Raw genomic sequence first — 72,089 nt, 5'->3', positions numbered from 1 at the left:
TGTTTGGAATACAAGTATCTATTTTCACTGTCACTAGGTACATAGGTAGTACTTATAGAAGGAAGTCGCCCTCTCTGTCCTTATATCCCTATGTCCTTGCCTATGTCCCTATGTATGATTAAATCTTTAAAACTACGCAACGAACAAAATCATCCGTTTTTTTAGTAGATCGAGGAAGGTTTTAGTATATAATTTATTAGGTTTTAGACACAGCGGGCGAAGCCGAGAGCGGAAAGCTTGTAAATTTATAAAATACGGAACCCTAAAAAATAAGGCTGATAACACACTGGGCGGTATTCAAAGAAGCATTGTAATGAACTGTGTCGGATCTCATACAGCGTGGAAATACAAAAGAAATTCGGATAAAAGGTAATTGATAACGAACGTTTAGTTTCGCAATTAGAATGTGTTATTCTATATGTGTTTTTTAATTAAATAAAGCTATGATATTTTTATACAATAAATATCTAATAATATTTTTGTAAAGTACCTATAGAAAATATTTAAATAGTCAATTTTGTTAACTTTTAATAGGTAGGTAGGTATCTTAATTATTAATTAAGCGTCTACCTATCTTGTATAGCTATTTTTTATTTTAAATAATTATTTACAAAAAATACATTTAGGTACATAAAAAAAAATAGCCACTGGAATTAACCTGTACACTCCAATTACAAATACAAGATTGAATTCCATCACTGACTTAGGCCGGTTGCAGAGCTTCACCGACCATCAGTGCGTACGTCGGTCGCGCTTGTCATTTGTATGGAAATTCGCGTGCGTATGGTCGGTCTAGCTATGAACAGTTTTATGAATTTCCATACATATGACAAGCGCGACTGACGTACGCACTGATGGTCGGTGAAGCTCTGCAGCTGGCTTTAAATATACATATTTTTTTATGTCTCATTTATGAATATTGTGATTCTACATAATATCACAGACTAATAATAATATACTACGTATACAAATAATATTATATTTCTAAACGTTCAATTTTAGATCTGTTTATGTCACGAGGTTGGCTCGTGACATCTGTCTGTATGCGGTTTAGGCGCCAAAATTGACAGCTGCTAGAAGCGCCTTTACAGAATACGATAAAATAATACATAATATTATTATTTATAATGAATCATTTATGATATACTAATTTATACGACGTTCAAGATAACCGAATTATCGACTAGGTAATATTTTACAAATTATCAGTAGATAAGTATCATAATATTCTGTTAGTTGTCTCCTGTACGGCGACAATATTAGTCCATTCACCATTGCATATTATTTTGCTGCACTCTTTACCTATAGAATTAAACCGATCCATTCAAATTCAAATTAAAATTCAAATTACATTTATTTACAAGAATGTAGTTACAAAAAAGGTGTTATTACAATATTAAGGAGCTAATAAATTCTACCCACTATCTGGGTGTGCAAATATTTAAATGGAAATATGTTAAATTACACAATTTTTACAATGTGTTATTTGTATTACCTTTTAGATTGTGAAAAAAAAAACAGTCAGAAAATATTCAATACCTAATCATTTATTGCTGTGCTGCAGTGATATTTATCAGGCAATCGTAGCCACATTATAATGTTTAAAAGTTAATAAATATTTAGGTAATAATTGAAATTTTAATTATTTAAACTCGTACATAATTTGCAAAGAATCGGTTAAGAATTCGGACTAAAATAATTATTAGTTTAAGTTTCAAAACGACATTAATACATATCTATAAACGATATTGAGTCGTATTCGTTACGTCGAGTTAAAATAATATTAAAATATCATACAAATGTCGGTTTTAGCGTTAAAATGATTTAAATGAAGGGAGACCGGTGTAATTTATGAATGTACTTTCCAAAAATATCTCTACCAGTATACAAGATCTCTATTATCCTATACTTGCTTGGCTCTTAGAGGTCTTGTAAACTGGTTATGGGTTTCTACGCTTAATCGGCTGAAACTATTTTGGTGATATTCTAAGTTTCAGTAGCAATTAGATGGTGAAATATGATACTGATAGTGGATAGAGAGATGTTTAATAGATTTATTGGGTATGAGTGTCCGCTTTCTTTTTTCCTTGTATTTAAAATAGTATCGTCGTTTGTAAAAGCGACTGTACCTACTTATTCATTTGCAATACCTACTTAGGTTGGTATACTTACTGATTTTTTTAGGTATATTAATTATTAACTATTTAAGTATTTAGCAATGGTTCGGTAATTATCAGAAAAGCCTGTATAATAATCTGTAGTTGTAAGTAAAAATTAAAGGTCTTTGAAATGAATTTGTTATCTAGGTATACCATAATATTATAAAGCTGAAGAGTTTGTTTGTTTGTTTGAACGCGCTAATCTCGGGAACTACTGGTCCTATTTGAAAAATTCTTTCGGTGTTAGATAGCCCATTTATCGAGGAAGGCTATATGGCTATATCAAGCTAAGACCATCAGGAGTGGAGCACTGCGGGTAAAACCGCAGGGCACATCTAGTTTAATGTAATAATCAAAGTTGTTTATCAAGATAATAAAATCTTTGATTGTTATATTAAATAATTCTGAATCAACGATATTATTTACGAACATGAAACTCTTAATACTAATTAACATCTATTTTAATGAACGTAGCCATAAATAATTGAATTAAATTCATTGAAACGCAAAGGATGTTAAACTTTTGTAATTTGATTCGGTCACATCAAAAGGGTTTAGCTTCTATGATGTTGTTTGTCTATTCCCGTCCGCCATCTTACGGCTAATGTCAGATTATGGCGGGAAAGTTTATTTTTGTTCAGGTTAATTATTTACAAATAATTATTAAGTTATTAGGTATGTATAAAATTTAGGTACAGGTTAAATTATAATGTACTATCTTTCCGCCCGCAGCTTCGCACGCGTTTTATTTTTATTTTATTTTTATTTTACATACCATAGATTCCTTACAGCTATTTGTATTGCAATATTTATAATTAACTTTAACAAAACAATACGCCAATAAAATGGAATACCAATAATAAGACAATTTAATGTGACAGAGTAGTTTTACATTAATTAAGTATAATAAGTTTTAATTATATTAATTTTCAAAGTAAAACCCGCATAGTTCCCCTTCCCCTGGGATTTCCGGGATAAAACCTATTCTATTTGTTAATCCAAGTTACCCTCTACATGTGTGCTAAATTTAATTGTAATCAATCCTTGATAAGTGTACAAAGTTTGAATCAAATTTGTCCGTTTAAAGTGGGTTAAAATTCAGTAAGTACATCTTACATACAAACATACAGGTAAAGTTCATAAAACGTAAAAAAAAGCTGATGCTACCATCCATCATTTCATTTTTATTGTGACATACACAGAACTATATCGAGAGACATAATATACAGCCATTCTCTCAATTAAAATGAATCCAATAGCTCTTAACAATGTTTTTTTTATAATTGTATAATCTTTATTTCTATACCACAGTTCTATAATTTTAATCTGTACTTATATTATAAAGCTGAAGAGTTTGTTTGTTTGAACGCGCTAATCTCGGGAACCACGTGTCCGATTTGAAAAACTATAAAACATACTTACCTACACATAAACAGCATAACCCTCCTTATTGTAAAGTTGGATAAAACCATCACGATCAAAACCGTCACTCACAAAAGAAATCAGTCCAACATTATTACTCATAAAAGATCAATCATTTTATGACCTTTTGCATTCATAACCTTTTTGGTATCGAATGCGCATTGTAAAAATAACATTATAATAATTTTGGTACAGTTTTTGATTAATAATTATAGTTGTTGTGTATATGTATTATGATTAATTAAAGACTAAGATTAAAAGCTATTTGAATTACGATTGCATTGAGAATCATTAAACAATACACATAGTATAAAAGAAAGTCGCTCCTCGCTGCCTGTAACGGATTTTGATTCGAATTTTTAATAGATAGAATGGTTAAAGAGGAGGGTTTTAATATTATATAATTTGTTAAGCTGTATACAACGCAAGCGAAGCCATGGGTGGAAAGCTAGTAATTTGTAAATAGCTCTATGCTCTAGGCTTTGTCTTACCTAGTCATATGCATGCAGTTACAAAATCCATACTAATATTATTTAAAATGCGAAAGTAACTCTGTCTGTCTGTCTGTCTGTTACTCAATCAGGCCTTAACTACTGAACCAATTTGCAAGAAATTTTGTATAGAGATATTTTGATACCCGAGAAAGGACATAGGATAGGTTTTATCCCGGAAATCCCACGGGAACGGGAACTATGCGGGTTTTTCTTTGACTGCGCGGGCGATGCCGCGGGTGGAAAGCTAGTTATATATATTTTAGTATAGATTTGCTATTTATAAAGATAATTAAATAATACAATGGCATGTTATTGAAAATGTTATTGAACTTTTTTGTCGGATTTCCATACATCAATATAACAGCCATATTTGAGTTTTCAATATAATCTCATTACTTATCTGTGGTGCTCATTACACCTTTTTTATTTGTTGCATAAACCCATCCATTACGTGTCAGCGATCAAAACACGCAATTACATGTTTCATTCAAACGCATAATGCCGTCCATCTTAACACTCTACTTTTGTTGTCTTTGTACTGTTTTATTGATGGTTAAAGTCGGCCATTCACGGCGCGGCTTCATGGAGTTTTTTATTTTTATTTTCTTAATGCCCAGTTACAATTGTGTCAGTGTTTTTTTTATTGTAGAACTAGCTTCCGCCCGCGACTCCGTCCGCGCGGATGTCGGTCTTTGCGTGGATGGTTTATTTCTCCATTTTGAGTAAATCGGACAATGACATCTTATAAATATCTATTGGACCCAAATACGGCTAGGTCTATAATAATACGCAACGTGTGTTCGCGGTACCTACTACAGAACAACGTCTATGGATAACTGAAAAATTGAGATTAATTTTTTTCTACGTATTTTTCCAGGATAAAAAGTATCCTATTTTACGCCCAGGATAATAAGGTATAATTATACCAAGTTTCATCGAAATCGAACCGGTAGTTTTCCCGTGATGTCTTCACATACAGACAGACAGACAGACAGACAGACAGACAAAAATTTTTTTAATCACATATTTGGGTTTGGTATCGATCCAGTAACACCCCCTGCTAGTTATTTTTTCAATATTTTTCAATGTACAGAATTGACCCTTCTACAGATTTATTATATGTATAGACACAGTTCAGTTTGAATTCTAATTTATATAAAACCAGCTGAAGTACTTCATCATACCTATTACGGATTTTGTTCGCGGTATAAGAAAATATTTAGGAGTCCTTTTAAAATCCTATTAAGAGCAAGATAGTTTATTCTTTATATTATATTACATTATAACAATGAAGTATTGTCAATATTGCCCCACCTGTTTCGGAAATTCGTCAAAATAAACATAGTACACAGTTTCACAATTTATTTTATTATTCAACTTTTTCAGAATTCTAACAATATATTCTAGTTCGAAATCAAATCAGAAACTATTTTTTGAATGAAGTGCGATTCGCCGGAAGCGGCCATTTCGCCCGCGGCCGGAACCGGCCATTTTGACGCGTCAGCGATTGATAACAGAGTTATAACACATAGACTAGACACGGTTTGGAATGTAGATTACTAGATTGTATTCGATTTTATAATGTAAGTACCGAACATTTTAGAAAAATAGTTCTTATTAGGAAATGTATCTTCAATAATATAATTGTAATTATCTAGCGAGATTGACATCTGTTAGTACCTAATACAAAATTAAGTAAGTATGAAAGTAAGTATAAGTATGAAAGCTACGATCTGGTGTGTAAGTTTTTAAAAGGATTTTGTCAAGATTTTGTTCGGTATGACCATGTTAAAATATAGATTATGTGTATAGAGTTGTAAGTTTATCTAATGAGTAAATAGGTCAAAGTTAACTCTTGGAGGAAACGTAAATTCAAATGTTAATCTTATTCCTGTGATGACATCAGTTGACAGTGTAACAACAGTAAAGCTAAGTGATAAATCGAATATGCTGACTCAAAGTAAAACTATAATTATTTTTAGAAAAAATAATTTATAAGCCCTGTCTGAATCTTCATAACTCTACACATGAAAGTCTATCGGAAGAAGGCGTGGTATGCTTTTACAAAATTGAACAGATGCCTGTCTTTTTTATGAAATCAACGTCAATTATATATATTTTCTCATTTCAGTTCTGTACAATTGTTTAAAAAACAACAAACATACGAAAAAATAAATTTAAAACTGCCTCACCCGTTGATGCATATAAAATTATATGTACCGTATATAATTTTATATGCATAGGTAATAATAATAATTTATTTTTGTTTATTTGTTCCAGATGACCCCTCGAAACGGATGAGTTAATTTCGCGAACTTTCGCTGACAGATAGGTAGCTAGCGAAAAATAAAAGAAGAACTTCTAAAAAGAACCTGTAAGAAGATATTTAAGTATATCTAAGATAAAATAAAAAGCGACTGATTTTTTTTTTATAAATATCGTATTTTTCACAATAACTAAACATTCGCACGCAAATTCAATTTTCAAAAAATCTTGCAATAACTCTTAAACTATTTAGGTATAATATTTATAAAAAAAACACGTGTAGGTATCCCTAAAACGAAATATTTTCCACTGATCAAAGAAACTCATCAGCTAATGCAATCCGTCTGTTTGTTTGCGCAAACCTACTAAAGGGGTTTAAAATAGACGATGAATCGACAGCTGACGTAAACTATTGGTAAAATTTATTTTGGTTATTGTTTATATTGGAAACGTCTGTTTCTTGCGAATTGATCCAGTTTTTTGTTGAGTGTCTAGTTATATTATAGAGTTTATGAATATGGAGAGAAAATTTGTTGTTTTTACTTTATTTAATTATTATTATTTTATTTTGCTGTTCCTCGCGGTTTCACCCGCATTGCTCCGCTTCTGTTGGTCTTAGCGTGATGTGCCTATAGCCTTCCTCGATAAATGGGCTATCTAACACCGAATGAATTTTTCAAATCGGACCAGTAGTTCCCGAGATTAGCGCGTTCAAACAAACTCTTCAATTTTATAATATTATATATGTAGTACAATATTATAATATTTTTTTGGATAGTCGTTGGCAATATACAGGATGTAACTGCAAACGACTTTTAACATGTAGGTAACTGTTTAGTGAAAATAATATTAATTTGTCTTATTTTTGAAGTAAAACTTCTTTAGGCGCGTTGAGAGTTACATTTCATGGCAATACCGTCACATCATGGAGTAAGGCGACGATTTTGGTATCTTAATTATTATCTTATCTTTTATTTTGAACCTTTCCAAAGAAGTTTCATTTCTGACACTTGTGATTGGCACACACGATCTTTTTTCATTTTGTTTATATAATAGCCACATGTATGAGTACCTATTGTATAGAGTTAAATGATGTGTGAGTGTTTGTAATGATAACTTAAAAACTTTATCTATTAAATGCAAAATAATACCCTAAATAAAAATACCATACTATGCAGAATGCCAACAAAAAATTATACAACACTAGTGGTCCGCCCCGGCTTCGCCCGTGGTATCTACATGTTAAAACTATCCTATCTCTCAAGTTGGATCGAACTGCACATGGTGTGCGAATTTTATTATAATCGGTTAAGTGGTTTAGGAGTCTATTGAGGACAAACATTGTGACACGAGATTTATATAATACTAGCGGTCCGCCCCGGCTTCGCCCGTGGTACATATTAACGTTTTCTCTACATAAGAACCATCCTCGTACTTCAAGGAATATAATAAAAAAAGAATTATCGAAATCGGTTCAGCCGTTCTCGAGTTATGGAATTACAACGAAAAGTGGCATTGATTTTTATATATTAGAGATATTAAGATGGATAAAGTAGCGGGTGACATCTTTTTTAAAATGTATCTATGAATTCACCATAACGTATGTATTTTCCATATGTCTAATAGTATTCCCATTCCACAATAAATTAACCTAAATAATCTGTTCACAAAGCCTCAACTATACAAAATCTCCCCATATTTAGGGAAAACTCGTTAAATAATACCATCATTAAGTGAAATTCCCTGAACTCAATAAATTACCCCATTTCATAGGAATATATGCATCAAAGCCCTCATTAGTGTAGTCCTTTGAAATTTAAATCACTTGTTTTTAAATGGAGCAAACTAGGATATTAAGTTTTAACCGACTATACTAAAAGAGTATGTAAGGATTATTACATTTTATTACATTTTGGAATGTGTCATTTTTTACAATTGTGACAGTGACATTGATATTTTTTTTTTCGTTTATTAAGGCAATAAGACTGAACTATTTGCCAGTGTGTACCAGCTGATGTATTTTTTATTCTGATATTTTACAAAGATTATATACACAAGTTTATTAGGATAAGAAGGATAAACTCAATCACATGAAACCGCGGTACGCAGCTTGTATATAAGTATACTAGTATCGTCTTATCTTACAGAGATCGCAAGGCATCCTTGGCCGGTCCAAAATTATAGCGTGCCTGTAAACTCGGTGACAGTTGAAAAAATTACACGCCCCGCGAATAGATAAAGGCTGTTTCCATTGTTTTTGTTATATTATATATTTATTTATTTTACACAAGACTTTGTATTCATAAATAATATTTTTTGATCAACGATTTTGCTAGAAACTTTGTTTTGAATGAAGTAGCCGAGGTCCGAGGAGCGATATGCAATGCAAAAATGATTTCAAAATCGAATCCAGTAGGGACCTATTCCTAGGATTCCAACTTATCAAGTATCAACTTGTAATACTAATTTTGTAATACCCTTAGCTGCTTAGGAATATAACTTGTATTTTATTATACATATTTCGTAATTCAAGATTCAAAATACGATTTTGGCACTGAAAGTTCAGAACTGAAGTTGAAGATTGGGCTTCTATAGTAAAAATCGGGCACAATCCATTTAGCATGTACATAAGTAATGTAGTTTTAAGTAATTTGTCAAGGTTTGATATCTATATGTTGATAAAGAGCATTTTTAACAATCTCTTACACACTTCTTTACTTGTCTACGACACTTCCTTCTTACGAACAATATGTCGTAAGGTAAGTGAAACACAACCCGTGTAACAATGGAAACACACAAACCAGTATTATCAAGCACAACATCTATTAGTGTGAAATATTCACCACATTAACATAACTTATGTCCACCATCGCAAGTTAAACGACATCTCAATTTGAACGCTTACTTAAATTACCTATTATTAAATGTGGATAAATCATTTGTGATGTAATTGCTCGCCGTGGGGTAGTTTTGAAATGTCTTGTACGGGAAAGCTTAAAGGTTAGTTTTATCCCGATGCGATTAGAGGTTTTTGCGTAAATAAGTAATAAACATTCATAAATTTATTATATTATATTTTATAAAAAGAAAATAATTACATATTGTTTTTTAAAAATTAGGCTATTTAGGGTTCCGTACCAAAAGGGTAAAACGGGACCCTATTACTGAGACTTCGTTGTCTGTCTGTCTCCAGGCTGTATCTCATAAACCGTGATAGCTAGAAAGCTGAAATTTTCACAAATGATGTATTGTCGTTGCCGCTATAACTACAAATACTAAAAATGTGTGCGTATACTAGTGTACACACGTAAGAAGTGAAACTTCTATATGACCTTTTCTTTCAAAAAATAATTTACTGTATGCAACTTTACAGAAATACGTCGAATCACGCGTGGTAGGGACAGAGATAAGAATAAGATGGCGCGTAACGGAAAAATGTCACGCGTAACGAAAAAATGTTACACTAAATTTTTTTCCAACCCCGATAAAGAAGTTTCACTTCAAAAAGTATTTTCATCCTACTTCAGCTTGTGTTTGTGTGTAAGCGGTTACATACATATAATACGAAGATATTTCATTATGTTTGAACAAAAGCCGATGTGTGTCAGCCGTGTGGTTAATCGATATCTGATTCAGATCGATGGAGTACAATAATTGCTATTGTTATATTGCTTTGTGAACGATTTTTGTATAGAGTTATGTGTTTATAGACGCGGCATAAAAATATCCTTTCATTTTATTTGTGTAAGATAAATGTATCATGTTTAGGTAAATAAAATTTGATGTTACCTATATTATTGTTTAAATAACAAATGGACCAAATTTTACTCGTAAACGCCAAGCTTACAGGCATATATCTATATTCTTCTACGTATGATACCTGTTTAAAAAAGTATATTTTCAATTACTGTAAGGATTTTCATAGCACTGAAAATCTGTATAAAAAGGACTATAATCCTATAATGAATTTATAAGCCACACTAATTTATTTGTTTGAATTTACATCATGTACCTAGTTAATTCTTTTCAGATTTTTTTTTAGAAGGAGCGTATTTACTAAAGCGATGAACTGTCTATGTCTTCATCAATCTATGGCTTTGATAAGTTGATCGTGAATGACTCAGCATTTTTGAAGCACTCGCGGACAGACATACGAATCATTGCCTAAATATATAGAAACTAGAGAGAGCAGTTTTATATCATAATTCTATTATAATTATTAGATAGGCTACTAATATAAAAAAAAGCTTTATGATATGAGCTAAATATTACAAAAAAAGAATACATTTTTTGACAAATAAAAAAAAAGCTATATTTATCAGTGGTCACATTGGACATAGTGTGATGTTATAAATATGTACCTATAGCTTCCTAGAAAAAAGGAACTAGCCGACACAAAAATATATTTTCAATTAAATTCGTGTTTATTATAAAATATGTATCTAACTATAGTTTCAATTAATTCCGAATACCGCGGGACACAGCTGCTTGAACTTGAGCTTGACGGCACTACGCCTTTTATTCAAGCAACTGTGTCCCGCGGTTTTACCCGCCTTGTTCCGCTCCTATTGGTCTTAGCGTGATTATGTACAGCCTATTATAGCCTTCCTCGATATGATGATGATATATGGACCCATGGTCACTGAGATTAACGTGTTCAAGCAAGCAAACAAACAAACTCTTCAACTTTATTATTGTATTTATGTGTAATACTTTAAAATAAAATAATATTAGTATAGATTAAAATAGAGACACATCCAGTACTCATATATCTATGTTATCAAATCTTAACAGACAAACAAAGTATATCTTGTAATGATAGTTATAGATACCATCTAGTGTCGACAGGTTTAGATTCCAGTAAAGATTTTAGGTTTTTTGTGCGAGCTTTGTAAAGGACCTCTTTGTTATTAGTATAGCGAATCATCACTGAAATAAGCAAGTACAAAAAAGGAATGTAGGTAATAAGTATTTCTATTACATAATTTTATCTAACATCTAACATATATTATAAAGGCGAAAGTTTGTATGGATGTATGGATGTATGGATGTTTGTTACTCTTTCACGTAAAAACTACTGAAACGATTTGAATGAAATTTAGCACACATATAGAGGGTAACTTGGATTAACACATAGGATAGTTTTTATCCCGGAAATCCCACGGGAACGAGAACCATGCGGGTTTTCCTTTGCAAACGCGGGCGAAGCCGCGGGCGGAAATCTAGTAGAATTATAAATAAGAGTATAGTTAGGCACAGAATATATAATAGTACATACGTAGTATAGGTAAATGTTATTATGTTTTGATTATTTTCAACCGACTTCAAAAAAGGACCAAACTTTCAAATAAAAAAATAATTATTAAAATGAACATACCAAATTTCATCATAATCGGTTCAGTAGTATTTGCGTGAAAGAGTAACAATTCCATCCATCCATCCTCACAAACTTTCGCATTTATAACACTAGCTTTCCGCCCGCGGCATCGCGTTTTCAAAGAAAAACCCGCATAGTTCCCGTTCCCGTGGGATTTCCGGGATAAAACCTATCCTATGTGTTAATCCAAGTTACCCTCTATGTGTGCTAAATATGGTAATCGGTTCCGTAGTATTTGCGTGACAGAATAACAAACATACACATCCTCATAAACTTTCGCATTTATAATATTAGTACCTAGGATATAAAAAGCGGTCAAAACGCATATAAAACTGAAATAAAAGCTCAACAATATATGATTTCACTTAAATGTCCCTTATCAGTGATACATGGCACAGGTAAATAACAACAGGCATTAATTCAGGTGTATTATGACGTGTGAGAAGATAATCTAGCTTTGAAATGTTTCTGAGGCAGACAGTGGTAAGGCTTGTGGTACAGTGGACCACAGTATAATAAGAGAGCTTCTCCACCAATAAAGTGCGAAAATGTGTAGCGAGGAATATGTTTGTAAATAACCAATAGTATCGCTTCAAACTTCAAACTAAATGAAGCGATACTATTGGTTATTTTTTTTAACTAATTAGCTGCTTTTTCTAGATCTCTTCATGTTATCCCGTATGTCAGGTTAACCCATGAATAATGCGCATCACACACGCTGAAGATACTATAATATATATGTTAAGATTCTCTAATATAAAATATTACAGTATCTTAAGGTATCACACACGATTAAGATACGCTAGCGATTATAATATCTTTTTCGTTTGTTATGGCTCATAGGATTTGTATGGCGAGCGATAATCGGAAATATGCTCTAAGATAATATATATTTGTAGTGTGTGACTCGCTTAATAGTAAAATAATAATTAAAATTGATACAGCAGTTATTGAGTTAAATGACAACAAAGAAAGCAATCAAATCTTTGCTTTTATTAATATAGTTATTTATGTGTTGTTCAATAATTGTTGTTTATGTTTTTCTAATGTTACCTATATATGTATTAAATTTTTAAGTATACAGGTTCTCTGAATATTTTTCTTTGAATATAAAATATGTGTAGACGTTCGCTTTGTAAAAAAGAAAAGTAATTTTAGCTATGATTGTTTAATTTTTTTTTGTGTTTCCAGGGATGCAGGCGAATGAACTTCGGGTACGAAGCGAGCTGCGAGTGACGTCATGTATTCCAGCTAGCAATAATTATTTATATTGATTGAATGAAATATGACCATAAATACTCACACTCAGTGTACCATTTTCCTTACAGCAGACACTGGCGTAGCCGTGGTAACAGACGGGCCGACTTTAGCTATCGATCTCTCATTAGTGATGGTCGCGTATCGATATTTTTTGTCGATAAATTAAAAAATTGGCGGCAGTGCAAGTTATTTTTTTTGTTGAATTAGTTTTTATTCATATTTCTGGTTCCTTAGTAAAGTAAATTTCGCTAAAAATATTATAAAGAACTTTAAACATTATTTTTGTTCTTTTGAAATTGTAATTTCTGTTTTATAAACAGTTATAAAATTCGTAGATATCTTTTCCTAGGCATTTTATTGTCAATTCTGTTTCAAGTATAAAATGTGAATTCTGTTCGTAAGTTTGTTAGTCCATCACGCAATAACTTATTTAGTTTCAATTGCATTTTTGAAATTCTTAATATGTTCTATTGTCTGTTATCCCTTGAAATTACGTCTTATGATAGGTAGTAATATTTGCTTCGACGATCTTGCTTAAAGATTATAATAATAAATTATGCATGAATGCACTTCCTATACCTACAAGTACTTAGCTACAGAATATCAAAATTATTACGAAAATAAACAGCTAATAAAGTTACGTTTTTAAATCCATTGTCTATTTATTTCTAAATCAGTTTGTGATATTTTAATAAGCTAACCTAGCCAATGAAAACTTTACATTTGCCAAATACACTTTACATAAATTACTAGCCGTGCCCCGCGGTTTTACCCTCATTGCTCCGCTCCTGTTGGGCTTAGCTTCATGATAAATAGCCTTCCTCTTCTTCTATAAATGGACTATCTAAAACCGAAAGAATTATTCAAATCGGACTAGTAGTTCCTGAGATTAACGCGTTCAAACAAACAAACAAACTCTTCAGCTTTATAATATTAGTATAGATAGCGGAGTAAGAAATTCACCTTCATTCTAACTACAATATACGTAAAAATTTGCAATTCCTTAGCTTACAGAGGAATCTTATAGCATTGAAAATAAACCATCATTGGCTGAGGATCACATCAGTGCATCTGTGTCAGAATTATGTTAACTTTGAAAGCGCTCTCTTGAATATATATAAATCCAGGGACGGATTAGGTTTTGGGTTCAATTATTAATTTATTTAACTACACGTCGTTCGGATGTGCTTTTGACTAGACAAAAGGCAGCAAGAAATTATAAATTTAATTAGAATTTAAGGTAAATAATATAATTAGAAAAAAAATTAAAAATATCGGCAATATAACGCTATTAATTTTATAAGAAATGGTGTATATTATACTATCGTCATCCGAGTTAAAAGTTCTCAATTTTGTATTATACTAGCTGTTGCCCGCAGCTTCGCCTGCGTGGAAAAGATAAATAAACATGATACAAATTTTCATCCCCTATTTTATCCCCTTGGGGGTATAATTGATCAAAATCCTTTCTTAGTGGACGCTTCCGTCCTAACATCTACCTGCATGCCAAATTTCAGCCTGATCCGTCCAGTGGTTTGGGCTGTGCGTTGATAGATCACTATATCAGTCACCTTTGAGTTTTATATATACAGGGTGTAATCGTTAAGTGTGCACAAGCGATTATTCCGTAACTATTGCAGATACAAAAAAACTTTAAACTGATATCGAAAGTACTTAACCTAATGAGTAAAATGGCCATAATAAATTTTTAAAAATAAAACGAGAAATATCCAAAAATGTTACATTAAACGCTCCCATACATTTTATTTCCCATACATTTTGTATTCATAGCAGATTTTCGAAGTGATGTCCTCATTGTGCAATACAATGAGGAGCTCTATTTACAGTTTCTAAATGAACTTCCCTTCAAATTTGCGAAGTAATTAAAGCAGAAAACCAAAAAAAGAAAGAAAAAGCTAAAATCTTTCATATTAAATGTACTAGGTTGATCCAAAAGTAATGATAATTGGGTATTTCCTGTGCACATAAAAATATAAAATAAATGTTTTTTGCTTGCTCATGTATTCACTAAGTAATCACAAAAAAATCATATCAACAGGCCACGTTTTCAATTATTTACATTAATTTGAATGTGAACCGTGCCTGCCAGAATGTTTCCCGACGAAAAGAAGAAACAACGATTCGACATGTAGAGGGTAAATTTCTAAATTTTTAATGATATCAGGATAATTTTTTGTCACGTTTTGTGATCATGGACGTTACCCGAGTTTACTATATTTATGCTGAAACCAAAAAACAATCAATGTCCTGGATGCGAGCTTCAAAAGTGACGATGAAGAAATTCAAAGTGAAAATCAGTAGGTTAGATTAATGCGGTAGTTTTTTGGGATGCTGAAGGAATAATTATGGTGGAATATTTAAAAAAGGTAGCCACTTTATTGGGCTCTTACTAAACAGACCAAATTAAAAGATTGCGGTGGGTTAGTAAGGAAAAGAGACATGGCAAACTGCGGACCTGAACGCTGTTTCACCAAGACAACGCACCAGATCACAAAGCGTCAGTTGCGATGGCTGCCATTCAAAAATCGGCATTCCAAATGCTTGAACACCTACCCTTTTTTTTAGATCTAGCTCCTATTTACTTTTATCTCTTTCCTCGGCACAAGAAACACTTTCTTAGCAATAAATTATTTTAAGACGACAGCGAAGTGATGGCCGCGTGGAGGGGGTTTTGTGGATGAAGTCAAAGTTTTTTTTTTTAAGTTTTAGAAAAAAAATATTGAAGTATATTTTCTAGTTAGGAGACTATCTAGAGAACTACATAATTATTATAACTGTAATGACCTTGTTTAATATTGATTATCATTACTTTTGGATCAACCCTACATTGGATATTCGTATCTCATACTAAATGTATGGGAGGGTTTCAAGTTAATTTTTTAGATATTTCTCGTTTTATTTTTAAAAATTTATTATGGCCATTTTACTCATTAGGTTAAATACTTTCGATATCTGTTTAAAGTTTTTTGATATCTATAATAGTTACGGAATAATCGCCTGTGCACACTTAACGATTACACCCTGTATAGATTATATGTAAAAGCTTCGTTCATTATTAATATCTTAAGTATTAAAGGTTCTCAAACTTCTACAAATCTTAATTAATTGACGTAGTAAATTGTAATTAATTACTGATGCATTCAGGTAGTTGAACATCATGCCAAAATTATGCTAATAATTAACTTCCTTTTTAGAAAATATGAGCTTTATTGAAAGCCCCAATGTTCAACAATAGTACCTACAATTGGATAGTTATTCCGAAGTTTCATGGTATTGAATAATCTTCTTAATATTGTTTCCCAACTTCTATCAGGGCTCCAAAAGGGTTCACTAAGTTATCCACCCCACTCCGTCCCTGTGCTAGTGATTTTAATAAATTCCACGTTTCCTTCCATCCTTACATTTAATACAGAGGCTTCTGAATTACAAGCTGGCATCCGTAGGTATGGAAATAGCTCACTTATTTGTGTCTGGCAACAATATATGGTTTTCTATTTTTAGTCTGTGCTAATTTGGTTAATATTTGAGTTTTTGAACGTTATTCGTTAAATGAAGTAGAAGTAAGATGTCTGCGGGATTTATATGATTACTAGCGGTCCGCCCCGGCTTCGCCCGTGGTACATGTTTACGTTTTCTCTACATAAGATCCATCCTCGTACTTCAAGAAATATAATAAAAAAAGAATTATCGAAATCGGTTCAGCCGTTCTCGAGTTATGGAATTACAACGAAAAGTGGCATTGATTTTTATATATTAGATTTGTGGAAACTCAGAGAATATGATTCACAGTTACATAGATAGTAATATTATTATTGTATTTGTTTTGATTGTGTGAATTTTCTCTTTAGAGCTTTTTGAACTTTACAGCTTTTTTAGCTTTTGAGCTTTTTCAGCTTTTGAGCTTTTTGAGCTTTTTGAGCTTTTGAGCTTTTTGAGCTTTTGAGCTTTTTCAGCTTTTGGGCTTTTTCAGATTTTGAGCTTATGAGCTTTTTCAGCTTTTGAGCTTTTTGGATACGTGTTAATATATAGGATGTAAATTCATCATTTCTCTACCAAATAGCTATTTTCTTGTATCGACTTTGCTCTAATAACTTTTGTTTTAACCGGTATAGGCTGTGCGTTAGTAATATCTAATTAGTTAGATATCCTCGTCATTTATTTATTTTATGAATATAATAAATTAATAACATAATAATAATTATATCATTCATAATTAATATGTTATAATATACTGTTATATACCTATGCCAAATTAAGGTTTTTTTAGATCATACTGATCTTTATAGGACAAATACGAAGAGTTTTGAAGACAATTTAATAATAGTGGTTTAGTAATACATATATAGTTACTAAATAGTTCTATAATTTCTATTCAACTAGCGGTCCGCCCCGGCTTCGCCCGTGGTACATGTTTACGTTTTCTATACATAAGAACCATCCTCGTAATTCAAGGAATATAATAAAAAAAGAATTATCGAAATCGGTTCAGCCGTTCTCGAGTTATGGAATTACAACGAAAAGTGGCATTGATTTTTATATATTAGATTGGTCTAAATTCAGATTTATCTTAGAGACAAACGACCGTGACTTTTAGCAAGGTTAGGTTAAGATGTCGTTTTGACATTGACATGTTATTTTATTTTATAAGTTTACTAGCTTGCCGCCCGCGGCTTCGCCCGCTTTGTGGAAAACTTAAGAAAGTATGTACGTACTAAAACCTTCCTCAAGAACCACTCTATTTATTTAAAAAAAACCGCATCAAAATCCGTTGCGTAGTTTTAAAGATTTAAGCATACATAGGGTCATAGGGACAGAGAAAGCAACTTTGTTTTATACTTTGTAGTGAAGTTTACTAACTTGCCGCCTGCGGCTTCGTCCGCTTTACCTAAAACTTAATAAACTAAAATCCTTCAACGAGAATCACTCTATCTGTTTAAAAAATCGCATCCATTACTTTATTTTGATTGAAGTTTTTCTTTGAAGAAGCTTTTTGTTAATTTATTTTATCAATTTTATTAATTAAATATTAAGTAAGTATAGGCTAGGTACTAAAATAACCTATATAAAATCTATAGGTACTAATATTGTAAAGTTGAAGAGTATGTTTGTTTGTTTGTTTGAACGCACTCATCTCAGGAACTGGTCCGATTTGAAAAATTCTTTCCTTGTTATTAATTATTAATTATTCTTTCTTGCCCATTTATCGAGGAAGGTTATAGGCTATGCAATGCGGGTGAAACCGCGCGGCACAGCTAGTAATATCATAACATCACAAGTGCAATACCCTGCAATACACGACGTTGTTAGGCATAAATTTTTGATCCGAAAAAAGGAAAACCGCAAGATAAATGTAAACATTTTACATACAGAACGGGAATATGTAAATGTGAAGTGCATTCGACAAGCGTCGACAGAAGACTGATTTGAATTCTGTATTTCGCTGCGCCTGCGCATTCAGTACATAGTATAAAGATAACAAGTAGACCGTCTCCCGGCGTTTAGGAGCACACGGTACCTTTACTGGCAAAAATTTATTCAAACTCAAACTTAAACTTCTATTTATTCAATTAGTCATCTTCGAGAAGCACTTTTGAAACGTCAATACATATTTTTAACATTTACCACCGATTCGGAAAGCAGTATCTACGGAGAAGAATCGGCAAGAAACTCCATAGTTGCTCTTTTAAATCATTTCAGTATTACAATTTAATTTTACAAAATATGTAAGTAACTGTACGTATATATTATTATCATAATATGCCAAAGAACTGTCCTGTGGTTTTTACGCGACAACTCTCCACGGGTTTTTATCTTCCATATATTCCTTAATGCTGTAATAGGCTCTCTGAACTAATACGTTTTTTACATAATTTTTAAATTTAGCGCTACTAAACTCTTTAATACTATGAGGAATGCTGTTCTGTGTCATGGACCGTTCTGTGCGTGATCTCGTATGTGTGCGGTATTCGTAGTTAACTTACTTGTTCTCTTATACTATGTCTGAGTTCTGTATTTCTGCGTCCGCGCATTCAATACTTGAGTTATAGGGTGACAATATTTTATTTATACGTTACTCGTTATTTATTTTATCTGTGGTGTGAATTCGATTTGAATTGAATAGATCCCGATCTCTGTTTTTTTTGGCTTCGCTAACAAGTTCAGATCGGGAGATTAAAACATTTTACACGTTGGGAGAAATTCTTTTATTTTGATGTGTATTGTTGGAGTTGTGTTTTGTTTTATATGATACAGCTTGAAGCCGCGGTTTTACTCGTGTGTTACTGATGTACCTATATAGGCTATGTGGTAATCTTTATCTATCTATCAATTAAAATATCCTTTATTGAATTTTTAAGAACTAATGGACAACTGAGATCCGTTACGCAAAGGAAAAACAATACAAAAGTTACATTATGTTTTTTTTATTATTGTTTATACGTTATTCTATCCCGTGGTGTCGAATAAATGTTTATTTATTACAAATATTGTGTGTACATAGAATAGTAACCAAAATCATAGTCATACTACTCATTACATATATTAAAATATCCTTAAGGTCAGCAAAACATGGGATTAGACTTCATTCTGTAGTCATAGCTTTGCGTACTATCACATATCTTAAATATGATTTAAAGCTTAAAAAGCTTTAAGTATTTTCTATTTATTAACCGACTTCAAAAAAAAGGAGGAGGTTATCAATTCGGCCGGTATGTTTTTTTTTTATGTATGTACACCGATTACTCCGAGGTTTCTGAACCGATTTACGTGATTCTTTTTTTGTTCGATGCGGGATGGTGTCGAATTGGTCCCATAAAAATTTTATTCAGATAGACCAAGTAGTTTTTATTTTATGAGCATTTTTGTCAAAGTGCAAGTTTGAAGTCGGTTGTTTTTAACGCAGTTATCACTTGTTTCCATCTTGAATGCACTTAACTTTTTTATTTAAATAAGCGTCACGATACATAAAAAGTGGTCGTCTAGTAAGGATATAATTATTATAGAAGAAAAAATAAAAACCACCTTGAGTTTTGTCAGAAATATATACCTAAATCGGACCATATGGCAGGCCCAGCTTTGACGAGCTTTTAAATCAAATAAAGTATCAAAATCGGTCTACCCAGTGGAAAGCTCTGAGGTACAAACCCAAAAAATAGAGTTGAATTGAAAACAACCTCCTTATATCGGTTATACTAGCTATGCTCCGCGGTTTTTACCCACATTGCTCCGCTCCTGTTGGTCTTAGCGTGATGATTTATAGCCTATATAGCCTTCCTCGATAAATGGGCTATCTAACACCGTAAGAATTTTTCAAATCGGACCAGAAGTTCCTGAGATTAGCGCGTTCAAACAAACAAACAAACTCTTATTTATAATATTAGTATGTATAGATTATACCTCATTCTCTTTTTGAAGTCAGTTGATATATCGGCTTATAATACTTTAACTTCGTACGTAAAATTTCTTTTATTTCTCAATAATCTTATCTATAATATAAAAATGAATCGGAAAATGTGTTGGTAAGCGCATAACTCGAGAACGGCTGAACCGATTTCGATAATTCTTTTTTTATTATATTCCTTGAAGTACGAGGATGGTTCTTATGTAGAGAGAACGTTAATATGTACCACGGGCGAAGCCGGCGCGGATGAAAGGCATATACATACTCCACAAGAGGACATGGGAAACAGGTACAACGTGAAACTATTAAGATATTTCAAAAGCTATTAGTCGAACTAACTAACAAGGTGCACAACGGTATGTCTGTTTGTTGGTTTTGAATAACACTAGAAGAGTATCTTCACACGCATAACGTGTGAAATAAATAAATATTATTTTGTTTTATAGTCAAAATATCAGTTATATGAATTAAATAAAACTAGCTTACCGCCCGCGGCTTCGCCCGCTTTGTCTAAAACCTAATAATTTATATACTAAAACTTTCCTCTTGAATCACTATCTATTAAAACTCACATTCTATCTATAAAAAACGACTTTGTTTTATACTATGTAGTGATGATTAGGGAGAGATACAAATTTCTATAGTATAAAAGTAGAAAGATAATCTTGAAGTAAAAACAAGAAAATTGTATCCTATCTGTATATAAAAGAGTAACTTACCTGTCTTACCTTACTATCATTATAATCTATACATATAATAAATCTGTAGAAGGGTCAATTCTGTACATTGAAAATATTGAAAATATAAATAGCAGGGGGTGTTACTGGATCGATACCAAGCCCAAATATGTGATTAAAAAAATTTTTGTCTGTCTGTCTGTCTGTCTGTATGTGAAGGCATCACGTGAAAACTAACGGTTCGATTTCGATGAAACTTGGTATAATTATACCTTATTATCCTGGGCGTAAAATAGGATACTTTTCATCCCGGAAAAATACGTAGAAAAAAAAATAAATCTAAATTTTTCTTAATTTTTTCCGCGCGGACGGAGTCGCGGGCGGAAGCTAGTGTATACTAATATTATAAAGCTGAAGAGTTTGTTTATTTGTTTGAACGCGCTAATCTCGGGAACTACTGGTCCGATTTGAAAAATTCTTTCAGTGTTAGTTAACTCATTTATCGAGGAAGGCTATAGGCTATATATCATCACGCTACGACCAACAGGAGTGGAGCCACGGGGGTGAAACCGCGCAGAGCAGTTAGTATATAATATAACTAAAGATTGACCAAACGGAATGATTTTCAGTTTGTTAGTTTGTTATTGTCAAATCAAAAGCAGTCGCTTACATACAAACATACAGGTGAAGCAGATAAGAACGTTTTAAAAATTATAAAAATGCCGCGTTTTATGCACGTGTGAAGATACCTTACAATAAGCGGTAGTCACTGACACAAGTATCCGTCTCTTTAGCGCTTCGTTTGGTAATATATATCAATTGGGTGAGCACAGAGTAATGCGGTTGGAGTTAAATGATACACTTAAAATTAGATGCTCGTTTCGTCTAGGTTGTTTTTTTTAGGTTTACTCATTTTAAGCTGACAAATAACAAAAGTATTTATAACAAGCATAATATATTCATTATCATAATATAATGATACCATTATTCTTACACTTGATTCTTTAATAGATGAACTGATTATGAAGAAATTTGGTACATAATTATCACGATTAGAAAGAAAGAAAATATATAGAAAACACTATACCTGAAAAGCCGTAACTAATACCTACATAATCTATACAATCTATACATATCTATACATATATATTATAAATCTGTAGAAGGGTCAATTCTGTACATTGAAAATATTGAAAAAATAAATAGCAGGCGGTGTTACTGGATCGATACCAAACCCAAATAAGTGATTAAAACAATTTTTGTCTGTCTGTCTGTCTGTATGTTCAGACATCACGTGAAAACTAACGTTTCGATTTCGATGAAACTTGGTATAATTATACTTTATTATCCTGGGCATAAAATAGGATACTTTTTTTCCCGGAAAAATACGTAGAAAAAAAAATTAATCTTAATTTTTCCGCGCGGACGGAGTCGCGGGCGGAAGCTAGTATAAGTAATAAAAACTTTTTCAACTATACCTAAGAAATTATATCAACCAAAAAATTAATATTAATAAAAAAACTACCTACTTATAACATAAATGAACAAAATCAAACAAAACCAATTTAAAATAAATAATCTATATTTACAGCTTCTTCAATACAGAATATAACATGTTAAGAAATCTAGTAAAAACGAAATAAAAAATATTAAATTATAACAGTCTCTACATCAAACTAACCTATGTTTAATAGGGTGCATAGTGCATACAGCATGCGTCAATGTTTGGCGCTAAAATGCACTAATGGTTTGACAAATATTACACGTTCTTACACGACAGAAGAGTTTTATGTTTTGACATTTCTAGGAGTAGGTATTACATAAGTAAAAAAAAATCTAAGTTTTCTTTCTATTTAAGAAAGAAAGAAAGAAAGAAAAAAATATTTATTGCCACATTTACACACTTAACAACTACTTATATTACTAAAAAAAAAACATACACTAAGTAGTTACATGGCAATCGGGTCAGACTCAGCCGTGCTGTCGGGCTTTAACGCCTGAGCAGCGCTGATTTTCAGTCTGCCCGTATGTTTTTATTTCCGAGGCTCACTATAATACATGTAAATACAAATACCAACCAAAAAAAAAACATTCTTACAGTTCTAAAAAGATAATAAAAATAACAATAAAATATAATATAAATAACAGATATTGATATAGATATAACGATTATATTAAATAAAATAAACATACTAAGAACATATAAATACATACATAGAAGGATACAATCTATTATACATTCGCAATCCACAATTTGCTCAATGCTTTATTGGGGTGTCCAGCTCGATATTTGTTTATTCAAAAGTATCACTTTGTATTTGTGCTTGAACGATATATATGACATATTAAGTTTCAAGGGTGGAGGAAGGTCATTCCAAATCTTCGAGGCAGAGTACTTGAAACCACCCTTAAAACCCGACGTGTGGTGCTTCGGTATTACCAATGCATTGCTACTTCTACCTCGTGTATTCTTACCATGGTAATCCTGGGTCCATTTCAATTTTTCATATTTCTAGCAATAATTATTTAGTACATAATTCAGGAGTAGTGTAGCTTTTTTATATTACTACTAGTTGCTTGCCCCGGCTTCATCTGTGTTGATATTGCTGTAAAGTTAACTTACCTTAGAAAGCTGCATTAAGTTAGTCAAGTGCCTAAAATAAGAAGTTTTTGAGTAAAATCATATCAAACGATAATCTATCCATATAAGATAAGTGTATATTCAGCATCTTGGAAAAGCCTCTTAATTTCCAAACCTATTTTTCCATAAAGAGTCGGATAAAAAACATTCATCGCCATACAAATTACTGAGATATTAACTTTTTCGCTTCAATGAGATGAAAGGCCGCCGTGAGACTCAGAATATCGGAATACAAGTAAATTGTAAGCACTCAGATGATATGGATTAGGGTTGGGGTACACTGAGTCAAAATAAGACTATTTTTTTTTAATTTAATTTCGAACCGAAATTAAGACTTTTTTAACGAGTTTTAATCACGATTTAATAATTACATTATTGATTATTCCAAGGTTTGAACACTTTACAGCGAGCATTGCCACGGAGCGACTGATGTGAAATAGTAATACTTGTTGAAACAAAATATAAAAAAATCATACAAGAAAATACAACCAACATGTTTGTTTTTGTCAGATTAAATAGTGGGATAGATTTAAAAACTACTGTAAGTACTAAATATCATCGAAATCGATTGAATCATTTCACCATAGTAAAGTTACAACATACACATGGCACGGCAAGTGCCCTTGTAAGTTGTAACAGAGAACTACGGGTCCGATTTGAAAAATATTTTCAGTGTTAGAATTCATTCATCGAAAGCGGCTATAGTATTTTGAATGTAACTAAAGAATGAATAGAAGCATAGAAGTTATACAGTTTAACTAACTTAAGATTACGAATTCTACATAAGACTTTACTTCTAACACAATCAAATCATACCACAATTTTTCTATATTTCTTTTGTTTCATATTACAGGCCCGGTGTACACCAGGCTTTACCGTGAAAAATATGTCAAGTAGAATGTCGGTAGGAGGCATATTGATCCGTTCTACGCAGCGGTCAGGTGCGAACACAATGTATTCAAATCTATACTAATATTATAAAGCTGAAGAGTTTGTTTGTTTGAACGCGCTAATCTCGGGAACTACTGGTCCGATTTGAAAAATTCTTTCGGTGCTAGATAGCCCATTTATCGAGGAAGGCTATAGGCTATCACGCTAAGACCAAAGTCAAACAGGAGCGGAGCAATGAGGGTCTTCTTCTTTAGAAGTTGATTAAAAACTTTTAGTGTCTAAGTATTATCAATTTTTCCTGACTTGTTAAAATCTAATTTTATTGTGTTTTTGCTGAAATAAAGCTTTCATTTTATTTCAATTTATGTGTCAATTATTAAAATAGGCTACGTACCTATTTGCTTGTTAGGGAAATCGATCAATGAAACAAAATATGTTCAACTAGCTTTCCGCCCGCGGCATCGCCCGCGTTTTTAAAGAAAAACCCGCATAGTTCCCGTTCCCGTGGGATTTCCGGGATAAAACCTATCCTATGTGTTAATCCAAGTTACCCTCTATATGTATGCTAAATTTCATTATAATCGGTTCTGTAGTATTTGCGTGAAAGAGTAACAAACACACACACATCCTCACAAACTTTCGCATTATATATTAGTAAGATAAATTTGTCCCATACCCCACGAGGGGACATGGGACTTATGGAACGGTTAAGTGTGAGTCCATTAAATAGTTAATGCAATAATAACAACTTATTGCTGTTAAATTATTTATATGTGACCCTCTTTCATAGTTTAATAAACAAAAATTTACTCTATTATGTAGAGTATAGAGTGCACTTTAATAAATACTGAATTTGGGTTATAACTTTGAATAATTTTAAACTAATTTATGCCTTAACGAAAAGTGATAAGGATAGTTTTTGCAAAAATTGTATAGTGTTTTTATTAGATGAGTGTAATTTGTATGTTATTTAACTTAAGTGCTTAGAAGTGGACACTTAAATCAATTATTAAAATAAATATAACGATAGATTATTATCCAAAAAACTAGTTTTGCAATTTATAGCAAGACTGCATCCATACTAATATTATAAATGCGAAAGTAACTCTGTCTGTCTGTCTGTTACTCAATCACGCCTAAACTACTGAACCAATTTGCATGAAATTTGGTATGGAGATATTTTGATACCCGAGAAAGGACATAGGCTACTTTTTATTTCGAAATATGTACCACGGGTGAAGCCGGGGCGGATCGCTAGTGTTTGTATAAATCTGAGGTATAGGTAAACACATAATTATATTTATAGGATTCAAACTTAATATTATTAAACTTAGTTATGTAAAATAATATTATATGAGAATGTAATCTTATAAAGGCGAAAGTTTGTAAGTATGGATGTATGGATGTATGGATGTTTGTTACTCTTTCACGTAAAAACTACTGAACCGATTACAATGAAATTTAGCACACATATAGAGGGTAACTTGGATTAACACATAGGATAGGTTTTATCCCGGAAATCCCACGGGAACGGGAACTATGCGGGTTTTCCTTTGAAAACGCGGGCGGAAATCTAGTTCCAACACAATTTACAAATACCTCTAGGTATTAGGTAGTTATGTAATAAAAGCTTGCTAAAAATACATCGAACTGTTTACCTTTTATTGGATACTAAAAACGTCTAAATATTATAATATACTGTAAGATATTGAAAGAACTTTAAATGAAGTAATAGTTTTTTTAATTAAGCCAAAAGGAATGTCGCGTCACAGTTACACTCTTTCCGCGCCATCGGCTGACAAGTGACATCTGCCAGCATTAGGGAGGGGACGTTTCCGCGACTAGTGATGTACGTTCTTGATCTCATCTAACAGCTCGGCCATCCTGCAACTCTTCGGTCCCCGAAGGAAGTTCCCCCGGCTGGCCACCGGAACTCACTCATTCCCGCGGACTCAACGATTCTTGCTTCTCGAACGGACAGCTTCGGCAGCTCTTCAGCTAAGGCCCTTGAGGCAAGCCATCTCTGCGAGGCCCCTGAGGCAATACAGAATTCGTAGATATTGCTAAGGCCCCTGAGGCAAGCCATCTCTGCGAGGCCCCTAGGGCAATGCAGGATTCGTTGATATTGCTAAGGCCCCTGAGGCAAGCCATCTCTGCGAGGCCCCTGAGGCAATGCAGGATTCGTTGATATTGCTAAGGCCCCTGAGGCAAGCCATCTCTGCGAGGCCCCTGAGGCAATGCAGGATTCGTTGATATTGCTAAGGCCCCTGAGGCAAGCCATCTCTGCGAGGCCCCTGAGGCAAACGCAGGCTTCGGTGATAGTGCTGAGGCCCCTCACGGCAAGCAAGACATTGGCTGACTATGCTAAGGCCCCTAAGGCAAGCGTACAATACGACAATGATGCCTTGGCCCCTCAGGCAACATAAGTTATTTCAGTGTGAACAGGCTCGGAAAACAAGTGTTAACACATACACTAGGCCCCGGAGGCAAGTATTGTATCAGATATCCGGAGGTAACCACTGCGGACAGCGACAGGTCCCGGAGGCATAATTATTACATAACAAATGTATAAGGCCCCATAGGCAAACTACTTTAATTGGCACAAGATATGCGACGCAGTAACCAATCAAAACATGAAACTGCTCATTGATAATAATTCAAAACACCATTAGGCAGCGCTATCATCAGATGACGACTCACATCGAGCTCGCCATAACTTCAGTTTGTCACGTGCCATTATGTTTTTATAGGCCCTTTTGCCCTTAGCAGCTGACGTGACTTCGTAACGATCGTTAGGCAAAACTGCAGTAACCTTATATGGTCCCGCGTATTTAGGGATCAGCTTGCCACTGGACAGCCCTGGTCGCAAAATTTTTCGTTCGACCATCACTAAGCTACCAACTGCAATTGGTAAACTAGCACGACGACCCTTGTCATACCGCAGTTTCATTCGTGCCGCGTTATCAATAATTTTGCGGGAGGCTTCCTCTCTGTTCGGGGCTACCTTTGATGGCGCATATGACGCTCCCTGTATATCCCCAGCTAAACGGGGTCTCAAACCACATAATAGCTCCAACGGCGATTTGCCAGTCCCTTGGCTCACGGTCGAGTTGATGCCTAGCTGTACTGTAGGCAGGTATTTATCCCACCCTTTTTGCTCCTCGCCCATATGAGCGGTTAGCGAATTAAGAATGGTGCGGTTTAGGCGCTCAACCTGCCCATTTGCACGTGGAGTCGCCACGGCATTCAGAACATGCTTTATTCCGGACTCACTGCAATATTCCTTAAATTCGCGTCCGGTGAATGCCGTGCCTCTGTCACTCACTATCCTTGTGGGATAGCCAAAAACTTGAATTATTCTATTTAGGGCAGTAATAGCTCCTTTTGCATTGGCGCTGGCAACAGCTTCTAACCACACAAATTTTGTAAACCCATCTATCAGAGCAAAAATATAAGTTTTCCCATTACTTTTGCAAAACGGCCCTAAATGATCGACATGTAGGGTGTCGAAAGGCACAGGAGCTCTTGGAATCGGGTGTAAGAGCCCAGGCTGTTTACCAGTCGGTTTCTTGGCGAACTGACAACCAATGCAGCTTGACACATACCGTTCTACACTTTTCCGCATTTTAGGAAACCAATATTTGGCTTGAATAGCCTCCAGACACTTTTCTACAACTAAATGACCATTGTTGTCGTGATAAGTCTTCATGATATGCCATCTCGCGCTTTTAGGCACAACAGGCTTAGCAGAACCATCCACAATACGACACAACAATTCGTTTACAATTTTGTAGTCCTTAGATAACCCATCCTTTTTATGTTTATTAGCGTCTAACTCCAGTTGTAAATTCGTAATAGTTGACTGAATATCTTCATCAGCATCTTGTAAGGCATTAATAAAGTCCTTCTCCTCGATATGCTTAATTGCAATAGGATTTCGACTGAGCGCGTCCACATGTACCATAGATGTCCCAGGTCGATGTTCCACGTCAAAATCATATTCTTGCAGATCAAGCCACCAACGCGCTATGCGAGGTGACAAGTCTCTTTTCGACCATGCCAGTCGCAGAGCTGAACAATCTGTCACAACTCGAAATTTAATACCCGTTACGTACACTTTGAATTTTTGAATGCTAAAGACGACAGCTAACGCCTCAAGTTCGAAACTATGGTAGTTTACCTCAGTAGCTGTGGTCTGTCTGCTCGCGTAAGCAACAGCTTTCCAGTCGCCATTTTCTTGTCGCTGTAGTAGCACTCCACCCAGACCCAACTTCGAAGCATCAGTGTGGATCTGTGTTTCACGATTCGGATTATAAATCGCAAGGACTGGATCAGAAGTAAGTACCCTCTTTAATGTTTCCATAGCTTCAGTCTGTTCGGTACCCCAGCTCCACTCAGCAGTCTTCTTGGTCAACATTGTAAGTGGCTTCGCAATTGTAGCAAACCCTTTAATAAACTTGCGAAAGTAGCTAGCCAACCCTAAGAATTGACGAAGCTCGTGTACATTACTGGGAGCCCTGAAGTCCGCAACAGCTGTTATTTTGCGAGAAGATGGTCGTATCTCTCCTCCATGAATCTCATGTCCAAGATATTCTACAGTTTTGGTAAGGAATGAGCACTTACTCCGCTTCAATTTGACACCAGCAGCATCAATCAACTCTAAAACTTTCCTGAGATTGTCCAGACAACTAGCGACGTCATTACCCCAAATTATGACATCATCAATGTACACCTCCGCACACTCATGAATAACAGGAGCAAGTATTTCGTTCATGGCCCGCTGAAATACGGCGGGAGCGTTACAAAGCCCAAAACTCATCATCCGGTATTGAAAATGACCATCAGGTGTGACGAAACCCGTGTAAGGTCTCGAGTCTGCTGCTATTTTAATTTGGTGATAGCCATTCGCCAGGTCCAAACAACAGAACATTGTCTTATCAACAAGTCTGTCCAGTAGATCTTGAATGACAGGTAGGGGATATCTTTCTTTTTCGGTAATTTTATTCAATGCTCGATAGTCAACGCACATGCGATAGCCCCCATCCCTCTTCTTCACTAGCAGTACAGGACTTGCATAAGGCGAAGTTGACTTCTCCACTATACGAGCTTCAAGTAACTCTGCCACAATATTTCTTACCACCTCTCTTTCATGAAAGGACATCCGGTACGGCTTGTAATTAATTACCTTGTTTGCTGTCAGTTTGATGTTCATTTCAATGTTACAGTTCCCTAACTCCATTCCGTTGCTAGCAAAACACCCGCTATAGTTCTCGAGAAGTGAGTTTAAAGCTTCTTGTTCCTCAGCAGTCAAGTGATCACCCAATTTAGGTACATTCACTGGTTCCTCGACCATGTTCTTCAATTCAGCTCGAGCTACACATTCTTCACTTTTTAGTTCAATCTGTCCATGTGTCCTATTTATAAGTTTTATAACGACTGATCCATCTTCACTCTCTACTTCCCCACTCAGTATGTCCTTTTCATGCATTGGCAGTCTCTGTTCACTGGGCTTCACATCCATGATACCCCTAGCCAATGGGTCAGTTCTGACTGTTACCTTATTCAAGCCTGGATTTAACACAACATCAACATAAGGGTAGAGACGCACCTTTTCAATGTCTTCACACAGCTCTGCAAGTTCCAAAGCCATATCTCTTTTGAAGACGCTAAGTTGAGAAGCAGTCTTCACCACCACAACGTCTTCCGCTTCAGTAAATGGCTGTCCCACTAAAATATCAAAATCTTGAACTTGATCTGGTACAACATAAAACTTAGTCTCCAACTCAAGTCCATCCACCGTCAACACAGCTGTAGTCAAACCAAGAGGTAGAGTAAGAGCATCACCATAGCCCTTTATAACCATGTCATTACCAGTTGTGCATTCCAATTTTTGTCGCTCACAAAAACTCTGCTTCATAGTATTGCAAGAACTACCAAAATCAACAAAAGCTTCAGCAGGGTTCCCATTAATCAGTACAGTTTTAAAATACTTTTTGTCTGATACATCATTGCATACTGTCTGAACTTTTCGCACCAGTTTGTTTTGAGGACTCGCTCTTGACCGTTTCCTACATTCATCAAGAGTGTGACCCTTAATATCACAGAAATTGCAATGTTTCTGGATCCGTTTCTTGAAACAGTCAGCTTCAACATGACCAACCCGATCACAAAATGAACACCTTTTATCAGTTTTATTTTTGTTCTGAACTTGAGTTGTTTTCTTAGTACTCCTATAGCACCTGCTAGCCTTATGGCCAATTTTGCCACATGAAAAGCATTTTGTTGTTTTATTTAATTTTTGGTCACTAGGTCTGGAGGTGCTTGGCTGACTATTATCATTGCCCAAATCTGCAGAATTAATGCTAGCTAAATATTGCAAAAGAGAACCACTATCACGGCACCCGGCTGACTTAGCACCAACTTCCCACAGCTTGTTACCAAGTGTCCCAATGACAGCTTCAGTTATGACTTCATCACTCAGATGGCAAGACATTCCAATACCCAGCTTTGTGTAGAAAAATTCAATTGGGTCCTCATCTGGCAACCTCACCCTATTGACGAGTTCCCTAATCTGAGAAAGTTTATTCTTGGTGAACGGAAATGCCTTTATTAACTTTTCCTTCCACTCGTCCCAATTGATCTCATATGAAGCCTGTTGTTCATACCACGCTTTAGCGTACCCACTCAATTTTGAGGTGCAATTGCATACTAGGGTACGTTCATCCCACCCATGCATCCTGGCTGTGCTCTCTAAGTTCCGAATCCAATGTTCAATCGATACTGATGTTGTTTGGGGGTTAAATTCTGGTACAAAGTCGTTACGCCCTACATAACGCACAACAGGTCGCATATCCTTATCAAAACTGGTACTCGACTTAGATATGGGCGGTGTTCCACTTCTAGCGGGCATATTCTTCTTTCTTAACTGTCTGACTAATTCTTTCAATTCCTTGATCCTCCTTTCCTTCTTCCTTATACTATTTTTGAGCTTTTTCCCACCTTCCCCAGAAGAGGAAGATGAAGAACTTGTGCTACTACGAGCCCGTTTCCTATCATTGGAGCGACCCATATTACACTTACTATTTAATTAAAATCTACTTAAAATTAGGTTTATAACGAATTGTTCTATATCAAGAATCTAATTAGACTTAGGTTTTATTAAATTGTTCTGATTCACACATATACACTTCACACATATGTTATTTCACACATATGTTATTCTATAGTAATTGTCCACTATATATAACGCACACAAGAAATGAAATAGAAATTAAGTTTTTAAAATTATCTTCTATAAATTCAAAATATTATAATTTATTATTATAATAGTCCACACACTTAGAATGTTTTAATATTCACTAGTTATTGTTTATTTAATGTTCTAGTAATCCAAACAGAATTTAGACAATATGAAAAAAAACAATATGGATGGAGCTCACCAAGGTCTTTTGGGCACCATATACCACACCGACGATATATTTCAAACTTGTCACCACGTGTACCGCGAGCAAGGTCACACAATCAGATTATCGTTTGTGCTCGTGAGAACATACCACTTCTGAATTATGTAAGATATTGAAAGAACTTTAAATGAAGTAATAGTTTTTTTAATTAAGCCAAAAGGAATGTCGCGTCACAGTTACACTCTTTCCGCGCCATCGACTGACAAGTGACATCTGCCAGCATTAGGGAGGGGACGTTTCCGCGACTAGTGATGTACGTTCTTGATCTCATCTAACAATACGTAGGCAAATTTTTATTACATAGGTTCATACGTGTGTAAGAAAAAACATTATTCTTTTAAAAACAGACGGGTTAAATTATTTATTTATTTATTTATTTAAATCCTTTATTGTACTGCCAACAAAAGTTACAAAAAGAAAAGAAAACTTATACTAAAAGAAGACACAGCACAGATGGCGGCCTTATCACTTATAAGTGATTTCTTCCAGGCAACCAACTAAAGATGTGATAACAAAATAGAAAAAGGAGGTGGGTAAAAAGTATACGCAAGAAATTCTGTAATATAATAACAATAAAACAAAATACTAATAAATATACTATAAATAATACATAGATATATAATAGATATCATACATATAAATACATATATACCTATAATTTACTACGTATTAAAAGTTAATTTTCGTAATGAATAATCGGATATCTTAGAAATGCAAATGAATGAAATATGTCTAAGAATTTAATAATAAATGTAATATTATGAGAGTCGTTAAGTAGGCTTTAATTAAGGCTGCTAAATGACACGGAGGTATCTTCAAATATTGGTGTGTTCCGCTTGGAACCGAAAATACACTGAGTTATATTTTATTGTGCCCTAGTCTAGCCAATAAATAGCCCTAAGTCTAGCCAATAATAGATATTAATAATAAATAACTTAACTTGTAACACAGCTACTAAATTAAATAAAAAAAACAGAAATTAATTCTTTCGTCACTGCTGAACGTCGTAGGATTTTTCTGACATAACAAAAATGCTAAGAAGCTAATGAAGTACTTTCTGTGTTCAAATCTGAATGGTATTGACTAATACGTAAATGTATTCTTATTAATAATATTATAATACATACATTTAAAACTGTTTTTTATATGCCAGATGAAAATGTAGAGATTTAAGTGAACGACAAATTGTCACTTAAGTTTTTTGGTTATTAGGAAAAAATGCGTAAAAAATTGGTCTCGTCAATTCGTCAATTTATAATTAATTGTATTATGTTATGTATCAGAATATAGATAATCTCTATCTAAACGTGTGTGGATAAATTAACATTAACACTTCATATTAAAAGTTTTGTTTAACAAGTTCCGTGAAGAAAAATCTACTAAAAACTCTGTCTCAAAATAAGAACCAAGTGGAGCAAACCCGTCTCCTCCGTTCTCCCCTATTCTGCGCATATTGATTTTGGTCGTGAAGGATTTATTTATTCCTTTCCTTGTGTGGGTGTCTCTGTGTGTGTGCTTTTTAATTTATATGGAGAGAAATTATAAGGAATTAACATTTTTGTGATTACGGGACTTTTTGATTTGGTTCTTTTGGAAGTTTTCTTGGCTGGAAGATTGGAGTTTTCTTGAGAAGTTGATAGATATTCTTTCTATTAAAATAAAAGAGATTAACATTTTTTTACAACTTTCTTTAAAATTTTAATTAATTCTTTTAAATAAAAGTGATAGTCTTTCTTTATAACATTCTTTTCAAATTTATGAATATTTTTTCACTATTTTCTTCTGCCTAATTACTTGTAATTATTTTATTTTGTAAGGCTATTGTCATATAGAATCTTACAAACTATATCATTGCTTGCCATAACTATTATTCGATGAGCATTCTCATAAAATAATAACCAGTTAAAATTTCATATGTGCTAGAAAATATGCTTAATAGAGAAATTTGTTTAATATTCAATTAAACTAAAACTATTAGCTTAAAATAGAGCTTAGAGCAGCGTCTGGCTAGACCTAATATTCCTAATGACCAGTCTGGACTGTAAGAGCGTCTTCACACAGCGAGCGTTTAGAACGTCGCGTTCTTTTAGTTTTTGGGGATTTATGGGGTACATGAAAAATATTGTTTTTATTAAGCCCTTGTTTAGTTGCTCATAGTTATTATAATATACACAAAAATATTACCTGCCCCTTGTGATACATACATTTATAAACCACTCCAAAAAGGAGTAGTATAATACTATTTCATTCTATAATATTAGTCATCTGCTTTTGTTTCTGTAGTACCTATGTATATTTTAGAGCATCAATAAACTTATGTTATAGTTGAAAATTTAATCATCAATCATGAAAATCAGTTCTGTAACAAAAAATATTGAATCAAAAATATGTTATATGAAATCATTTTCATTTTTTTTGTCGGTCCAGTAGTTTCGGAGCCTATTCAATTCAAACAATCAAATCTTTCCTCTTTATTATATTAGTCTAGAGTAACTTCTCGTGTACAGTACGAAATATCTAGAAACACAGGTAATGTATTAAGTATATCTAAAGAACAGAGTTTAGAAATTAAAATATCTTCGCAACTTGTGTGAAGATCCTTAAGCATCTATTACTTAGATGATTTTAGCTCCAAAAATATCTGATTTGGAAACTGCAAAGTTTGAAATATGGCTAATTAACTATATCCAGCTTATATCCTACTAGCTTTCCGCCCGCGGCTTCGCAGTCAAAGAAAAACCCGCTTAGTTCCCGTTCCCGTGGGATTACCGGGATAAAAAGTAGCATATGTCTTTTCTCGGGTATCAAAATTTCTCCATACCAAATTTCATGAAAATTGGTTCAGTAGTTTAGGCGTGATTGAGTAACAGACAGACAGACAGAGTTACTTTCGCATTTATAATATTAATATTATAGTATGGATAGAAGAGGAATGTGTGGGCCTTGTAACTAAAAGGTAATATAAATGAGAAAACAAATAAAAAATGATTAAATTTAGAAAAATATTGACTTCTTTTGCAAAATACTTTTAATGTTTCTATGTACATAGCACGAAATTTTTTATTAATTACTAGTCCTTATTGACGCTTTGACGAATGTTCTCGAAACTTAAAGATCTCTTTAAGTTCGAGACAACAACAAACAAACACGGCACGACGAACAAACACACAAAAAAATCTTCTCTCCTATTTAAAATATCGTGTTATATTTAACATCAACCAATATAGTACAGGATACATCGTCCATTTTTGCAAGTGACTACTATCAAGCTGATTTTCCGTTTGTAGCTTTATTTTGATGAGACACCGAATAATTTCGTGTACGAAACTCTCGATTGTGGTAGCTAACAGAGATAACAAGGATAAAAATTTTTGATTTGATGGTTCTCAAATATTTATTACGCAATTTGTAGGACAATATGTCCTTTGAATTATATAAACATTAACTAAGTGAAAACAAAATTATCAGCTTGTTAGTAAACATTTATGATGACCTCGTTATCGATACACTTTGGAAAGGGGGACTCTTTGAACCAAGCATAGATTTTGTAGGACAAATATTTTTTCGAATAATTTAGGTAATTATCTTGAGATTGAACAAAAAAAAAATCAGTTAGTAATAAATATTTGAGAACCATCAAATCAAAAATTTTTATCCTTGTTATCTCTGTTAGCTACCACAATCGAGACTTTCGTACACGAAATTATTGGGCGTCTCATCAAAATAAAGCTACAAACGGAAAATTAGCTTGATAATAGTCACTTGCAAAAATGGGCGATGTATCCTGAACTAATAGACTTATACTATACAATTTACTTTCTTTTTAATACATATATTAATTAAACAAAAAAAAAAGGAAGTAAAAATTAAAACTACCCGCAGATGAAACATATTAGAAAATTATATTCAGAACAGCGAGCTGACGGCGTATTAGGGAGCGTTACCATGGCAACCGTATCTCGGTTTCTTCCTGACTGATCGTCGAATATGGCGGGCAGTGGTGATTACACCTTTCGCGTTACTATGGTAACTCGAATTAAACTCACTTCTATATATTCAAATAATAAATCTGTAGAAGGGTCAATTCTGTACATTGAAAATATTGAAAAAATAAATTGCAGGGGGTGTTACTGGATCGATACTAAACCCAAATATGTGATTAAAAAAATTTTTGTCTGTTTGTATATGCTAACATCACCTAACGGTTTGATTTCGATTAAACTTAGTACAGTTATACCTTATTATACTGGGCATAAAATAGAATACTTTTAATCCTGGAAAAATACGTGGTAAAAAATAAATCTTAATTTTTCAGTTTTATCGAAGACGGACATCCACGCGGACGGAGTCGCGGGCGGAAGCTAATAAATAAATAAAAAGGAAATATTGACTGAAATATATTAGAACCATGTAACTTGTGTTGTTGTTCCCCAATATTTAACACTTAGCATTCGCGAATGAATCGGAATGAATGCAGTACAATGAGCGATCGCTTGCTGAGTGCAAAATTATGCCTATACATAGCAATCAATACATTACATATACATTTTAAATCAATTTGTCATTGTGTCTTTCTTGTCAAAGTCGCTCTTCTACCTTTTGTGAATAATGGAGTTCCAAGGTGCATATCATACAAGGAAGTAAGGCTGCATGTCAGCTATTGATATTGTTTCCTTACTTTTATGTCTAACACTAAATTCTGTATAAATATACCAAACGTCAAAAAATATACATATAGAGCTTTAAAGAATTTATTTTATTTATTAAACCCAAAAACATTTGCAGAAGTGGAGTATTTGTTTTTTTTTTTTAATATTTAAAACGCACCAACAGTAGCTCAATTTGTTAATAACACAGTTTATCACTGCATAGTATAAATATCGCTTACTCTGTCCCCATGTCCCTTTGTATGCTTAAATCTTTAAAACTATGCAACCGATTTTGATGCGGTTTTTTTATTAGATAGATTGATTCAAGAGGAAGGTTTTAGTTTTTAGACAAAGACATTTATTAGATTTAAGACAAAGCGGTCGGAAAGCTACGAAAATATACATATATATATGACATAGCTTCGAGTCGAGAACAAATGGTACGTCCACACAGGACCCGCTTCAAACATTTGACATTTACGTAATTAGACGCACTTTGAGAATTTTGTTAGCAATGCTTAGAACAGGTGAAGAGCTTCCCGATTTTAATTATTTCTTGTAAAGCTTGCGTTTTTTATGAGAGTTGTTTAATTTTGAGGATTATTTTTAACCTTTTTAAAGATTGATCGTACTTATATCTCAGTTAGATTCCACTTCGGAGTTTCGGCAAATGCATTGTCATGCAATGTTATGTCTATAATAATATTTAAAAAAATAATTGAATTTATGAAACCGACAGACGGGAAGCGATTATCTTTTTAACCATACTTGATAGTTGATACTATTAACCATACTAGCTGTGCCCCTCGGCTTTACCGTATAGCTCTGCTTCTATTTTATTTGGCGCGATGGATAGATGGATGGATGGATAGACTATCTACCACTGAAAGAATTTGTCAAATCGGACCCGTAGTTCCCGAGATTAGCGAGTTCAACCAACCAAACAAACAAACTCTTCACTAGTATTGATAATTGATCAGACTATTCATTATTAATTTAATCGAAGACAATCTAACTTCATAAAATTAGTTCTTACATTTCATCAACAAGGCGAAATTGTTATTTATTACAAACCACACCTTTGGTGAAAAAATCCCACCACTTACATTAAAAAGTGGCTTATTGAATCGCAACATGCAAGCTGGTCATAATTTTCGCTGAATAGTTCAAAATAACCCTATAATGCTGGGGGTGTTATCGGGAATTTGGTAATCAAATGTTTTTTTGTGACGTAGTTAATTGTATTTAGGTTTTTAATTTATTTTCTACTCTTCGAAAGTTGCTCTGTTGTTTTATAAGACACCGAATAAAACTACTGTTCACTTATTACTTAAAAGCTGTGCCCCGCGGTTTTACCCGCATGGCTCCGCTCCTGTTGGTCTTAGCGTGATGATAATATATAGTCTATAGCTTTCCTCGATGAAAGGGCTATCTAACACCGAAATAATTTTTCAAATCAGACCAGTAGTTCCTGACTCATGAATGAATGAGATGAAACAAACTTTTCAGCTTCATAATATTAGTAGAGCACCCGAAGATTTAATCTTTAGGAATGAATAAAACTATTGTTCACTTATTAATTTTTATTTATTAATATTACAATGTTCTTATTTGAATTACAATTTGGGCATAGTAGCAAAAAAAAAACTGGCAAGAGGAGGCCAATATTATAACTAAAATATAACTATCGAGATATCCACAACATTTCAATGTAAATAAATAATAAATACGACATAATATTATGTAGGTATTGAATTTTTTTTATATAATAAATGAAGATGTAGAGTCCTCTGGTTAGAATCCCGTGCTCGTTGTATCGTGATTCTGTAAAAAAAACCACAATAAAATTAATTATTTTATAGTTACATACTCGAATAAAAAAACTGTTCAAAGTAATAGTTACCTATTAATTGGTAGGTTAGTGAAAAAAATCTTTATCATGCATACAGACAAACAGTAATATTGATACGAAAAGTGCCTTGCTACGAATAATTTATCCCATAAAATGAATATGAATAAAAAAAAAGTAACGCAGTGGAGGGTTATCTTCTACTTAAACCTAGCAGTTAGTGTTCTAGGAAGTCTAAGTAAAGTCTGACTATGTCTGGAACGTTGTACGAACGTTCACACTTTGATACGGCTCTTCACAATGGGCAGCGTTGGCCCAACAAATGATCGTCAATGTTTGCCACCATTACGGCGATTATGAAATCATCTACAATGACAGCCGATCATAGACATTTAGGGCCTCTAAACAAGTGTCTGTAAGGTTATTGTTTCAATATTTAAAATTAAAAGGTATAGGTATAAATAAATTTTAAATAAATACATTTTCTGTATTTATAATTGTTTGATGAGATTTAAACTCTGTGTATAAGCAACCAATTTACTGATAAAAATACATTCAGTGAAACAAAGTGTAATTTTCTATTTCTTGATGTGTGTAATTGTGGAAACATTAGCTTTTAAATACAAATATAGTTTCTTTGTTAAAATCGCCAGTGTAATTTATATGCAACTTTCATCGTATTGGATTACGCTGATTGCAGAGCTTGTCCGACCATCAGTGCGTACCGTCGGTCCTGACGATACGCATCAACAATGTGTATGAATATGACACTATTGGCTATGTGCGAAGTGGGTGGTGGGGAACGGCAAATCGACCGTAGCTCACGACGTGGCAGAAATGTGAATTAATTCTGGGCTGTCATGTGTCAAATTGCTTTATTTTCATAACTTCCTTTATAATTTTAAGTAAAAACATAAAAATTAACGATATGGGTCAATAGTACGTGCTGTGTCGTAAATTGTAAAAACAATGGGAAAAACAGTTCCTGCAAGTTTAATTCGTTTCCAACATCAAAGTGGACATTACAGCAAAGACAAAAATGGATAGCTGCTGTGAAGAGAAAAAATTATTTTTCACCAGTAAGAAAATCGCTAGGTATAATATACACACTCACTTTTTACACTATTGCACGCCTCATAAGCGAAGCGTTGAGGTGGGTACTACTGTCACTTCGCGCAAAACATCTGATTTTTCAAACTTAAAATGTCTTTATGTATCATACATTGCACTTGTAAGATAATACATACACACACATATTAAGAAAAAACACTATTTTTAACATTCATGATATTTTTGATGTCATTTTTGTTATTTAAACTAGTTAAAAAACAGTTTAAAAAAGTTTTGTCTTGGACGTCCGTGTGTCTGTATGTGCGGAGGATTTTCTTGTTAACACGATAGCGACCGAAATACTTTACTAATCGAGTCTTTTTTTTTCTCTTACGCTTGAGTATGCTCAGGAATAGAACCCTTTCATTTTTCAGGGTCTGATTCGATGTAGTTTAATTGTTATTAAATAAACAAAAAAAAATATCGACTTTTTTTTTTTTTTATAGTGTACTCAAAATTCACCATTATAAACTCGATTCTTTATACTATAAGCCAAGGTTTAAAAAAATAAGTTGGTAGTCAGTCCCTTAAACCTGCGCAGTTTCACATCTAGGTGGGGCCACAAGAAAAATAGCTCAATTATTACGGTACCGCTTTCTTTACTTTTCCAAATGTTTTATTTTATTTCATTTTTATATTTATAGTCACGTACTCTTTATAAATAATCAATTTTATTGTAAAGGATGAGATTATGAGGCGTGCACTTTTGGATTTTCCAAACTATTTTTTTCAATTTCGTTGAAAAACTAGTCGAAAATCAATACCTATCACAAAAATATCTTATCATCTAGTTGACATCTTCTTTTTTTCAAATGGCAACTCCCGATCCTAGTGAGGATCTAGTTGACATCAGTTGAAATGATTTGACAGATGACAAGTCCTAAATAGTTGCGGCCACTAGGGGCGCTGTCATCGCGCACACAACGAATACGCATGACAATACGCGTGCGTATGGTCGGTCTAGCTATGAACGGTTTTATGAATTTCCATACATATGACAAGCGCGACTGACGTAAGCACTGATGGTCGGTCAAGCTCTGCAACCAGCCTTATAGGTAATACAAATTACAAAGTATTGTTTCTATACTGTGACTCCGAGTCAACAATGTACAATGTTATTATTTGGATTGAAAATTTTGAAGTGGAATTCTTTGGGCGCGTTGAGAGCAAAATTTCAAGGTCGCGGCATGACAATATCGTCACGTCACGTGTAAGCCGACGATTTTGGTACCTTTGAATCGTGACAAAGTAGCTTCACTTCTGACACACTCGTTTTTGTATTCGTGGTTATTGTTAGAAATAGTTTTTGATTTGAACTTAAGACGTGATTTCTTTAGTAAGAACAATTTCTACTTGAAGCTACTTCACGTAAAATGTAAGCATGAATTTTGCTCTATATTTCTTAAAAATAATTTTATTTAAATTCCTCCACTACTGTAGCAGATTATACGGAACCAATTTACGCAGTAACTTACCCTAGATATAAAGAAAACACAAGATAGTGGAGCGGCAGATATAATAATAATGCAGATTTACATAGAATAAACTAGCTTTCACGCTCTGATTTTGCTTGGGGTTGTACTTTAGCAGATGAACAAATGTTTTAATTATTGTAGTTGTTTAATTAATTATTGGTTCCTTGGTTGTCAAGTGAACATTGTTTTTTGTTTACAATGGAACAGATGCGCTGTAAAATAAAGGAAGGAAGAGAATAACGAAATGAATTAATAAATAGTAAAAAAAATCTACAATGATAGAGCAAATAAATAAGAATTGTAATGCTAAAATAAACTAAAATATCTATATTTGTTAATAGAAAAACTTTAAAATTTCGATTTGCAGTTTTAATTAGATGTTAATATGCTATAATTTGTCCAATAACGTTTGCCCCATACCCCACTAGGGGCATAAAATGAATTGGACCAAGATAATTACATAAAATACCTGACCACACGCGAGTGCCATAAATTTTCGTAAAAGTGACAATAATTATTCTCAAATCCAGATAAAATTTAACATCGCATTACTGTACGCTCTTATCAATATAAAGAATGTACCGGTTTAGGCTGTTTGGGCAAGAGCGTTTGACGCGCGTCAATATGATAAAAATAATGTATCCGTTTGCCTTAGCTCTGGCTCATTAACTGATTCAAATTATAGAAATTAAGAAAATCAAGACATAATGTACGTTCGAATGAAAAGTTTAACATTATAAATATGAGCAGCGATAGCTTTTAATTTATAATTTATATTCATAAAACAAGTATAGCTGTTTCGTATCCTGTTTAAAGAATATTTAAGACAGTTGGAACAATAGAATAAATAAAATGAAACACCTTAGTAAACCGCTGGTAATGTAAAAAACAGTGTCTTAGACTAAATAATTAGTACATAAAATAACAAATAACACGGGACAGCTGAATGTGTTCATTTCTTTTTGCTTTGTTAGATTAGTCTGTATTACGTATGATAATAATTGGCGTATAACCTTCGGAGCTACTACTTTTTATTACTTTTCTATATGTATATGTTTAATAATCCTGTCGGTAGGTATTAATTATGTGCCATACGGTGAATCAGCACTAACCAGCTCAACTTTTAGACGGTACTTAGAAGGAACCAACTTTTTTACTTCCAAGATGTTTACTTGAAAATTGTAATGTATCTATGATAAATATGTATGAAAAGCAATATCTAATCGATATTTTTAAACATTATTCTAATAAAAACGCCTCGTATATAAAGAGCCTATCAATTGTCCGATTCAGGTGTTAATGGTGGACGATATCTGACTTTTTGTTTTATGTGTTCGTTTATTTGTCCATTCGAATCTCAGGAATACGATCATTGTGTTACGAAATTAAATAAAACCTTTTTCACATTGAAATTGCTACATGTACTCTAATTTAAAAATAAGTGCGATAAAATAATGGTATTATTACTGTAGACTGTAGTCTTATTTTATTTATTCATTTTTTTGTTGTTAACTTGTAACTTGTTTGTGTTTAAAATGAGTTTCTATAATTTCTACACGCCCTCACTGATTTTGTCCGACTCCAATAATTATTACTGTTTACTAAATTATATTAAAGAACATATTATAATGTAGTAGGTAGTATTTTATGTCCTCCTGACAAGCTCCATAGAGTAAAAAATGACTTTAAATGTAGCAGATGACACTAAAAATATGGCCTTAAAAGTTTAATCCAAGCATTTAAGACGTTAGCTTAGACAAAAATATTCTTCATTCAAAGCTATAAAAAATTTGTAATACTAGTATAATTTACGGCAATTTTTTCCACATCTCAGGCAAAATGCATTATAATAAATAATACAGCAATAAAATATTACGTTACGAAACTATTAAAATAATTCGACGTTGGCACACCGCGAAACATGATATTTTGCACAAATCCATTTTAATAAAGGACTTAAATAAATAATTGACGTATCCCGTTACAAAAGCTTGAATATAAACTTTTTCAAACAAAAAAAAGTTACGATCATTAATCCATAAGAACTTCTTGGCCGTGCGGAAAGAAAAAAAAAGTTAACAAATCTAAGATGGCGTCGCGAAATTTTGGCGGCAACCCGCTTGTCAAAATACAATACACGCGACATCTTTTGTGATTTTTCGATAAGAATTTAACGCCTCAAGGGATAATAACGAGATTCCTTTGTGCGAATTTTAGTTTGGATGAAAAAATAGGCAGATGGGCGAGCATAATGCATGGAGAGGCATAGTCAAGGACTTAATAATTGACATTAAATGAAGAGTGCTTCATGTGACAATATTGGGTGACTTTGTTGAGGATGCCTTGAAATTGGGGTTCAGTAAAATAATTAAAATATAGTTTTTGTTTAATATTCAATGTAGAGTTTTTAATTTTTATATTGCAAAATTAACAAAGCATGCATAGTAACATGACAGGAAAGCACAACATGTAATTTTTCTTCATCCTACTATACTAATATTATAAATGCATCCTACTAATATTATAAATGCGAAAGTTTGCGAGGATGTGTATGTGTGTGTTTGCTATTCTTTCACGCATATACTACTGAACCGATTTTAATGAAATTTAGATTAAATATAGAGGGTACCTTGGATTAACACATAGGATAGGTTTTATCCCGAAAATCCCACGGGAACGAAAACGCGGAAAGCTAGTCTATAATATACGGAATACCTCTACTAAGAGCGGCACACGCCTGACTGTTGTTACAAGGTGCTAACAGTTGACTTCATCTGTTCACTTCATAATAAAAATAAAGCAGGTATAGATAACAATTGAAATAGAAATAAATTGTAAAATCATGTTTGACACATTTTTTTACTAGGAAATGAAATAAGTTGAGTGTCTATGAATATGTATTTATTTATTTATCTTTGGGAAACAAACAATACAGTGTTTCTTAACTAAAAGACAAAATACTATATCTATTATCTAAACATATAAGTTAAGTTTTCATATTTGATGGAAGATTTGATTTTTTTATGAATAAACTCAAAAACAGTTGATAGATATCTACTTACCGAAAATTCATAATAAATTGATTCGAATCCACTTTTTTTTTAAGTTTTATCATAACAATTATAATTGTGATAGCTTGCGATACAGAAAGACTAATTTTTTGTCTTTATATTATACTAACTTTCCGCCCGTTGCTTTGCCCGTGTACCTAGTCTAAAATTTAAAAAATGATATATTAAAACCATCTTAGAGAATCAAGCTATCCATTGATGGAAACAGAATGAAAATTGGTGCAGTAGTTTTTGAGTTTTTCGTGGATAACGAGAAACGACGAATTACTCTGTTTCATTATTTATTTATTTATTTTTATTTATTTATTTAACTCCTTGATAGTTGTACAGATAGGAAACCTTAGAACTACTTACAGATATAACAGAGTACAACTATTTTGGCGGCCTTATCACTTAATAGTTAATAGTGATCTCTTCCAGGCAACCACGGTAAAAGGTAAACAAGCAAAATGATTATAATATTTTGTAGTGATAGTCTAACAGCTAATGGTATGGAACATAAACTTATTCGAATCTTTATGAACGCAGACAAAACCGCACGTACAAAGTATACTAAAAATGAACGTATTTTTATTATTATTCAATTACCCACTTAAAATTATCCATAAATTGTATTCCCTTTGAGACTGCGATAAAAATACCAAAATAAAAAGTGTATCAAATATCATAATTTGTTGCTGATATGTATTTCATCAATTTTCAAATAAGGGCCATCGTACATTGAATAATAAAGAAAAAAAAAATACTATCGTGGTTTTTATTCTGTGTTTGTTTTTGCATTTGATGAGTTTTGACATTATTATAGCGTTTATACCAAAATAACACAATGAATAATGAACTTCGTTATGAATTTTGAATGCCAGTGAAATCACAGTAGGTACCTACACAGCTGGAATACACTAAAAAATAAAAGTTAATTGATAAAAGAATTCTACTGCACTTTTTAGTAACGTTGGTTTGATGATATTTCAGTGTTACATTTATATAGAATTAGCTTTCCGCCCGCAGCTTCGCCCGCGTTTTCAAAGAAAAACCGCATAGTTCCCGTTCCTGTGAGATTTTGGGGATAAAACCTATCCTATGTATTTAATCCAAGTTACATTCTATATGTGTGCTAAATTTCATTGTAATCGGTTCATTTGTATTTGCGTGAAAGAATCACAAACAGACATACATACACATACATCCATCTTCACAAATCTTCGCATTTATTATATTTGTAGGAAGTACAGTAGGATAGGTTAGGAAAGGATAGGATTACACAAAAAAAAATAAGAATATATTTTTATAAAAACCCGACTGCTAATTTATTTCGCCTCATGATTCAACACCTCATAAGTCAAAATCTGTCAACCACTTTGAGCTTTATGACGTGCCAATGAAAACATAACCTTCCTTCATTCGCACAGTTCATTCGCAATCGTGTAAAAATGTCTATGAAACCGTTTTATAGAGGTTTGATATATAACACTGAAAAACAAGCATTTCATTTTATTAGGTATGTAGAGATTTTTAACAACCAGAAGGAACTGGGATAGAAAGGACTATATAATTCGGAATGGCGCGAAAGGATGCGGGTTCGTGTCCCGCCTCGTGATCGAGTTTTTTCTATTCTTTATAAATTTATAAGGACTATATACTTAAGTAAGCCCTTGTTCAATGACCACCAAGCCTTAATTATAAGGCATGTTAAATAAACAAGCGTTAGATAGCATCTCGCAGTTTACTTGCGTATGAAATATGCACATTTTTGCTGGCGAACGTGTTATCTGTAATCTTAAATGGGTGTAGGGTGTGTACACGTTTGGAGTTTGAAGGATTTGGCTTATGTAGAGTTTAAGATTTATTATTCACTTATTTTGAAATTGTAACTTTGTTATTGTGGAAATAATACAAATTATAGAGTGATGATATTACACCGCCTCCTTGGTATAGTGGTTGACTCGTGAGCGTAGCACCGAGGAGTCCTGGGTTCAGTGTGTATAAACATTTTAAATTTGAATTTGTGTTTATATTTAAGTTATAGATGGAGTAACGAAGTTTCACAAAGACGTGGTCACCCTAATATCCGATGAATTACAAGATATTAATCCCCAAAAGGTTATAAAGAAGGGAATTTAAAATTCGGCGAGACGGTCACTCGATACGTCTCGATATGCGAATAAATATATCGATTTAATATTCGTATTACTAAAATCGATATTCGTTTCGACTTTACAGCTTTGGTTGTATAGGATTCGATTTCTTTGTTATTGTTTTTAGAATAAGTATACAAAAATACTAGAATACTGCTTTTAACTTAAATTAGTGAAAATAATTAACGTTTAACAATTTTTGAAATACATTGAAAAGCACACATCATTTTCTTTAAGATATATTTTATATTAAAATACAGTATTACACACTATTTAATAACAGTTTTAAACTAAATAAATAATGTATAGAATATTCCAAACGGGCTTTTCGCTAATCAGTAATCTCTGCCAGACAACGTCTCTATAAAATAACCTATAGGTAGTCATAATTCGTTCATCATCCACTTTATGTTTTTAATTACTTACTTAATGTACAAGCAAAGATTTTCAAGTGGCACACAAACCTTTTATTTTCAAGTCGGTTAACATAAATCAATACATTGCTACTGAGGATGTCATCAAATACCTATACAGCTGTAAAACTACATATTTACAAACAATATTCAAGTGTTTAATAGATTTTTTTGTCATCCGAGACATGGTACAGTGATAACCTAACAGATGTTTTGTTAGTACAGTCGGGAGGAAAAGGAAACTATATTATTCTAAGTCACACAGGAGGTTTTCACTAGAAAGTTCTCAACTCCTACTCTGCTCATATGTTATGTATCATTTAAATAATATGCTTATTTTTATACCTGCTTTTTTGTCCGTTTTTGGGTTTTATAATTTCCCTCTCTTCAACATTATGATTCTGGAATAAAATTTCCTTTATAAGTATATTATATTAATTATTAACCTATTTGTACAACTAATAGTGTTCAGTAAATAAAATAAAATAAATTATAGTATATGCGTAAATTATTAGTTAACTAAATTTCCGCCCACAACTTCGCCCTCGTTTTCAAAGAGAAACCCGCATAGTTCCCTTTCCTGTGGGATTTTCAAGATAAAAAATAGCCTATGTCTTATTCTGGGTCTTCAGTTACTTACCTACATAATTTTCATTCCATCCATCATCACAAACTTTCGCATTTATAATATTAGTAGGCTTTAGACAATACAACATAACCGTTATTTTCGTTACTATAGTTCTCTTACGTTATACATACTTTTTTAAATAAATTAATATTTTTTACTAGCTGTGCCCTGCGGTTTTACCCGCATTGCTCCGCTCCTGTTGGTCTTAGCGTGATGATATAACCGCTAAGACCAACAGGAGCGGAAAAATTCTTTCTGTGTTAGATAGCCCATTTATCGAGGAAATCTATAGGTTTCCTCCTATAGATTTCCTCGATAAATGGGCTATCTAACACAGAAAGAATTTTTCAAATCGGACCAGCAGTTCCTGAGGTTAGCGCGTTCAAACAAACAAACTCTTCAGCTTTATAATATTATTATACAGATAAAGCTAACTGTACGCGACTGTACAATCAAGGAGTCAATCTGTTATCCCCATAACCACATACCGAACGTTTATCGCGACGGGAACATATTTTTTTCGCATTTTTTATAATGTCGACACTCCATATATTTTTTGTTCTCTGTGAGAGAATGTTTCACATGTTATTTTTTTAATTTCTAGTTAATTCCATGATCATCAAACTGTGTTGTGATTTTTCTAATTGCTTTTTCTTACAATTTGTCATAATATTTAGGTACCTACCTATATTAATATAATATAAATAGATACAGTCGTTTTTGTATAAATTGAAAACAAATATATTATAATAATATAATAATATATAATGGATTGTATTAATTTAGTCCGGCGTTTTGAACTTACAAAACAGGGGAAGTTTTATCAAATTCGGTTCAGTAATTTAAGATCTACAAGTGTGAAATAATTAATATCTCTCATTATTGATAGCTCTATGTTTGTAAGTCTTGTAAGTTGACCTGTTTTTTGTTTTTATTTTTTTGCAATTATTATACCTAATTACTTGAAAATTCATGTTTATGTAATTTTGTATCATCAACCTAACGTTTAGAAACACAACACAACAAAACTCAACGACGAAATCTAGCAACAGAACAATTAAACATTTCTGAACGTATTCAAAAGGGGCCATTAATTAAAATTGTAAAGAACTGGTTCAATACAAAGGTAACAGAATTAAACGGTTAAAAGAAAGAAAAATAAAAAAGAAAGATAATGAAATGTTACGTGAGTGACGCTTTGACTATTTGACGGACAAATTATACGTTACCGATGCGCCCGCGCACCGTTAGAAAGTTATGTAGTCTAAGAGCTGAATATATATAAAAATCTTCAAATAAATTATAAATATATGGTATGAAACTTGAAATCATGTCGAGAAGATCGGCCATAAATATATGTAATAAATAAAAATAATTGGGCTTGTAATAATGATGTCTTAAATGGTAACACTATGTTAAAATGGTATAGAAACAACAAAAGTGAATGTGATGTTTTAATTTAAATTAGCATAATAATTTAAGTAAAGCGACAATGATAATATATATATATAATAAGAAAAACTTTGATTACAATTGCATAGCAAAATTAATCGAAACGAAAATATCATCTCTTGAAAAACTAACAAACCACAAACTTAACCAAACGCCAGTAGAAGCTCATTATTATAATAATATGATTCATACGTATTACGTACCTATTTGTTGCAATTTCACACTTGAATTTATATATTTGGTTAGTTACCTATGATATATTTGGTTAGTTAGACAATACAGAAAAGCATTGGGGAACAAAAACAACAAAAATGATGATGAAAATACTTTATTGTACACCATTTACACAATTAAAAATGTACAGAGGATAAAAGCTTCTGCTAATCTTAGCCTATATAATATAAATATATAATAAGAAACCTATGCTTACAAAGTTGACAAATACTTTCAATACAATAATCTTTTTTCCAGTAAGTATGATGATGTGTTATGCTATCGGCTTTGCGAAAATGCGGTCGTTATTTTTAGCGCAATGTTTTTCTCCACCAACTCTTACACTATATAAGACAAAACAGTTTTTTGTGACCAGTATCAAATCTTGTTTTCACGTTCGAAAGGGTTTGATTCTTAATTCGTGTTAATAATATTTAATTTTTAAAAGGTGAGTCAGTAGGTATTTTATCGTAAATAACAACCTTATTTTTGTTCAGCGTTTTTGGTGGTATAGAGTCACAAACGTCTTTATTAAACATACAGTACTTATTTTTATAATTACACTAGCTTACCGCCCGCGGCTTCGCCCGCTTTGTCTAAAACCTAATACATTATATACTAAAACCACTCTATCTATTAAAAAAACCGAATCAAAATCCGTTGCGTAGTTTTAAAGATACAAAGGGACATAGGGACAGAGAAAGCGACTTTGTTTTATACTATGTAGTGAAATTCACTATTCTATTCACTAAATAAAATTGATCGAGTAGTTTATGAAGCTTAAAAAAAACGAATTTTTCGCTTTAAAAATATTATTAAAGGACCAAAAAATATAACAAGAATTTCTCAATTTTAACATAAGTTATTTATATAATAATAATTACTTAATTAGCAAAATCTTATCTTTAATTATTACGAAATTAACGTAATTTTTTGCACATATCTGTTTAGGGGACAAAATGGCGATTTATGTAGAGATAAGAAACCGACAAACATTAACTCCAAGAAAGTTATTTGCCGAAAAACTTGATTGGTCGCGTCTGAATATGTTAGATCTATGGTTCTCAAAGTGTAGTCTCATTAACACTCTTTATCCAACAATGTGCTTAATATCAATTTATTGAAGTGAAACTTCTCGGGTCGGAAAAAAATTTAGCGTAACATTTTTTCGTTACGCGTGATATTTTTCCGTTACGCGCCATCTTTTTCTTATCCCTACCACGCATGATTACGACGTATTTCTGTAAAGTTGCATATAGTAAATTATTATTTGAAAAATAAGGTCATAAAGAAGTTTAACTTCTTACGTGTGTACAATAGTACACGCACACATTTTTTTTAATTGGGATATCAAACCGTAAATCGGTAAGAAATATTACAAGAAAACATACTCTAGATACAGGTGAATCTATATACGATTTGAATGAATGAATGAATGAATGAAAAATTTATTGACAACAAAGTATACAAGCCGCACAGAAACAGAAAAAAAAGTAAGAACAAAAACATGGTGAAAAAAAAAAACAAACTAAATTACTATTTGAATTTAGTTTTTAATACATACTTTTGTTTGTTTTTAAGATGTTAATTTAGCAGAGAAATCTAGATTTCTATCATCATCAGCAGCCCATATACGTTCCCACTGCTGGGACACGGGCCTCCTATGAGGGTACAGGGGGGTTAGACAAGTGGCTTTCTATTAGCGTAACGTTTAATAGAATAGATTATGAATGTATGAGATTGACGTAAGCTGTAGATACGTTTATCTACAACATATGTCAATCTCATACATTCATAATCTATTCTATTAAACGTTACGCTAATAGAAAGCCACTTGTCTGGGGGGGCAGGCCATCATCCACCACGCTGGCCAAATGCGGTTTGGCGGATGTTTCATGTCGTCGAAGAGAAGATTTCTATAATTTATTTTAAATCATTTATAGGAATATAACGAAACGTTTATGAATACGTAACTCAAAAATTGTATGTTAGTGCAAGTTTTTAGTAATTTTTCAACGCGTTGACGACAATTTTAGCTTAATATGAAGATATTGATATATATATAATACGTACAGTAGTAATAAATCAATCATTCAATTCAATTAAAAACATGCTTCAATATAATATTATTCTTAAATAAAAAAATACGTGTGGCACTCGAGGACTGCCGCGGTAAAGATATTGCATAGCATCGCATCGTTGTGTCGTTTGGAGTGGGGGGTGTTAGGTTTTTTCGTTACGGAATATTTACATTCGGTCGTCGCGCTCAAAGTCTGAGATAAAGGCTATGCAATAGCTTATAAATATATAATGAAGGAAATAAGAAAATTCCAAAAGCTTATACATTTGAGAACCGCATGGCGTTCGCAAAAGGATTGCGAACTATTCGAATCACTCCACTTTTCACCTCTAACTTATGTGATATAGTATTTTAGCTCCGAATGCCTAAATAATTGTTCTTTAATTGCTAAAATCGTGGTATTCGAGCCTTATTTTATTTTAAAATAACGGGCAGGTGAAAACCACAGGAGATATTTATTTATTTAACACTTGATTGTGCTAGAAAACAAGTACAATATTACAATCATAGCGGGCATATCACTGTGCAGTCATCTCTGACAGGCAACCACGGGGAGAAAGCCACGCATCACGTGTGAACGGCTGAACCGATTTCGATAATTATTTTTTAATATAATCCTTGAAGTACGAGGATGGTTCTTATGGAAAGAAAACATAAACATGTACCACGGGCGAAGCCGGGGCGGACCGCTAGTAATGCAATAAAATGCATACAATTTAGACTTATAGGTATAGATAGTAGCGCAGTAAATTATGTAGAACCTCAAAAGCTGTTCCGTGGTTTTTGAATAAGGTATTAAAATACATAACTACGCATTTATCTAATACTTATAAGTAAACTGTACATAAGTAAATATTATGTAAGGTAGTTAGTAATTACATATTATGAGCTTTCGCTATTAGAATCATAGGTGCAATGGTTACCTATTAATGACAGAGGATACGTTTTCAATCCATTATTCCTAAAGGAGAATGGAGAATACCTACCACGGCTGGTATCGGTAAAATTGTAGATGTGTCACGTGTTCGTGATATTGTTAATTCCTATTTGTATTTATAATGATCACATGTATCACTATTAAGTCTTAATTATACCGGATAAATTGAAATAAAAGTAAAAAATTTAGTTTTGAAACATATCTATCTCCTTTAAAACATGAAAAAGGTACCTACCTACTTAGATAACATAAAAAGAATTTTAGGCGTTCTTTTTGTCTTAGATAACATAAAAAGAATTTTAGGCGTTCTTTTTGTCTTAATTGAATCGGAAAAGAAAGGAAAAGATTCTTATAAAAACGTAATTAAGCTAGAACCCTTTGATCTAAACCAGATAGTATTTGACGCAGGCAATCGGTAATATATATTTAATTGTAACGCCCAGCCCACGCCCTTTGTAAATTTGTGAGAACAGAGAGTGGTATGGAGCCGTGGTTGTGAAAGTTCGTTGTGAATTTATTTGGGTAATATAATAGTCATTATATTGCACGAGTAAAATATAGTTTAAAAAGTTTTGATTGAAGATAGGATATATTCTCTTTAAAACCAATGTCAAATAGGTACATACAAGCTGTAACTACATGTTAAAATTATTAACTAGGTAGTTGTTTATCTAAGTTGAATATAAAATATGACGGTAGGTTAATTATATTCTCTTTATTGTATTCTCTTTATCCATAAAATTTGAATTGAAAATATGCCATGTTTCGATCATAATAAATTTTTACATATTTGTGCAGCTTATCAAAAATAGTTCCATTTTAACAGTTCATCTTAGTCAACTTCACGATATTTTTAATCAATTTGTACTATATTTTTACAACTACAAAGACTCCACATGTTTCCCTGTTCTTTTAGTAAATTAGTTCATTCCCACGTTCCCAGTGCACAGTAAGGGCCTAGTAATTATTTATCTTTTATCATGCGCTTTTATTTTACATACTTATTTGCATTTCTATGATAAAATATTTCTAATCGTTAATGTTATCAAAACTACTGATTAGTTAAAGTTTAGTTCACACTTAATTCTCCGCTAAAATCGATACTCTTTACGCCTTTTCTAAAATTCAATTTTTTCGAAGATATTTCAAAGATCTTGATCTCTTAATATGCTTTGTATGAGGGTCCATTTACTTCAAACGAACAAAGAGCTAGAGCAAGAGCATTCTTTCGTGATTTTTTTGTAAACGAAAACTCGTATTCAGTGTTGTTCAGTATTAGAACATTGCATAGAATCTTTTCGAACGCACTAAGAACAACGAAAGAATGCTCTACGCCTGTTAACACTAAACGAATTTGACATAGTGGGGTTAGAATGAGCATTTGCTCGTTTGATGTAAATGCACCGTAAAATTAAAATTTATTAATAAACATAAAAAAGCATGTGTGCCGAGCACACGTGTCACAAGTGCAACTTCTTTGGCAAGATTCAAAGATACCAAAATCGTCACCTTACTCCATGACGTGATGGTATTGACATGACGAAACCTTAAAATTTTACTATCAACGCGCCTCATGAAGTTTAACGTTCTTTTTTGGATTAGGGTTGTCATTGTAATTTATACTAATATTTTAAAGAGGAAAGGTTTGTAATAATTATGTATGTATGTATGATTTTTACGCTTAAACTACTAGACCGATTTCAAAAATTCTTTCATCATTAAAAAGCTGCATCTTCAGAGCAACTTAGGAAATTCTTTTTTCAATTATTAAACTTAGGAACTTCAGAGAAATCTTTCGAGCAACATAGGCTAGGTTTTATCCCGGAAATCCCACGGGAACGGGAACTATGCGGGGTTTTCTTTGAAAACGCGGGCGAGGCCGCAGGCGGGAAGCTAGTTTTAAAATAAAACTGAGTTTCTAGCTACATTTATTAAATCAATTTATATTACTTTATCACTTAAATATAATCGAAGACTTAAAACAAATTTAAATTACACTAATTGTATTTAATTCCCACCGAACTCTCGTTGGATAATTCCGAAGGTATTGAAGACTGAAGTATTTGGAATACCATAGAGCACCTGCAAATAACTCGAATTGTTGTAAAGGGTTAGGTATTTCACTTAAGGTTTTAAAATTTCATTACTGACTAATTTAATTACAAATTGTTTGTTTGTTTTGTTTGATTGTGGGTATATTTTAACTTGCCCCGGCTTCATGTGAGTTGGACCGGGATAAAAAACTAAGACAAAAAATAAATAAATCTCCCCCTTTTTTGAAGTCGGTTCAATAGAACTAAGGTAAAATATTACATCTACTGGTAAAATAATTTGACAATGTTTGCGACTCTTCTTTGTAATTAAGAGAGCCAGGGGCTTAAAACACTTTATGGGCTATGTGGCCTGAATTATGTAAATGATTTTTTTTTAAACTAGTATATATATAAAATACTTAAATTCATGATGATTAAGGCCCCATTTTTCAATTCTTAGTTAAAACTTATTCATCGAATATCGTAATAAACAACCATTTTAAAAATGTGTAACTTGCCCACTTTTTGACAGTTTTTAGGTGACATCTGTATATTATTGTGTAATACTTTACTGGACGGATAAGATTTAACCAAGGATTGAAAAATCAGCCCTTAAACATTTATCGAAATCATATTATGTCTTAGGCAGCTAACTAACCATCTGGTTACTCAAGTCTCTAACTGCATATGCTTGTAGTTTCTGTCTCTTTGGTCATAAGATACCTAATTCAATATGGAATGTATAGAACCAATAGTTCCTTGTATATTTGTTTTTCAGTAGGTTTGTGCAATGTAATCTCTGGAACTGCTGAACCGATATTAAAAATTATTTAACCTTCATAATATTTCTTTATATCACATTCCTTAGTAACGTAATATTATATCTATGTATCTATTTTCATTGTATTTAGAATTTTATTTCTCCACTTCTATTATTACCAACTTTACGTTATCTCCAATCTTCCGAGCAAACACATAAGCACCCGCGTCAATTCAAAATAGAAGCACATATAGAAATTAGATAAATCCATTCGTATGTCGGTCAGTGTGTTGTCAAAGTAACATTGACATGGGTACACGAGATAAGGATGTGACGGGGTTGAGTGGACTTGCGACCTTGCGACTGTGGCTGCGACTAAAAGTCGCAAGTGTTGGGGTAAGGTGTTTAATGGCAGTTTTGGCGTAATTAATATGCTTTTGAGTGGATTTTAAGAGGTCAGGTTAATGCGGTTTCTGTCTAGAAATAAAAGGATTTTTTTATTTATTTAATGCAGTATATCGTGAGATCTCTGTTAATCAGTTCTTCGTCGAATGGATCCAGTTTTAAACAAATTTTCAACGACATGTGGCACTCCAGCTATATAATTATGTAGTTTATCTGTAACAAAGAGAGAAATATTATATTATAATCGTGCAGAAAATGGTTCATATACATTTTATTAGCTAAACGCATAGCTTTTCATAAAATTTATTAAACTTTGACTTAACTTAGAGGCACTTAATTCAATAAATTTAATAATTATTATCTAGACATAGTACCCAATGCTGCGCAATTTACCCTAATAATTAAACAAAGCCTCAATTGCATAGAACCATAACCAATAATTATAAATCTTCTAACTTATATGCGACCAGTTACACAGTGAAAGATGGGAAAATTAAATTAGCATTTCGCAATTTAAAAAGTCGCAAGTCTGCGCAGCCTTTCAAAATCACAAGACGTATCTCCACGTGTTTACCCTTGTAAGTAATTCAGCGGCAGAGCATGCCTATTACCGTTCCTTTTTTGTGATAACAATATATATTTGCTTGTCGCCCGACTTTGTTCATTTTATTTTTTTTATCAGTGATACAAAAAAAAGCAGATGAATATAATGCTCATCTTAAAAACTTTTTACTAAGCAAAATAATAAACTTCGATTTTTCTTTCACATGTTATTAGAACATCGAAAAATTTTATTCGATGTTCTAATAGCGAAACCATAGAATCCGTTTATGTGGTCGAGCAACAAACAACCACGGATATTAGAATTAAATAGATACTAATCAGGAAAATAAATTGTAAAATTGCTATTAAGCTATTGCATAGCTTCTATCGAGGGCCTTGAGCGCGGGGACCGAATCGAGAAATTCCGTAGCGAAAAAACCTCACGCTTCCCACTTCGACGGGCGGAGATGTGGCTTGAAGGCATAGCATGCAATAGCTTTACCGCGGCAGTCCCCGAGTTTTTTTATTATAATCAACTTGTGTAACAAGATTATTTAAAAATAAAGCTTTCGTCTCTATTTTGATTAAAACTCTATTCATAGGATCTAATTTTGGTTATATATTTTTTAATCTACATAAAAATGAAACCCGTTTTCCTTGGTCACAGCATCACGCGTGAACGGGTGAACGTTTATTTCTGCCAATTTGGTAAATAATAAAGATATTTCAACTATTTAAAAAAGTGAACTTTAAATATATTTATAAAAGTTTTATATTTAATTCAATTGTAAGTTCAGCAAAAAAAACGGATTTTATTTAATTGTTACACATAGTAGTTCTTAAGCTTATATATACGTATATGACTAGATTTCCGCCCGCGGCTTCGCCTGTGTTTTCAAAGGAAAACCTACATAGTTCCCCTTCCCATGCGATTTCCGGGATACAACCTATCCTCTGGGTTAATACAAGTTACCCTCTATATGTGTGCTAAATTTCATTGTAATCGGTTCAGTAGTATTTGCGTGAAAGAGTAACAAACACACACACACACACTTCCTCACAAACTTTCGCATTTATAATATTATTAGGATATTCTGTGGCCTAGTAATACACGTTTTCATTTATTTAGTTAGATAATTTTTTTTTCCAAAAAAAGCAAGATTTACGTAAACGTGCGTTTTTCCTGCGACTATAAGTCGCATGTCTACAACCGTATCTTGTAATTCGGAAGGACCGGTGTTATGAAGTTATATTGTTTTAAACATATATATTGATAGTCATGCTGTTCCTTGTTTTTGATTAGGAAGATGAATTGGTGTTGATAAAGTTGACGGGTATAACCTGTATTTTAACATAGCTACTTATTTACGTTAAAATAAATAGTTATCTCTATTTATTTGAACGTAAATAAGAGTACTGTTTGTTGATTTTTTTGTATATTACTACATAGTATAAATAAAATCCTTCTCTGTATGTATGTATAACACATGTTTAAAAATGCACAATGGATTTTGATGCAGTTTTTTTTATAGATAGAGTGATCCAAGAGGAAGGTTTTAGTATATAATTTATTACGTTTTAGGTTAAAATTACTGTATGAAAGGTATATAGTACATACATAGAGCAATAATTAGAAATATAAAAAAGTATATGATACTATCTGTGGATACTATAGAAAAAATTAGATTTACACCTTATTTAGTAAGCAAACCAATGATACATCACTAGTTAAGGACAGTAAATAACATAATAAATAACGATTTATGAAGACATCGACACAATTTCTCAAACTATAACTGCGCGAATAATAAAAAATGAAGGCTTAATCGGAAAACAATACAATGGCGGAGAAAAAATATCCACAAAAAGAGTTATAACAATAAAAGTGAACATCGTTAAAATTCGATCGGACGAAAAAATATACATTGTTTGTAAGGTTTTAGTCGAAAAAGTCAGTGTTGCCAACATTGATGAAATTATCTTGTTGACTTTCTAGAAACATCTTAGATTGTTTTGTGTGTGAGTGATGATTTTAATAAAAAATTTAATAGTGTGACTGTGATGACCCATGTCCCCTAGTGGGGTAAGGGATACATTATACATCTGTTTCACTGATCTTCTTTAGGGACACCGGACAAGTCAAGATCAGCCTTCTGTGTCCTACCAGACAGACACGTTTTTTTTCTTCGTCTCCACCGGGGATGGAACCCAGGACCCCTCGGTGATACGCTCACGCATCTACCACTGTACCAAAGAGGCGGTCGAAAATTTAATTAAGTAAAATTATAACCATTTTTAAATATCCTGGTAGTAGGTAGGTAGTCTAAAAAAGTCAAAAAGGTTTGACTATTTTTTTTTTATTAAATTCCATTTCTATCAGGATTAAAACAAAGAATAGAACCTTTTGTTTTTTAATGCTAAAAGAATGTTCAAAATCGGTACAGTAATTTCAGAACTTTTTGGTACAAAACAAAATCCTATAAATAATATTAGTTCACATAAATGCTATAAATTATTAAACCAAATCATAATTCTAAGAAAAACCCGTTTCTCTGATTATTTTATTGTATTCAATAATGAGTCTTTTCATGTTTAATCGTGTGTGAAAGGGACAGGACATCCGTCCATATGATTTAGTTTAAGGCGTCTTCACACCGCACTTGCGGTAGAAAATCAACTGAGCTTTGTATGTTGTACATAGTAAAATAACAGCTGAGCTCCTGGGTTCGATTCTGGTTAAAAAGTGAGGTGTAACTGTGGATGAAAAAATTTTTGGTTATGAAAAGCATTTGAATATACATAATATTATTTTATAATATAAGCAATGTATTAATGTACTATATAAAACACGAGCCTTCGGCTCGCGGCTTCGCTCGCGTTTTCAAAGAAAAATCCGCATAGTTGCCGTTCTCGTGGGATTTCCGAAATAAAAACTATCCAATGTGTTTTCCATGTTACCCTTTATATATTGTATGCTAAATTTCATTGTAATCGGTTCAGTAGTATTTGTGTGAAAGAGTTAGAAACATACATACACAAACATCCACATACATCCATCCTCACAAACTTTCGAATTTATATTATTATATAGTACCTATGACTTACATACTGCACTTTTCATTTCACATGTTCAGTGTGAACAGGCCTTTATTACTATTTATAACTTGTGCAATAAAGCTGCGTCTGCGATGCATTAGTTACATCAAAATACATTTTAATATTTCGTTTTTAATAATAATTTAATTTCATCTTAGTTCCAGGAAATTATTGAAAGGACTGTTTTTTTGTCGTTCTTTGAAAAATAATAATACAGTTTACAAAAACTAAAACACACACTCATAAAATTATTGTATTGATAAGTACTTACCTATACAAAATTAATCGAACTTTTTTTGATTCTTCGATATATCGGTTTCTTCTCGATGTTTTTCTTCGTCATTCAAGCAGTGATAATGTTTTGACCATGTGCAGATAAATTAAAAAATCAATATTATAAACCCCCGACTTATCACTGAGCCACTACAGCTTTATTTTTTTTAATAAATGGTGCTATTTATTAAAATACAAGTAGTATGTAGTACATGACAATAATAAGTAGGTAAGTACCGTTCATTTTCTTTAACCACGCAAGCGAAGCCGCATGCAAGAGCTAGTAGATAATTTGTTCTACTAAAATTATAAATGCGAAAGTTTGTGAGGATGGATGTGTGTGTGTATGTTTGTTACTCTCTCAGGCTAATACTAATGAACCGATTACAATGAAATTTAGCACACTTATAGAGGGTAACTTGGATTAACACATAGGATAGGTACGGAAATCCCACGAGAACGGGAACTAAGGGGGTTTTATAAATGTATAAATTTATAAAGAATAGAAAAATGCGATAAGTGGGTTTTTCTTTGAAAACGCGGGCGAAGCCGCGGGCGGAAAGCTAGTATATTATATTTGTCATTATGTCAGATGTTTAGTACTAAAATAGATGAACGGAAGCTGAGGCAGACAGCGCGGCACGCGGCCGTCATTTTACTTAGAAATTGCGTTTTAGAAAATATTCGATCGAATGTATCACGGGTCGTTGACCTTATTGCTGAAATATTAGAGGAATACGTAATTATTATAATATTATAATCTATACAATATGGTTTTGAAAAACTTTTCTACTCGAGCTGTAGCTCGGTTTATTATTTTTATTCCTAACTCCCGCCCTGAGACCCTCAAGGAAGAGGAGGTTCGGAATCTCTATTTATAAATACTGTGTTACCTAGCACCTTGCTTATGATAGTGACTGAATGTATAGCCGCTTGTTTTTGCAATATTTGTATGTTGATGTTCGCGTCTAATTTATATCAGTACTTATTTATACTCTTAGCAACGATTCCAGTTGCTCCTATCACTACTGGTATAATCTCTGCAGAAGTATTCCATAGCCGGGCTATTTCATTTTTAAGAGGATGGTATTTGCTTAATTTCTCTATTTCTTTTGGTCCTATATTATAATCTGATGGTACTGTTATGTCTATTAAATATGTTTTATTATCTGTTTTATTTATATATATAATGTCCGGTCTATTATGTACTATTGTTTGATCTGTTTGTATTGGAATTTCCCACATTATCTTCGCAGTCATATTTTCTTTCACCTGAGGTAGTGTCAAGTGTTCTAGCCACCACTGTTTAGAAACTTCTATATTGTGTTTTTTTGCTAGCGCCCAAAATATATATTGTACTAAATTATTGTGTCTCTTTATATAATAAGTTCCAGCTAATTTTTCGCATCCCGATATTATGTGTTGCACTGTTTCATCTTTCACTACACATAATCGACATTTACCATCTACTGCTTTCTTTAATATATCTCTTTCATGCTGTCTCGTAATCACCGCTTGATCTTGAATAGAAAATATGGATGATTCTAAAGATACTTTCTGTTTATTAAGCCATCTAAATGATTGATTTTTATCTATATTCTCCTTGTCTAAAACTGATCTATAAAACTGGCCGTGCAATGGTTTTGCTTTTATTTTTGTAATTCTGGTCCTAATTATTGCTTCTTTTAATTGCTTGTCTCTGTAAATTTCAAACTGATTTAATCCTATTTCCGTTAAGTTAATTTGCGTTTCCTTAACTATTGAATATTTTTCTTTGGTTTTGTCATGATTAAATATAGCTTTGATAATACGATCGGTTTCATTTTCAAGATAAGTTTTATATTTAATTATTTGGGTCTTATGCAGAGTTTCTAGACATGTTAATCCTCTACCTCCGTGTTCTAGTGGTAAATTAATCTATACTATATATAATATTATATATAAAAATGAATCGCAAAATGTGTTGGTAAGCGCAAAACTCGAGAACGGCTGAACCGATTTCGATAATTCTTTTTTTATTATATTCCTTGAAGTAGGTACGAGGATGGTTCTTATGTAGCGAAAACGTAAATATGTACCACGGGCGAAGCCGGGGCGGACCGCTAGTAATATTATAAAGCTGAAGAGTTTGTTTGTTTGAAAGCGCTAATCTCAGAAACTACTGGTCCGATTTGAAAAATTATTTCGGTGTTAAGGAGGAAGGCTATATATCATTACTGTAAAGGACGAGCACACTATCAAGGTCAAGCGCAGGCGACAACGGGGCTCCCCACACAGCGACGCCACGTGTATGGAGCGGAGTTTCAACGCTACACGTGGAAGAAGAGGCGCACCGCGGTTTTGACGAGGCGCACCGCGGTTTCGACTATCGCGTTCTACACAGTACGCCACGTGTATTACATCTACACGTGGAGGAGGCGTGGCCTAGGCGGCACATGCAAGACAGCCGCCGCGGCTTTGAGCCGCCGCCGCCGCTTTGTGACTCGCCGCCGGGCGATGGCTTTGTGGCTCGCCGCATCGCTTTGTATCCCGCCGCCAGCAACGCATATAAATAGCGAACATTTTGGAACTAAAGTCAGTTGCAGCAAGTCCTTCTTCCAGACTAGTAGTGAAGAAGTAATAGTGAATAAGTAATAGTGAATATGTAATAGTGATTAAGTATAAATTGTAATAGTGTACATAAGGGTCGATAATATATGTATGTCGAAGGAAGGGTGTTTTCTTGAACACAAACCCCAAAAATAATACAGTCCACAACAACGTCTGGTCCTTCGATCGCCGGATAACAACGAGCGCCGGATACTCCAGGAAGAGGAAACGCTGCCCGTGGAAGACCAGATCCTGCCGAAGAGAGGTACGCATCGGCAACGAGTTCACCTTCGAGGGGCGAATATCGGCAAACCGGTAACGTTGGTACTAGCCTGCTGGTGTTTTTGATCGTCACCAGGCGAGTCAGGTACCTACCGACGGGGCCGCGCTGTTGGTACTAGTCCAATGAGGTGAGTCGTAAGGTTTTTTACGGGTAGACTCGGGCCGTCGGGTGACCTTGGTGGTACGCGCCGGGAATCAGGGGTGCTGGTCAGCGGAACGAGTCTGCCAGTATAAGCCTGCGGTGCGTCACCTCTTTAGGCATGGTGGTTACCCGCAGCCAGGGTGAAGCTGCAGAAATGGAGGACCGGAGCCAGGAGACAGAGCGTGTGCGGCAAGAACGAATGCGGCGGCTGGTGCTGGACCCGCTGGCATCGCCGCCTGACGCACGCTTAACGTCAGCCACAGAAACAATGGAGATCCCGCCGCAACCGCGACGGCATTCGCCAGCGAGATCCGCTAGATCGGTGCGGTCATCGGCGAGTACGGCGCGGCGGATTAAGGCGGCGGAATTAGAAGCGGCAGAGCGACTCGCCGCTATCCAGAGAAAAGAACTACAAATTGAGAAAGAATTAATAAATAAACGCTTACAGTTCGAGGTGTCCGCCATACAGGAAGACGAGGGCCTGCCGGAAGATACCGTCACCGCGACAGAAGAACGAAACAAGGTAGACGAGTGGCTCCAGTCACATCCTGTGCCGAAGGATGACAGACACCAGCGATCCGAACTAAGAAGAGGAAGATCGCCGACGCCGACCAGACGAACGGGAATAGAGCAGCTGGCGGCGTCCCTAGAGAAGATGGCGCGACCGCGCCTACGCCACGCGGACCTTCCGATATTTTCAGGTGCGATTGAAGAGTGGCTGCCGTTCCGAGCAGCCTACCGGGACACAAGCAGCATGTACCAAGTGTCCGACGCAGAAAACATCCAGCGGCTGCGTACCTGCCTGAAGGGGGAAGCAAGGGACGCCGTGGCAGCGCTGCTTCACACTGCTTCATCACCTGAAGCAGTCATGAAAACTTTGGAGCAGTGCTTCGGGAGGCCCGAGATAATAATCGACAGGGCCATGGAAGACCTAAGGAAGCTGCCGCGACCTGGAGCAGCGGCCAAGGACATCAACTGCTTCGCGGTAAAAGTGCAAAATGTGGTGTGTATACTTCAAACCATAGACAGAAAAGGATATTTGTACAATCCTATGCTAGCACGGGAGATATTGGACAAACTTAGTCCGCACATGCGGTCTAGGTGGTGTGATTATGCTTTTGCACAGGAAGGCACAGCGGATCCAGAGATCGTGGTGCTGTCCCGCTTCCTCATGAGAGAGGCGGACCAGGCGCTTCGCTACACCTACGCGCCGACGAGCAGCACTGCACCAGCGCGCAGAGACGCCGCAGCAGCAGCAGCAGCAGCAGCAGCGCGACCTGCTCCACCGAAAAGGAAGTCTGCAGTATACACCATGATCTCCGGTGAAGATAAAGAAGAGAAGAAAGAAGAGAAGAAAGAAGAGAAGAAAGAAGACTTCTGCCTGTGCTGCGGGCACGACCACGCTATGGTTGCCTGCCCGCGCTACGCCAAGCTGTCGGTGGATGAGCGGTGGGCGCTGGTCAGGGAAAAGGGCGCCTGCTTCAAGTGCGCCACGAAGAAACATCGGCGCAGCTACTGTCGAGCGAAACCATGCGGCGTGAACCAGTGCCGCCGCCCGCATCATTCATCACTGCACGACGTAAGAAGAGAAGAGCCTGCTGCGTCGACCGAAGAAACCGTCATGGCGGTTGCTGACCGCGCAACCGCACCGCCCCGCGCCGTCCTGCTGAAGATGTGTCCAGTCACCGTCGTCGGCCCACGGGGGGAGGTATCGACGCACGCACTGCTCGATGAGGGCTCCACCATCACTCTCATTGATGAGGACCTGGCGCAACAGATAGGCGCCGAAGGTCCCGCCACGCCGCTCCGCATCCACGGGGCGAACATGGAGCAGATTGAAGAAGGAAGTCGGCTGGTGACGGTGCAGCTGCGGGGGCAGAGCGACGGGACACTACACGACCTGCGCGCCCGCACGATGAAGAAGCTGCAGTTGCATCAGCAGTCCATCCCGGGATCCCTGCTTCGGTACAGACATCTGCGCGACATACCGGAACGTGAGGTATGTTACGAACAAGCACGCGCGGGTGTCCTGGTGGGTACCGACCACTGGGAGCATATCGTGACCAGAGAACTTCGGACGGGCGGCGCCGACGAACCTGCCGCCTCCAAGACAAATCTCGGCTGGGTGATACATGGAACAACGCCGCGTCGAATGATCGTCGAGAGAGACCGCGTGCTTCACGTCCGAGAACAACAAGCGGACCAACGGCTGCACGACCTAGTGGCAGAGCACTTCAAGATCGAATCACTGAATATAGCCAGCAGATCGTGCATTAGTGAAGCCGACCGACGAGCGACGTCAATCGTCGAGACGACTACGAAGAAGACGCTGGGCGGGTACGAGATCGGCCTGCCATGGAAGAGGGATAATGTCCGCATGCCGCCGAGCTACAACGCCGCGCTGCGGAGACTTCTGAAGATTGAAGCAAAAATGGACGCCGCGCCGGAATTCGCAGCCGAGTACACCAAGCAGATGAACAACTTATTCGAGAAAAGGTATGCGGTTCCGTGCGATGGCAGTGAAGGCGAGAGCAGCGTGTGCTGGTACCTGCCGCATTTTGCTGTGACCAATCCCAACAAACCAGGGAAGCAGCGATTGGTCTTTGATGCGGCAGCCAAAAGCCACGGGACTTGTTTAAATGATGAACTACTTGAGGGCCCAGACTTGCTACTATCACTGCCAGGTATATTATTTCGATTCAGGGAAAAGGCAGTGGCAGTCACAGCAGATATAGAGGAGATGTTCTTACAAGTGAAAATAAGACCCGAAGACCAGCCAGCGCAGCAGTTTTTATGGAGGGGAAGCCGACGCGACACGCCGCCACAGCACTATAAGATGACGTCCATGATATTCGGCGCAGCGAGCTCTCCATTTATGGCGCATTACATCCGCAATCATAATGCGCAGCAGCACGCAGAACAGTATCCAATGGCGCTGGAAGCAATAACGAAGAGCCACTACATGGACGATCTGGTGGTGAGCTACGCCGACACAGAGGAAGCCAGACAAGCGATCGAAGAAATACGGACGGTGCACGCAGCGGCAGGCTTCAAGCTACGAGGATGGAACGCCAGCGACAGGAGCGTGCTGAGGGACGTGCCACGAGAACTGCACGCCAGCACACCAACGCAGCTGGGAGGAGCGCAGCCAGCCCCGAAGATCCTCGGGCTAATTTGGGACGCCGAGCAAGACGCGCTAGGATTCAACACAGCAATGAACAGGGTACCGGTGGAGGTGCGAGATCGCAAGCGCCCGCCAACCAAGCGCGAAGCATTAAGTGCGGTCATGTCAATTTATGACCCACTAGGCCTCTTAAGTTATTTCACCATCCGTGCTAAAATCATATTGCAGAGCCTGTGGCGCCTCCAGATTTCGTGGGACGAGCCGATACCTGAAGAAGAGGGCGAGCATTTTGCAGGCTGGCTGTCGCAACTGGAAGCAGTCGGCGCACTACGTTTGCCGCGATGCTACGCAACGGACAACGTCGAAGACATCGAGCTGCACGTGCTATGCGACGCCAGTGAACAAGCGTATGCAGCCGTGGCGTACTGGCGTATGCGGCGAACGGACGGCAGCGTGCAAGTGAAACTCGTCTCGGCGAAAGCGAAGGTGGCACCACGACGCGCGCAGACGATCCCGCGCCTAGAACTACAAGCGGCGGTGGTCGGCGCAAGACTCGCTGATCAGATAAGAAGAGAGCACAGGTATGACATATCTCGTACTTGGTTATGGACAGACTCATCGACGGTGGTGCACTGGGTGCGCAACGATGCAAAGAGATACACGCCGTTCGTCGCGCATCGCCTCGGTGAGATTGGAGAACTAACACAAAGGGAAGAGTGGCGGTGGCTGCCGACTCACGAAAACGTTGCCGACGACGCCACCCGCCTAAATTTCACCACGGGACATGATCGATGGTTCCAGGGTCCAGAATTCCTGATGAAGACGGAAGACCAGTGGCCCACGGAGAAGGAACTTCGAGAAACTACGGACGAGGCTGATGTACTGCATGTAAGCGAGCTGCCACGGAAGATGGAATGGCTGCCGGATCCAGAGCGCTTCTCCAAATTCCGCACACTGGTGGGAGCAACAGCAAGGGTGCTCGCATTTATCGACATGCGCATCAGGCACACGGCGACGAGACTAGAATGTCGCCACCTGGAACAAGCCGAACGACTGTTGGTGCAGCGCGCACAGAACGACAGCTTTGGGGAAGACATAAAGCGAATCAAGGACGCGCGCCCCATCAGCAGATCCAGTAGGCTGTACAAATTGGACCCGGTAATGGAAGACGGCGTGCTGAGAGTAAGGGGCCGCATAAACGCAGCCACGGCACCCGACACGGTAAAGAAGCCGGTGATCCTCGACGGCCGGCACAGAATAACCAGACTAATAGTGTTACAGGAACATTGTGCCGCCGGACATGCCAACCGCGAGCGTGTCACCAACGACCTGAGGCAGCGCTACTGGGTCATTCACCTGCGGCCCACAGTGCGCACCGTAGAGAAGAACTGCGCGCTGTGCCGAGTACGCCGAGCGATGCCACAGGTCCCAGCCAAAGGGGACTTGCCACGCGCTCGCCTCGACCCGTTCCACCGACCCTTCACCAACTGCGGGGTCGACTACTTCGGGCCAATGATGGTCAAGATCGGACGAAGAAGAGAGAAGAGATGGGGCGCGCTGTTCACCTGCTTGACATCGCGCGCCGTGCACCTAGAGCTCGTCGCGTCTCTATCAACGGACTCAGCCATCATGGCGCTGAGGAGAATGGCGGCGCGCAGAGGGTGGCCTCGTCTGATGTACTCAGACAACGGAACAAACTTCAGGGGCGCCGATCAAGAACTGAAGAAGGCGTACAACGAGTGGGCGCCGGCGCTACAAGAAGAAGCACTGCGCCACCGAATGGAGTGGCGCTACATACCGCCGGGTGCGCCGCATCAAGGCGGTGCTTGGGAGCGGCTGGTGCGGTCAGTGAAGACCGCGCTCGGCGCGACACTACGGGAGAAGGCGCCACCAGAAGAAGTGCTGTGGACTCTGCTAACCGAAGCGGAGTTCGCGGTGAACGCGAGGCCGCTGACTCACGTGAGCGTGAGCCCAGACGACCCCGAAGCCCTCACGCCCAACCACTTCCTGTTGGGCTCCTCAACGGGACTGCCGACGACGGGGCCGTGCGACGAAGCAGACCGACGGACCTGGCGCGCCAGCCAGGCGCTCGCCGACCACTTCTGGCGCCGATGGATCAAGGAGTACCTACCGACGCTCGTGCCACGGGGGGAGGCGCGAAAGGACACGCGACGCCTCGAGGAAGGTGACGTGGTCATCATCGTGGACCACGTCTTGCCGCGCAACACATGGCCCATGGGGGTCGTGGTGCGCGTTCACGCCGGGCCGGACGACGCTGTGCGGGTAGCCGAAGTGAAGACCAAGAGCGGGATCTTCAGACGCCCCGTCAACAAGCTCGTCGTGATGAAGGAGGCTACGCAAGCTACGCCGGGGGGAGGACTGTAAAGGACGAGCACACTATCAAGGTCAAGCGCAGGCGACAACGGGGCTCCCCACACAGCGACGCCACGTGTATGGAGCGGAGTTTCAACGCTACACGTGGAAGAAGAGGCGCACCGCGGTTTTGACGAGGCGCACCGCGGTTTCGACTATCGCGTTCTACACAGTACGCCACGTGTATTACATCTACACGTGGAGGAGGCGTGGCCTAGGCGGCACATGCAAGACAGCCGCCGCGGCTTTGAGCCGCCGCCGCCGCTTTGTGACTCGCCGCCGGGCGATGGCTTTGTGGCTCGCCGCATCGCTTTGTATCCCGCCGCCAGCAACGCATATAAATAGCGAACATTTTGGAACTAAAGTCAGTTGCAGCAAGTCCTTCTTCCAGACTAGTAGTGAAGAAGTAATAGTGAATAAGTAATAGTGAATATGTAATAGTGATTAAGTATAAATTGTAATAGTGTACATAAGGGTCGATAATATATGTATGTCGAAGGAAGGGTGTTTTCTTGAACACAAACCCCAAAAATAATACAGTCCACAACAATTACGCTAGGACAAAAGGAGCGGAGCACTGCGGGTAAAACCTCGGAGCACAGCTAGTATAATATAAAAATTAATCGCTAAACGTGTTGGTAAGCGAAAAACTCGAGAATAGCTGAACCGATTTCGTCAATTATTTTTTATAATACTCTTTGAAGTACGAGAATGGTTCTTATGGAGATAATAAGTTAACATAATATACCTACTATACGAGCGAAACCGGGGCGGACCGCTAGCTAAAAGTATTGAAATTGATGGAATTCATGGAGAGCTACATACAAATACCTACTTACATAATTCTTAATAACTTCAAAATGTAATACTGAAATTAAAAGATAACATCTGTATTTTCTGAAAGTGTTTATAATTTAAAATTTTATACCTACATATCAATTATTAAGATTTAAAGAAAGTTCCTACTTTTGATGTGTATTTAATCAATCGTTTAATACAAAATTACGTTGTTTTTTATTTATCACAATCAATCGTTAACCATTAACGATCTGGTAGACTATTAAATAAATTAAACACTAATAAACTCGACTTATTCAGTCGTAACAACGTCCATAAAATTCGCATCACAGTTGACTCAACAAAAATCTTAAACAAACCGAATATTCCCTCATTAAATTTTACTTACGTTATAAAATCGCCCAAACAACGTCAAATAATTAGCAACACCAATAAATAAACACTAAAACTCAACAATTATACTGTTAAATAAACAAAAAGATATTACCAATTTTCGACACTAAAGAATACACAATTAAAATCTTTATTGCCATTGAAATACAGTCCAAAATCCGATATACATAATTCGAAAATTAAATTCACCCCGAATAAAAACACGTAAAGAACAATTCCTTGCAATTAAACGCAAAATAAAAACATAATTTTTTGCAATGTTAACACTGTGAGCTGTCAAACTTAGAAACAGTTTTGGAGCGAACGAAAATGCACCTTAATTTTTAGGAATAAAACGCAAAACGAGCGAATGTAGAATTAAAATGGCCGTAAAATATTGTTGTCACAGCATCCGTTGAGAAATGTTAAAGAAATTTGTCCCAGGTAGGTTTTTATCTCGGATAGTTTGTTTTTTTTGTAAAGTGCGCGAAGGAAAAAGATTTTGACATTGTTACTGTACGCGCTGTCGAATTTGGCGCCAATTAAACGTTTGAAATGTAGATTAAAAATATGTAGAGATCGGTAGTCAAAAAAGGCTATTGCACGTAATATATCTGTGCACAGTTTAATTGTTGTCGATATCATTTAATAATATTATGTAGGTACTAAAAAAATCAATTTAAGAATTTTAATTAGGCTACGAAATGATGGTAATATTTTATACCTACTTAAAGATACTTTAAAATTTATATCTTATTTGCATCAACCACCCACTCGTTTGCGGTTTGAGTCATCGACTCAACAATATTTATGATAAAAAGAAAAAATCAGCTAGGACACTAAATTATTATAATTGGCTGCGCAAACTCCCTTTTAAGTTACGCACGGGTTTACTTAAACAATTACAAGAACATAAATTAATTTAAAACGTCGCTTTATTATAACATAATAAACTTAAGGCGAAGTGCCGTCGCTTATATCAAAAGATAAAATCGCATTCTCTATACGGCGCTTACTCTACGCGGGATTCTTGGGCGGCCATTTTGAATGTTTCACCCGCCATTTTGTTTTGCATCACAGCGTTTAGAAACATTGATGTAATCGCTACTTGATAAATTATCGCGAAAAACGAATTGATTACTAAAAATTGCGATTAAAATCTTCCAATTTAATTGGGGTTTTTATAAAGATTATCAGTACTTTAGATTTAATTGATTAATTTCATTAAACGAGATATGGGGGTATGTTGTCATTGATTTTTAAATAATGATTGAGAATTTTAATAAAGTGTTGCAAGATGTATAAATATTGTTAAACTTGTGGAATAAATTGATCATGACAGCAATAAGAAATATGTTTAAAAATGCTCGCAGCATATTTTCCTTGTAATGTTTCTTGAAATTTTAGATTGCATAGTGCATACCTATCCTTTTTAGCTGTGGTTGAGTGTCTTTAACATCTTAAAAAAATAAGAAGGAGTTTGTTATTATAATGGTTGTCATGGTAACAGTTAATAGGTACCTACTTCCCTATATTATTTTTTGCAAAACAAAAAAAACTTTGCCTGTTTGCCAAGTCTATTTTACAAGACTTTGCGTATGTAAAAAGCTTAATAAATCTGCTAATTAAAACAAACAAATGCGTTTAAAGGTGAGCATAATAAAATATTTGAGTTTTAATTTATATCTAACACTAGCTGCGCTCCGCGGTTTCACCCGCGTGGCTCCGCTCCTGTTGGTCTTAGCGTAATGATATATAGCCCTTAGCCTTCCTCGATAAATAGGCTATCTAACACCAAAATATTTTTTCAAATCGGACCAGTAGTTCCTGAGATTAGCGCGTTCAAACAAACAAAAGAACTCTTCAGCTTTATAATATTAGTATAGATAATTTACGCTATGTTAAAAGTCGTTTATTATTACATAGAGTCTAAGTCATAGACAATACAATTTTGTCTATTTGTTTTAAGAACCCTTTTATCCTTCAGTGCGATATTTCTAGATAGGTACTAGTTATTGATCGAAATTAAATTTCTAGACGAGCGGCCTTGTGTTATTTTTAACCTTATATTTGAATTTTAGACCTTTTAATGTCTGAATACTAAATGCTTGATGTTTTGTTATTATACTAACATTATCTTGTAAATTCCAGAGGTATGTGAAATCGGATAAACATACATACAATTAGAACATTTTAATACATATGTATTCATCTGTTTCAGCTTGGGTCTTTAGGGACAAGTAGGTAGTAGCCTTCTGTGTCCTGTCAGACCGAGACATTTTTTTTGTCTCCAACGGGAATCGAACCCAGGTCAGGTCACTATACCAAGCGTGGGTATCTATGCAAGATTTCTCCATAAAATAAAAGAGGGACATGAGGACATGGGACTTTATAAAAATACGTGAATAGAAATAGGTTTTTACCCGTTTCTAATAAACGACGGTTAAGACATCTCCAAGTTTAAGAAGCCATAACTTGGTTAACACGCGATCTTGGTGCTTGTTAAGTAAGGAAGAGGCTTTTTTTACTTTTAAAATATATTTTTTAACCTATTGCATAGCTTCTATCGCGGGCCTTGAGCGCGGGGACCGAATCCAGAAATTCCGTAACGAAAAAACCTCACGTTCCCCACTCCGACGGGCGGAGGTGTGGCTTGAAGGCATAGCATGCAATAGCTTTACCGCGGCAGTCCCCGAGTGACACACGTCGTTTTTTTAATAGATTATTGAGAAGCTTTCGAACTCAGACATTTAAGAAGAGATTTTGAAAAGTAAAGTAGTTTCTTCTTTTGGATCTGTATGAAATTCCTCCTGGTCGAAATATGTAACAATGATACAAAATACATCTACTGTGGCTCTATATTATAGAGTTTATAACATTCGAAGGTACCTACAATATTCATTTATGTGACAGGATTAATTAGGCCGGTTGCAGACGGCCTGCAACCGACCTTATGATAGAGTGAGACATTTTCTGTTTTTTTTCGACTTTTTGAACATATAAAAACATATTTGATTTATGTATTGTATTTATGCAATATAACGAAATGATTTAATCGATTAAAATATTCATTTTGCATTTATTTTATTGCATATACAACAAAAAAATATATTCCCATACTTCATTATCACGTGTTTTTTTTTATAAAACAAGTTGAGTTTGAGTTAGAGTTAATAAACAAGCCATCTCCCTGTTATGCGTCATCAACACATTTGGCA

At 35.2% G+C, this 72,089-nt stretch overlaps 1 protein-coding gene across 1 annotated transcript; it reads left to right on the top strand.

The window, feature by feature from the left end:
- The first annotated feature begins 32,030 nt into the window (after positions 1–32,030).
- Positions 32,031–68,046, top strand: LOC123703949. Its single transcript, XM_045652161.1, has 5 exons — positions 32,031–32,118; positions 61,469–61,715; positions 61,942–62,045; positions 62,321–67,709; positions 67,875–68,046. The coding sequence occupies exons 1-5, from the start codon at positions 32,031–32,033 to the stop codon at positions 68,044–68,046; spliced, it is 6,000 nt and encodes a 1,999-aa protein (XP_045508117.1).
- Positions 68,047–72,089: the final 4,043 nt, after the last annotated feature.

The sequence above is a fragment of the Colias croceus genome, chromosome 28 (genome assembly GCF_905220415.1).
Source record: "Colias croceus chromosome 28, ilColCroc2.1".
Classification (NCBI taxonomy): Eukaryota; Metazoa; Arthropoda; class Insecta; order Lepidoptera; family Pieridae; genus Colias; species Colias croceus.
Note: the sequence above shows the minus strand (reverse complement) of the source record. Positions and strands in the feature narration are given on the sequence as shown.

Excerpts from the sequence above, each read along its gene's own strand:
- LOC123703949 (XM_045652161.1), top strand. The coding sequence starts at position 32,031 with ATGGATGGAGCTCACCAAGGTCTTTTGGGCACCATATACCACACCGAC. Across the intron at positions 62,046-62,320 it reads CCAGATCCTGCCGAAGAGAG|GCATGGTGGTTACCCGCAGC; the intron begins GTACGCATCGGC and ends TCACCTCTTTAG. Across the intron at positions 67,710-67,874 it reads GCTACGCCGGGGGGAGGACT|TACGCCACGTGTATTACATC; the intron begins GTAAAGGACGAG and ends CGTTCTACACAG.